The sequence below is a fragment of the Medicago sativa genome, chromosome 4 (genome assembly GCF_051527215.1).
Source record: "Medicago sativa cultivar Bolivia chromosome 4, Bolivia_mono, whole genome shotgun sequence".
Classification (NCBI taxonomy): Eukaryota; Viridiplantae; Streptophyta; class Magnoliopsida; order Fabales; family Fabaceae; genus Medicago; species Medicago sativa.
The window spans coordinates 94,198,698-94,255,566 of NC_140752.1; the positions used below are offsets into that span (position 1 = coordinate 94,198,698).

A 56,869-nucleotide genomic window follows, 5' to 3' on the forward strand; every position below is an offset into this window, starting at 1 on the left:
AAAAAACAGTGAAAACTTAATTTCAGTCTTACACCTTTTCCTATCTTTCATTATTTGGTCGCACCTCTCACTTTCAAGTTGCTAATTTTGTGTCATTTCTCCAACTACCGCACAATGATCCATGTGACCCTCCTTTTTTAATAAAATTATTAGATCATTTATAATGATTTTTCCATTCAACAAAACTCAAGACACACTTTTTCAATTTTCAACACTCCACATTATTTTCTCTCTCTTATTCAACACTCATTCAACTTTTACCCACTCCATAGTTTTTCATTCAACACTCTACCCCACCTTTTTTTTATTTCTTATTCTTATTTAATTTATATTTTTGTTTTTATAATTACATAGAATTACAATTATCGATTATAATTAAATTAAAATAAAAAACACTTAACAATTTATTTTTTAGTTTTTTTTTGTAAAAACAAAATTTATTTAAATAATTTATTTTTATTTCCTTAACTTAAAATGAAATACAATAAACTAAAAAACTTGGTTTTTTTTCTGTGTCCAAATCAAATGAACCAAATCTCTATTTATAGATAAACAAAAATCATGAATTTTGGTAAAAAAAAATTAAAAAAAATTTAATTTACAATGAAATAATTGAGTTCAAATTATTAAAATGGGAAAAATCCAGACAGCCAATCAGAATCAGCCACGTGTCACCCACTTATCCACAAAACACTTTTTCTCTCCACTCCCTGCAACTTCACTCGCTGCTGTCTGCGCGTGTCCCACACGCGCCAGTTTTGGCCAACAGATTTGCGACGCGTGGCACTGTGTGGCAGGCTTCAAGAATGTTTATTTGTTTCATCTTCTCTCACCTCCACATCATTTTTCTATTATTTTCAACACACCCTTGCAATGGTTCAACATGTTGAGAGTGCCTTTCAATAGATCCGTTGCACTTGGTCTTAATACTTGTACACTTTTATTATATATTTCTATTTTAGAGGAAATTACATATTTGCATATATATATTGTTCATGAAAACTTGGTTACTAGAGCAATAATGCAATATTACCTATTTAATGCTAATACACTTTTAATCTAAATCGACGTCCAATAAAAAATTACTATATTGCATTATTGCTACATAAGTTCATTTTGTAACCTCCTTTTAAAACTAATCACCACTCACTTGATTTTTATTAGATCCAAGTGTAAAACATGTTCGCAAAGAAGATGCATGCCTCTTTTCTCTTGAAAAATTCCTAACTTCAAGTCTTTTTTAAACTTATTTAATAGTGAAACAAAGTATCGTGACATGTGTATTTAGGGAAAGCTTACTTTGAAATGACTAATCCCTTTCCCCTCTTTTTAAGTTTAAAATAACGGGGTCAATAGAAATACCAAAGTACTATCTATTAATAGTAATGTTGTATACATATTTTGCGACTCAATTAATACACTAAATCCTACTTGCTTACAAATTTTTTTTTACTAAATCCTACTTACAAAATTGATCCATACTTCAATAGTGTTCAAACTTTATCTTTAATATTAAGTCCAATACATAATTAATAATGTCTGTTTCAATTTCTTGTTTATCTATATTTGATTTGTGCATAGGGGAAGAAAGCAGAAGAATGATCCATAACATAAAGGTAAAAGTAATTTTATTGTAAACCACAATATTTTGGGTGAAATAGTTCTTATGATGCAACAAAAGCGACACATATGCGGTTAATGTGTCACCTCATGTACTCTAACGACACTTCATACACTCTCATGTTATAAGTCAGCAGATGAATGAAAATGACTAATGTCTTTTAATTAAATTTCAAGAATGTTTTTACTTATTTAGATGCTAAAATTACTGATCTTTACAATTCCAATGATCAATTCCGTGATTTTTTTTCTTTTGCAAAAAGTTGTACAAAAGATTGATTGATTGAGTGTATGCAAGTGAAAATCGGCCAACTATAGATCACCTTTATAAATGATGTCGTTGTAACTTAAACTAAGACACTTAATTTTGTACACCTTCAATTTTTCTACACTCATTCAACACCTTATTTTGTCTCTATCTCTATCTTTTACTCATATCACTAGCTTATCACATCTATGGTTTCACTCTCTAACTATTTAAATGCACCTTTTACTTTAAAATGATTAAGACTACTATTTATCTATATATGAAAATTGCAAAGTGTAATTTTACTTTAAAAATGCTGAAGTCTGCGAATTAAATATATTTTTCTGACAATTAAATATCTAAACAGTAAAGATGCATTCATTCTTCCGTTTTTTAATATTTAAATACTAAAATGCAACATACGTATATTTGTATGCGTATGGGGGGAGCCAGTAAAAAAGGATGTGTGTATATATATAGGGTTATGATAGAAGACACCTTTTATGAAGGTGTCTTTTATCAAGTTACTCTACGAGCATTTGCGAAAAGACACCAACTTACTTTTAGGAAGGTGTCTTTTATCAAAGTTATAACTAAAAAGTGAAAATCACACCTTAAGGTGTGACTTGATAAAAGACACCACCAAAGGGTGGCTTGTAACATAACCCATATATATATATATATATATATATATATATATATATATATATATATATATATATATATATATATATATATATATATATATATATATATATATATATATATATATAGGGGGAGCAAAGACAGTAAGTAACTACTACAGAAAGGAGCAAATGAGTGTGACAAAAGAGATAAGAAAGTGTTGAATCAGTGCATCTGACAATCAAAACAGCAACATGGGAGGATCTTCTGCAGATCTTCATCATCATGAATCAAATATAGAACTCATTGCCCCTGAGAACAGCACAAAGTTAAGCACTGCTGAGTCCAAAGCTGTCACAGATGTTGACCATAACAAAGAAGAAGATGCAGACTATGTTGAGGTGACCATGGACATTCAAGGTGACTCTGTTGCCTTACACAGTGTGAAAACTGTAACAGAAAGTGACATGGGAGAAGGGGAACATGAGAAACAGTCTTTGACTGGGAACAAGTTGGAGAAGAAGAAATCATTTGGTGCTTCAGTGGTTCAAAATGCTACTATTCGTATAAAGCAGCTGAAGCGTTTGGCATCGTTTTCGAAACCAGAACCAGCAAAACGATTGGAGAGGACCAAGTCTGCAGTGGCTCATGCTCTCACTGGACTCAAGTTTATCAGCAAGACTGATGTTGGTGCAGGATGGTCTGAAGTTGAGAAAGTGTTTGATAAGCTTACCGTGACAACTGACGGTTATCTTCCTCGCACTCTCTTTGCTAAATGCATAGGTATGCCTGTTTTACCATATTGTTTCAAATGATAAATGATAAGTTAAGAACTTGGTTAGTATAACCAATGTTTTTTATGTCTCTACCATCACAACTATTAAAGTTGCATCAGTCGTATTTGACAGTAATTTTCTGCAATATCAAAGATTGCAGCACGATCAAGTGATTTGAAACTTTGATTATAATTATAGAGTAATTTCTAAGTGTTTCTTTGGATTCAATTGTAGGATTGAATGAAGAGTCAAAGGCCTATGCTGAGATGCTTTTTGATACTCTTGCTCGGCAGAGAGGGATTCAAGGAGGTTCGATCAACAAGATCCAGTTTAGGGAGTTCTGGGACTGTATTTCTGACCAAAGCTTTGATACTAGGCTCAAAATATTCTTTGACATGTAATTCTTTGTTTTGGTTAATGTAAGCATCGTGTGTTTGTTGAATGCTCCGTAACCATATCACCAACATTTATTTTGATTGCAGGGTTGACAAAGATGCAGATGGAAGAATCACGGAGGAAGAGATAAAAGATGTATGATATTTTTAATTAAACACTAAAAAATATAAATATGAGTTGCACAATATGCATTGAACTTTACATTCTTTAACAGTAAAAAATTAGTAAAGTAGTTTTTTATCATCCAACTTTTGCTTGAATGATTGTATGTGTTATTTGATCATGTTTTATGTGATTCTGCTTTCAGATTATATGCCTGAGCGCCACTGCCAACAAACTGTCAAACATCCAGAAACAAGCAGAGGAATATGCGGCTTTGATCATGGAAGAACTAGACCCGGATGACACAGGATATATCTTGGTAATTAAATGACAAAATCTAAACTGTAGTCTCCAGATTAAAATAACTATTTCAATATTATAGAATTGTGACCTTACTCATTTGACCATATTTTAACAGATAGGCAATCTCGAGACTCTCTTATTACATGGACCAGAAGAAACTACAAGGGGAGAAAGTAAGTACCTGAGCCAAATGCTAAGCCAAAAGCTTAGGCCTACATTTGAGGGAAATCCTATTAAGAGGTGGTATAGAGATACCAAGTACTTCTTCCAGGATAACTGGCGAAGATCCTGGGTATTTGCTCTGTGGATTGGTGCCATGTTAGGCCTATTTGCCTTTAAATTTGTGCAATATAGGAGAAGATCTGCATATGAAGTGATGGGGCACTGTGTGTGCATGGCAAAAGGGGCTGCTGAAACACTTAAATTGAACATGGCCATTATCTTATTGCCTGTTTGCCGAAACACCATCACTTGGCTCAGGAATAGGACCAAGCTAGGTGCTTTTGTTCCTTTTGATGATGGCCTCAATTTTCACAAGGTAACTTTTGCTTCTGATTTTTCCATCAAGAGTGACAAGATACTTTTTTTTTTTTTTTGAAAGAAAGAGTGTCAAGATAATTAAATACTAGTACACACTAATACGCATATGCATTAGTCATGTTTGTACGATTATAGCAGCTTTCACAAGGTATAAAATTATGAGTATTTTTGCAGATGATAGCTCTGGCAATATCAATTGGTGTTGGTATACATGCTATTTATCATCTTGTTTGTGATTTTCCTCGCATTCTTCATGCAAGCAATGAAAAGTACAAGCTGATTGAGCCTTTTTTCGGAGAGAAACCATCAAACTACTGGCATTTTGTCAAATCATGGGAAGGGGTAACAGGAATTCTAATGGTTGTGCTAATGGCAATAGCCTTTACACTGGCCAATACTAGGTTCAGGAGGAATCGCACCAAACTACCTAAACCCTTCAACAAACTCACAGGTTTCAATGCCTTTTGGTATTCTCATCACCTCTTCATCATTGTGTATGCCCTGTTGATTATCCATGGAACCAAACTTTACTTGACTAAGGAATGGAACCATAAAACAGTTAGGACCTTCAGTTAACCCTTACTTTGGAATACTTTTATAACTATTTTGAACTGAAAAATAAGCTATTCTAATCTTATTATGTGCTTTGTAGACTTGGATGTATCTGGCTATTCCCATCACCATTTATGCATTGGAGAGACTTATTAGAGCACTTAGATCAAGCATCAAGTCTGTGCGAATATTGAAGGTATGTGTCAAATAATTATAAACAAATTATTTACTATATGATATGAAAACACACATGGTTCTATCGAAATTACTTCCGTTATGGTTAGTAAGTTATGTATACGTCTGATATCATTTTCATTTCATTGTCAAATTTAAAGGTGGCTGTTTATCCTGGAAATGTGTTGGCAATTAATATGTCAAAGCCTCAAGGATTTAGCTATAAGAGTGGACAGTACATGCTTGTCAATTGTGCTGCTGTTTCTCCACTTGAATGGTATGGATTTGTTTTTGAAGAAACATTCTATATTAAATGTGGCATCTAATTAGCATCATATAAGCTTGAGTTACATCCGTTTTTCTATTTTTATTTCCCATTTATCTGATTTCTATACCTTAATTCATTGTTTATGCATTCACAGGCATCCATTTTCCATAACTTCTGCCCCTAATGATGATTACCTTAGTGTTCATATTAAAATACTTGGTGATTGGACTAGAAGTCTGAAAACCAAATTCTCACAGGTGAATATTATTATTATTATTATTATTATTATTATTATTATTATTATTATTATTATTATTATTATTATTATTATTATTATTATTATTTATTTTTATTATCATTGACCTGAATTTATTATGTGTTTTCTCATAATTAACAAGTTTATTGCTTTTGTTTCTATCAGGCTTGCCAGCCAGCCATCAATGGACAGAGTGGACTTCTAAGAGCTGAATGCTTGAAAGGAGATAACAGCCCAAGGTATGCCTTAATGTTTTTGCTTTTGGCAAATATTATTTGATTATTTTTCTACAAATATCTGATAGTAGGTAGGTAACATGCAAAAACTGTAGTTGGCTACGGCACTTAACAAAATATGTTTAGATTTAATTATTCAGATAACCCACAACTAGTGAGTTCCATGTTGGTTAACTTCACCTGTAAGATAAGGATTTAAATATCAGGAAAAGCCTATAACTAAGGTTAGGACACTATTCTATTAAATAGTACGTTAGTGAAACTTAATTTCACACCAAACGAATGTAAAGACCTTACAATAGAAGTTATACGTACTTTTGGTTAATTAAAAGTATGAGATTATAAGATAGCACAGAGCGTATGCTAAAGAACCAACTTAATTACTGGATATCATTGATCCAATAATTGAAGAACGTGTTTAAAGTGAATTAAGAACATGTTTTTTGTTTTGTCCAATTTGGATGTCAATTTATATTCCCATGGCAACTTGACACATGCCCTGCTTATAATCAAATGATTATGTTAAGCGGGGCCAAAAAGACTGACTGTTGTCTTGTTTTTTCTGGACGAAAGTCATCTGAACTTTGAGTGAAAAAAAAAATTAGGGTGATAAGGACGCTTTTTGAAAATGGGTCATGTTAACTTGTGCCCTTAGGGCACAAGTTAAGGAGCTTAAAATGGAAATTAAAAATAAATTTTATATTGAAAATATAAATTTTGTAACTTTTAAGACATTGAATGTACAAGTTCCAAGAAAAACCTTCTACATTTGATTTCTTAACTTATGCCTCAAGGGCACAAGTTAACATTCTCCTTTGAAAATATATGTATTCAATGCAAACCAAAGCCAATCCAGATTTTCTACAGCCAATATTTTATGCAGTTTTCTCCAGCCAAACTCTTTGTTGGCGTAGGGCTTTTGTTTGTAAGTGTACCTTAGAAGGGCTTCTTACCAGGTATCTAATGCAAGTCTCTTTGTTTTCTCCAGCCAATATTAATTTTTTTATGAATGAGTATTTAGGATACATATTAAATGTGTACCTTAGAAGGGCCTTCTTACCAGGTATCTAATGCAAGTCTCTATATTTTTTATTTGCCAACTTTTTTTAAATGATAAATGTTAATCGATTGTTGTTAAGTAGAGAGATAACCTACTACTACATTTAAATCTCTAATCCCTCCTCCAAAATACTAACTCGCGCTATGACTCTATTCTGAGCCAACTTGAATTGTGGATTATGTTGCTTTTGACATGATGAGTTTATTATTGTTAAAAGAAAAGAAGCTTAAAATGATTGTAAGCTGTAACCCAAAAAAAAAAGAGATAAAAAGAAATACGTTGCCTGACAGATATTTCACAGGTGGTGATGATTGAAACCAATAATCATGCAAACGCTGATGAATTTCCTCTACCATGCATATTTGTAATTAACAATGCTTTTTCAAGAAATTATATGTATATCCGAAAATGATTGTATGTTATGATTATGATATTATGCAGTACTTTCCCTAAAGTTTTGATCGATGGTCCATATGGAGCGCCAGCACAAGACTACAGGGAGTATGAGGTGGTTTTACTTGTGGGGCTGGGAATAGGGGCTACCCCAATGATAAGTATACTAAAGGACATGGTCAATAATTTCAAGGCCATGGAAAAGGAAGATGGGTTTGCAATGGAAGAAGGGTCACCAATGACAACCAACCAGAAAGACTCTAGGTTCAGTGACTTCAAGACCAGGAGGGCATACTTCTATTGGGTGACAAGAGAGCAGGGTTCCTTTGATTGGTTTAAAGGGGTGATGAATGATGTAGCTGAGGAGGATAGAAGGGGATTGATTGAGCTACACAGCTACTGCACCAGCGTTTACGAACAGGGTGATGCTCGCTCTGCTCTTATCGCTATGGTGCAGTCTATAAACCATGCAAAGCACGGTGTGGATGTTGTGTCCGGCACTCGTGTCATGTCTCATTTTGCTAAACCCAATTGGCGAACTGTCTACAAACGCATTGCACTTAATCATCCGGAAGCACAAGTTGGTGAGTTCCCACTTATGGAATGTGACAATTGCTTTTGTTTCTTTCTAGAAAATCAAAAGTTAAAAAAAGTACTTGTTGATCAATGATCAATAATATGCTTTGGAGTGTTAATTTCAACATAAAAAGAAAATGGTGCTTGCTTTTTTTTTTTTATCAAAATCAATCATGCATTTACCTTTTTATTTGACGTGTTTCGTTAAACTTAATCATATCATCATATTGGAAAAAATAGACATCATTTTTTTTTGTAATGCAGGGGTATTTTACTGCGGGCCATCCACCCTGACCCACGAGCTTCGTCAGCTATCGTTGGATTTCTCTCACAACACATCAACCAAATTCGACTTTCATAAAGAAAATTTCTGATAAGATGAAAATAATTGAGGATAACAGTGGAAGGTGTGGAACGAGCCAGTCCTCCACCAAGATGACTCAGCTATAATCGTGTATTGTCTCCACCCTTTCGTTGATAACCTATAGTGTGCTTATATACCAATGGTTGTTTTATAGCTTTGTAAAAGGACTAAGGTAAACGTGGGGTAAATGGTTAGGTGGTGAGTTGGCTACCAAATACTAAAGGTGAGGTAGGATGGCCCCCTTGCATAAGTGTGTCGTCATGTCTGCATAAATTTAATTAATTATTAAAGGGAAATAGATAACCATGAGAAGGCTTTTTTGTTTTTTGTTTTGTTTTTCATTCATTATAGTCATCCCAGGAGAAGGGACCTGGAAGGAAGTAAATCAGGAGGGAAATAATTTGTCCAGATGCAGTACAATTAATAATTTATATTTAAATTTTGTTCAAAAGTCTATTTTATTTGTTTTTGCAAAGTTAATGATAAGTAAGTTTGAAGTAAAATTTTAAATTTTTTCACTTAAATGTAAGTTTGTATTCAAATTTAGTGCAAATTATCAATCAAGATTAAAAAGCTATGTTTCATCACTTCAATTTAAATCAATATTCCAACAGAAAATTTTGAATTAAAATGAAAATAAAAAATCAATGTTTCGCTATCAACTATCCTAGTAAAGTTTTAACCAAACTAGTAACACACCCAACCCAAGAGTTGAGCAATGTTATTAATGTGAAGTATTTATGATCGACCAATATAATTTAATATAAACAAAAAGACACCTAAGTATTCAAAGGATCAACCAATTATAGATGACATTATGATTGTTAAAAAGAATATTTCCAAAATTGATAAGCAGTTCAGCCCTTTGCCAAAAATAATTTGATTGGTGGAAAGCAAATCTTGGGCTTCTTAGTTACTCAAGATAAAGTTGGAACAAAACTTTCTTTTGTGGAAAGGTTGATAGAAGTTTAAAATAGTAGCGTTCTTGCACCACCCTTCAAGTTGAGTGAGAAACAAATTCCCAGAACAGATGAAGAGAATACATTATTGTAGAAACTTTTTATGCCTCATTTGTAGGAAGCTTGATGCATGTCATGATATGTGGAATAGGTCACGTAGTGAGTGTGATAAGTCATTTTATCTGAAATTAATGTGAAGTATATAATAATGCGGTAAAATGAATGACAAAATAATTATGAGAAAAGTGTCACTTGAAACTTAGCTCTGATGATAGTGTGTTAGTTGGGTATACAGATTGAGATATTGCCTGAGAAATCGACTCTCGCATATACATTTATGAAGAGGGAGCTAAGGTGTGGTAGTCAGAATTGCAATAGTGTTTTGCTCTACCACAAAACCAAAGTTTATTGTTGCAATTAAAACTTGCAAGGAGTTGTTATAGTTGAATTGAAGAGTTTTCTTCATGAGCTTGTTTTCATCCAATGTATTATGACAACCAACATACTATGCACCTTACTAAGACTTCTACCTATCATGCAAGATCAAAGCATGTTGATATTAGAGGTCACTAGGTGTTGATGTGTTGAATTTCAACTTATTAGAGATTTTTAAGATTCATACAGATAACAATGTTAATATGTTAACAAAACTGCTACACATTTTCACACTTCTGATCCCTTGGAAAACATGTTTCGTAATTAATTGTGGACAGTACTGTGGAGAGAAGTAGACATAAAATTTTAACAGAATTTATAAGTGAAATTTCAAATCCGCCAAAAAGAATGTATGCATTTTAACGCTTCTGATCCATTAGAAAACAAGTTTCATGTTTAGTTGGCTCTTTAGCAGAAAAATAACTAACGACGTAATAAAAACGGGAAAAGAAATACGGTGAACTTACAGGCCTTTGAACAATTGTTTTCATGAAACGTTGAGTTGCATTCTTTTCATCTTTGTTTTCTTTTCTGCCTCTGGAAATTTGGTTTCAATAACTGGCTGCCAACTATGACTTGTTCAGTATTTTGGTTTGGCTGGAATGGTATTAGAGGCTTCTTTGTGGGCACAGCTATATTTTTCATACAACTTTCATTTGAAACAGGAGAGGCCTTCTTTCCTTTCAATGGCCTTGGAACCTCCAATCTCTCCAAAATCCTTGAAGTTTCCTTGTCTAGCTGTCTAATGCCATTTCGTGGTGATATACTTGATTGATCCAACTTGGCTTTGGGCATACAAGATGGAGAGTACAACTTGGGCTCTTCGCTCACAACCAATTGCTTCCACTCTTCTGTAATATAGGCCATGGTTCTGTCATCTTGGTCCGTAATATCCATGGACAAAGTTCCCTCATCCACACCAATAACATTAGTTGCTGATTCTGCTCTCCCGATCACCTCTGATGAAGGTTGTCGAGTAGAGCTTAGTTCAGAAAATGCACCGTCCATTTTGGGAAATACTGACCTACAACATCATTAATAAATATGTAAATCTTTGAATGTTCGAATAATAGACTAAATTTACAACAATGTTTCATTTAGACTAAGAACCAAAAAAAGGCAGTCTTGAATCAAAATATCAAGTCATCTTTTATCTTCAAGAAAATTATATGCAAGAATTCTCAGATCTTGTAGTAAAATGTTCATTCTAAACAAAAAGAGTCGGTTGCTATTTCTGGCAGCATCTGCTCAAAAGCACTAGCTGTTGATTCTTATTTTTACTTCTTTTGAAAAAAAAATGGTTTTGTTTTGAGAAGATATTCATTGTCCAATGTCAAGCTGCATGTAGAAAGTAGAAACTCACCCCAATTGTAGGCTTTCTTTGACAAGCACATTTAGTTTTTGATGAAAGCCTCTTTCATGTAACAGTGGATCATAGTCTGTTAGATCAATCTGCAAGCAAATTTTGGTTTCAATACTCAAAAAAATAAGGAACTTATTCAAGTTTTTGAATTAAGTGATTCAATTTGAATTCAAAATCTACAGTTTAGTCTGCAGATGTCTGTGAATTAATTCTTCCAGTAATTGAGATGTTTGGACAGTCCATAATTCCATGGTCCACTTATCCGCACATATAATAAAATAATTCTACAACTCATCGACTACAACGCCTGCCAAGCTGAAGTTAACCAAACGACCCTTAATGATACCCATGATTGTTACTTCACTCGGGAGCAGACACACAAATGTTAGTAGTAAGATGGTTGGAAAGGATAAAATACCTATGTATTAAAAGGCTAGGAGAGAAAGCCATAAGATAGCTCACAGATTCTCAAGGAGAGTATAAGGTTCACAAAGAATATGGCAAAGGAGAGTATAAGGATCATAGTCTTTAAGACAAGGATGGCATAGAAAACTGTGCAGCCTTTGGGAGACTGATTGAGAAGAGATTAGGAGGAGAAAATTGCATCACAAAAAACCAATTTGATATTATGTTGGGGACATTGATCATGATATCCATATACTGGATTTTATGCCGATAGTAAAAGGTACAAGGAACCTTGGACTTCAGATTCACCAGTACTCCGGCTTCAATTTCTATGCTTTCACTGATGCAAATTGGGCAGATTGTTCTCAAACGAGACATTCCGTAACTGGTTACTGCACTTCTCTTGTAGCAACCTCTTGTTCGCTCTAGTACCAGGGATGTGTATTTTGCTAAATTCCCACAACCAAATTCACCTGGATTTCCTTTTTTGCCCGACATTGGTTTCCCTCCGCTAGATTAACCTACACTCTTCTGTGACAACTGAGTGTCTCACATCTCACAATCAATCCAATGCTTAACTCTCGCACTAAACAATCAAATTAACTTAATCTTTGTTGGAAAAAAGTGGCACAAGATTGTTAGTCACCAAGTTTGTTCCACCTGCATTGCAACTAGCCAATATTTTTAAAACCCCTTGTCTGATTCAAACTTCCATTAACTGCAAACCAAAGTCTAACTAATCACCAGTATGTCTAGTTTAAAGGATGTGCAAATGAAGGAGATCATGCTTATCACATAATATCTTAATATTCTTTTTTCGGGAAAAAGGAGAGCCTAAGCCCAATAATATCTTAATATTCTGTTTGTTAATTTTCATGTTCTGTTATATTTTGTTCTATTGATATTTTAGTGCATCTAACTTATCTATTTAATAAACATTTTGACCATCCTTGGAGTTGAGCCAAGTCAAACTTTCTTCAATCCTCTACAGCAAACAGCCAATATTTTCTCAGATAAATTCAGATATCCAGAGCTCCCAGAAACCTAAACTTAAAATCTATGCATGCGGGGTTTTCTTATTTTCCATAAATCATGTCGACATCAATGCCAATCAAAGGAAAGAAGAAACAAAAAAGTGTAGATAAATCTTCAGTGTAAATGTTTAAATCAAACCTTTAGCAAACAGGCTTGAACAGAGTTCTCTACATCCTTATTGACCGATGGATCAAGTAATGGATAGTCAGGACTTTGTTTGACTTCTTCTGCCCCAGCAATGCGCTGCGTGTTTTATGGATGATGAAAAGTGATGAATCATCATCAAGGTATACAATTGTTGTTATTCTGCTATTAAGCAAATGTGCAGAGAATAAGAGGGATAAAGAGCAAAAACTAGTTCTCACCCTCATAAGCATTGGTCCATTATCTGATGGCTGAAGAATGTAGTAACAATGATAAGGAGCCTCTGTCATTGTTTCTAAATCACAATTTGAAGAACATATCAAACCCTGGTCCATTGAATGTAGAACGCTAGAAAGGCCTTGAAAAACTGTCAAATAGTAGTCATGTTAGGAAAAAAGATAAACTTTGTGAAGAATTTGACCAATATACATTGAACAGCAACAATTAAGGACTAATGACAATGACACAGATAATAGAACTTCAAAGTGGAAGGATCCTCTACACACGTTGAGCATTCATGTCTGACTGATCAGTATCATCGAAATTGGTTTCAGTCACATGATAAGGGGATGGAGTCACAACAAATGAAGCCCCCGTTATTAGACCTGCATTAAAACTCAAAAAAGAAATCAAATTTCTTTGTAGCGAAACCACAAAGAGGGGTTAAGAACAAGACACTGGGTGCACCGATATTGCTTAATCCGTCTCAATGCTCCACCATAAAGAGGAAACAAATTGGTATGAAATAGACTTTAAAAAAGTGAAGTGTAAACGAAAGGAGGAAACAAAAGAATGGAATTTTCTTTCTCTCCCATAGGCTATTGATATAAATGCTCGACAAATCAATTCGACTGTACAAACACTCAATCAAGCAGCAATTTGTACAGGTTGAATTTTTAATGAAATTAAAATAACAAACAAATTCTTGTTGCATACTACTATTAACAAAAGCTAGAAATGAAAGGCCTTAAGAAAATGCACACCTTCATCAAGAGATGCCAAGTTTATCCTCTCAGTAACAGTTACGTTGATTGGTGAATAAATTGGCAGGAGCTTCAGGGAATTATGGAATGAGGGAAGAAACAGAATAGTTTTCCCCCCAACACAAACAGAATTTTCATTAACATCACATGTTTCCAGATTGGAGCCAGTGACTGGACAGGAAAATGTGTTGAGTTTTTTTCCAGCATCATCTAAAGGAATGCCATGGCATCTACATGTCTGTAAAATTCCAATAATCAATTATTCTTGCTTTTTCCTTTAAAGGAGTTGAACTGATATTAAGATGAAAGAAAAAGAGGATTCTGGTAGATATGATATTGCTCAAGATTTTACAATAAATGATGTAGAGGACATTCAAAAGATACAATTATTTTGGAATTAGACCAATAATGAAAATAATCAATTGAAGGTGGAAATTAATAAATGAAACTATTTTGTGAGTTATGTTGTCTTCATGTTTCTTATATATTCCAGCTAAGGTTTACCTAGTGTCCGGATGATATTGAAGGTTTTACATTTTTTGTCTGATTAAAACTTCCTATTGTAAAACCAATTATATTAATTTAAAAACATGGTCAGTGTCTCCAGTTTGCTTCAGGATTGGCATGGCCAAAATTGAGCAGTTGATTGCTCCAACAATAAGTAACACAATAACTTTAGCGTAGTATATTCATTAGAATATCGTCTATACAGTTGTGGTTATAACTCTTTTTAATCTAAACAACCAGCACAAACATTCTATTTCTCAACAAAAAAGAATATCCAAAATTTGGGATGGTTAGTAAATATAGATTGGATGTACTATCACCTGACATTGACTGAAGCTGTTGGTTATTGGATTGACGGGTGGAAGCAGGTTGCAGAATATATGGTTCACAGAATCTAAAAGGTCGTCCTTGAAAATGAGACGCGCTAGCAGGGGCTTGTCCATGTCATCTTTCAAAACCTGCAGCCATCTTTTAACCAGGCCGTTGAACGATCTGAAATCTGCAATGTTTTAGACAATATTCATAAATTTCTTGTGATTTAGGAAAATAGTCAATTTATTTCATGATATTTTTTGTTTTTTTTCTATGATGTGTTTTTTGCACATGATCTAGTTCCATCTAGAGAATTGAGAAAAGTAAGAAGTTAGAGATGTTAAGAAAAGCTTTAGAAGCACCAAACATTCATTTAAGTTGAAGTAAAGTGGAGCGTATAGAATGTCAGTTTAGTAAGGGCATACTAATTCTTCCTTACAGACAAAATTGGAGATACTGCAAATCACCTAGTCAAAGTATCCTGGGTTCATTGTACAAAATTAGGGGGGGAAAGAGAGAGGTGTAAATTATAGTAATAAAACATGCTGAAACAGAAGACTGTTTTGCGTGATATTGTGATATAAAAGTACCATTAAGCTTAAGGAAAATGTTTATCTCACAGTTGTGAGACTTGTGATGTTTTATGGAATTGATTGTGAACAATAAAGAACGAAAAACAAAATAAGCTCATTGTTCTAGAGATGATAATGATATGATAGATATGTGGAAACACAAGATGAGATAGGATTAGTAATGAATGTATTAGAGAGAATGTTAATTAGCTCCTATTTTGGAAAGGATTATAGAATCTAACCTTAAGTGTTTGGCTTGGACACGTGCGAAGAAGACTTATAAAATCTTTGCAAAGAAGGGTAAATCAGACGAAGGGTAGTTAAATAGTTAAAGATAGAAGGAAACTAAGAGAAACTATAGGCCAATAGTTTGTCATTAGACATAATCTACAATGAGGCATTATGGCCTCATTTATTATGTGTAGCCAACTCTATATCGTAGATAATTTATGTTGCTGTTGCTGCTGTGTTTCTCAAAGCTAAAGCTCAATTCCATATTCAAAAGCATTTGAGAAGAAATTAATTTTGGTCACTACACATTGTGAGAGCTCTTGACCTGTGATGTAGGTCTGAACTGAGCAATTATCGAGATGAGAAATGGAACGACGAAAATTGTTAATGTTTTCACGTGAATCAATCAGATGGCTTGACTTCGGCTGAAATACAGCAAAATCAACCGAAACACATTTATCTGCAGCATCCTTTTAAACAAGAAAATAAACAACAATTTAATACAGTTCAGACAAAATTGAATTACACAAGTCAAAAGTACAAAATCCATGTCATGAATATACACACTCACCGTGAGGCTCTTTTGCATTACAGAATTCACATCTTCAGGCAAGATCGTAGTTATGACTATCACTTTTCTCTCAATATCTTTACCTTGCCAAGAGTACAATACTCGTTCGCTTAAAACATCTGAAATCATTACATCTGCAAATCAACAATCAAATAATTGTCAATGCATGTTTTCAACAAGAAAAGGAAAAATGTCTTGCATGAAATATATATATATATATATAGTTTAATTTTGATATACTGTAGTGTAAAAAGTTCTACACTATCAGCAAACCACAGCCAATCTTACATGTTATTTTAGAAATAGCTATGATTAAAGTCAAACGTTTTCAATAATCTAACTATAATTGATTGACAGTGTAAAAGTTTTTTACACTAACAATGTTTATGATTTTATTTTAATAAAACAATGTCTATGAAGTAAATTCACAGATAAAACACACACGCAAACAAACACATAGAGAGAGTGATAGAACGAGCACCGGATACGGCATCTATATCAGGCAGAAAGGCATCAGACGGCAGGTTGTTAACAGCGTGATGGAAATCGCGTAGGTTGAAATTTCCCACGGGACGGTACGCAATCATCAACTACATAACAAGCATAATCACTCACTCTTACGGATCAAAATACAAACACGTCTCGTGCATTTCGAATTTATCAATCTAATCACGAATTGTAAAAAAATTCTCAGAACTGAAACATTACCTCATCGGAAGAAGATAAACGATTCTTTACAACGTAACACAAACCGATCTTATCACTGAGAGTATCAGATTTGCACGAAGACGGAGACGAACTCGAAATGGCGTAGAAATTAGCGAGTTGAAGTAGCGACTGAAAATGAAAACACGAACGAAGAACGAGAAATCGAAGTTCGATTAGGAATGATGAAATTGCACGGTGCTTGGATGAATAGAGATTGAGATTTAGGGATGAAGCTGTGTGTACCTGCTTTAGGTCTCGTAGCAATGGCGGTGCCAAGGTTCGTAGATCGATAACGAAACACAGTTGAACCATTTTCGTCTCCAACGATCTCTCTCTCTCTGGTTTGGCGCGAAATGAAACTTTAAGCATCGGCGAGATGTTTAAACCTCAGGAGTGCTAACAAAAAGTTTGAATAAAAAATCGAAGTGCAACAATATACAATTGTAACTTTTGTTAAAAAAAAAAACAATATACAATTGTAACTAAAAATAATGATGATAATATAAATAAATTGACACTAATAAAACAATAGGGCTATGTGATGTCTAACAAGGGTGCTATTAATAAAAAGAAATGGAACAAGGGAGTTATTATAATTATAATATAAAATATATATTAATTAAAAATTATGCATATCATCATCATTGTGATGTGTTAAGCGTGAGTTAAAGTCTCGCATCAGATTCAAAAGTTGATGTTGAGTAATATATTAGTGAGCGTTGTAACACCCCGTTTTCCCAACTTGAAAATTTCATTTAAAATCAGAGTATTTAATTCATAAACGGAATGTCACATACTACTTTTAAGTCATAAAATAGATATTAATAAATATCCTTCCAGGTTCAACATCATAAAAGTATGGAAATACGCAGCGGAAATAGTTCAACATGAACAAAGTCTTGGCACGCAGGCCTTATCAGAAAATCTCATAATTTGATTCAATACTTATTCGTAAAAAGTTCATAAAGACACGTAAGGAATAGATAGGAAAGCAAGCCCCATCCCGTTACGTATCAGAGCACCTAGACACAAGTGAGGAGTCCTCTCACGAACACTTCTAATCTTTAATACCTGCACATTACCCACGGTCGAGGCAACATATACGCATAAGGGGTGAGATTTCACAGTCAACAAATTAAGCATATAATTCATCAAAATGCATTTAACAACATAAAACATCTCTAACATATTAAACATTTATCACTTAGCATCATATCAATTCATAATTAATTATTATCATCAGATATCATCCTTAGTTCGTAAACAAATATCATTCTTAATTCATAAGCAAAATCATCTCTAAATCATAACCAAGTATCATCATATATTTAACAACTTAAGGCATCATAACATCAGCATTAATATTCATTTAGTATCATATTATTATCTTCATCAATCATAAAAAACATCATCATCAAACATCATCATCAAAACATTAACAACCATCATCATCAAATCATTAGATCATCATTAAATATAAATTACGACGACTCTACAATGCAACAACAACTTCAACAACAACTTAGACAACTTCGACAACAACTTAGACAACTTCAACAACAACTTAGACAACTTCGACAACAACTTAGACAACTTCTACAACAACTTAGACAACTTCAACAACAACTTAGACAACTTCAACATGCATGTGGTACCACCAGAGCATTAAGCCCCCTTCGCTAAGGTCACATTTGGACCTGTCGGGCATTAAGCCCCCATCGCTAAGGTCATATAGGACATGTCGGGCATTAAGCCCCCATCGCTAAGGTCATAAAGGACCTGTCAGGCATTAAGCCCCCATCGCTAACTATGCAACAACACAACTCTAAATGCAACAACTTGGACAACAACGTGAACATCTTATGCAATTTCATTAAAATGGACAACTTCTTAAATCATGACAACTTAGACCGACTTATACATCTTCGCTAAAACTCAACAGCAACATGATAACTCAGGAATATCATAATAATGAACATCAATCAATAGGCAACAACATCATAAACATCGCACATAAGTCACATAATAGTCATATAGCATTAACACACTAATCGTCTCATTAATCATCATAATTCAATAGTAATAGTAACATAGCAGCACATAATCAGCATCATAAAATAGCAATATCATTCAATGAGAAACAGCATTATAAACATCTTTATAAATCACATATTAATCATATATTATTATCATTCATCATCTTCTATTAACATAAAATCATCTTAACTTAAGCTCTCTGGATACTTTATAATCTCATGAACAACTTTCATCCCTACCCCAAGGTCATTTCAAGACTACATGTGCGAAAGGATCGCAAGGAAGCTAATCAAGGCAACTAAACATCACTTACTCGCAAGGTGGGTTACATTATGGCAAGGAACTACTCCTATAACCCTTAATTAAATCCCTCTCATTAAGCTTATTGATTTGGGGTCTTACTGTACATCTTAGGAACCCTTTAGAGGCATAAAAATGGGTCAAATATAGTTTAAGTCAACACTGCATCGTGGCACGTTGAGGTACCATCGTGGCACGTTTGGACAGCTTAAAAATGGTTTCGGTTCTGGAAAAATCGTGGCACGCTGGGCTTCCATCGTGGCACGTTCATAGTTCGACAGACAACATCAGATTTTCTACCTTTCACGTTTTCGTGCGTAAAACCTAAACCGTTAATCCGTTTTCGATGCCGTTTTCGCCTACGCGCTCCTGACACTAAGCTCTATCATATTCTACAGAAAAATTCAAGTTTAAACCACTCAAAAAAAATCGTTTTCCAAAACCTCACAACCCTAATTCTTAACTCACCGATATCTCATCTAATCACATAGTTTTAGCTTCAAAATTACTTCTGATAATCATTATGGGGATTATCTAAGGTCTAATTACAGTCTCTTCATCAATCTAACAACTTTTCATCAATTAATCCTCAAACGCCCTCAAACCCTAATTCATCAATTCTCACAAAACTCAACCTAATCATGCTAAATCCATCTTTCAGAATCATACTCTTAATAATATTGAAAGTTAGTCTCACCCTTACCTGGTTATAGATGAAAATCGATGGCCTCCCTCTTGTTCTCCTCTTTTCTGACTTTTCTCCCTTTTTCTCCAAAAACGTACGTTCTGCCTAAAAACTTTTCTCAACCTAACTCCTTCTATTTATAACCTCACTCTAATTTCTCTTTACACCTCTAAAAATACTCTTTTCACACCACAACCCAAATTCTAATATTTTTATTTTATTTTTCATATCTTATTTTATTTATTAAATAAAATAAGTCACCCAACGTAACAACTTCACAAAATCATATACTCCTCATAATCTTATTTATTTCTAAATTAAATATATCTCTCACAAATAACAAATATATTCATATAAATACATTACATAAATATCACGGCACATAAACCATATAAAATCACATAAATGTTCTCACCACATAAAATCATACGAAATCATATAATATTCACATCTCATCACATAATTCATATAAATATATATAAATATATTTCTAGGCTCAATAAATAAACCAATAAATCAAGTAACAAGGAATAAATCAAGTAATTAAAAAGTAGGCGTTACAACTCTCCCCCACTTAAAGAATTTTCGTCCTCGAAAATTAAACCTCCTGCAAACAACTCTGGATTAGTCTATACAACAAACAACAATTCAAAACAACATACAACAAACAACGAGTTAGAACAACAAAAGACAATGTAAAATTATTACACAACACTACGTGGCTTGACACGACTCTACTACTTGGCCGGACGGACCGACCTGCTCTGATACCAATTGTAACACCCCGTTTTCCCAACTTGAAAATTTCATTTAAAATCAGAGTATTTAATTCATAAACGGAATGTCACATACTACTTTTAAGTCATAAAATAGATATTAATAAATATCCTTCCAGGTTCAACATCATAAAAGTATGGAAATACGCAGCGGAAATAGTTCAACATGAACAAAGTCTTGGCACGCAGGCCTTATCAGAAAATCTCATAATTTGATTCAATACTTATTCGTAAAAAGTTCATAAAGACACGTAAGGAATAGATAAGAAAGCAAGCTCCATCCCGTTACGTATCAGAGCACCTAGACACAAGTGAGGAGTCCTCTCACGAACACTTCTAATCTTTAATACCTGCACATTACCCACGGTCGAGACAACATATACGCATAAGGGGTGAGATTTCACAGTCAACAAATTAAGCATATAATTCATCAAAATGCATTTAACAACATAAAACATCTCTAACATATTAAACATTTATCACTTAGCATCATATCAATTCATAATTAATTATTATCATCAGATATCATCCTTAGTTCGTAAACAAATATCATTCTTAATTCATAAGCAAAATCATCTCTAAATCATAACCAAGTATCATCATATATTTAACAACTTAAGGCATCATAACATCAGCATTAATATTCATTTAGTATCATATTATTATCTTCATCAATCATAAACAACATCATCATCAAACATCATCATCAAAACATTAACAACCATCATCATCAAATCATTAGATCATCATTAAATATAAATTACGACGACTCTACAATGCAACAACAACTTCAACAACAACTTCGACAACAACTTAGACAACTTCGACAACAACTTAGACAACTTCAACAACAACTTAGACAACTTCAACATGCATGTGGTACCACCAGGGCATTAAGCCCCCTTCGCTAAGGTCACATTTGGACCTGTCGGGCATTAAGCCCCCATCGCTAAGGTCATATAGGACCTGTCGGGCATTAAGCCCCCATCGCTAAGGTCATAAAGGACCTGTCAGGCATTAAACCCCCATCGCTAACTATGCAACAACACAACTCTAAATGCAACAACTTGGACAACAACGTGAACATCTTATGCAATTCCATTAAAATGGACAACTTCTTAAATCATGACAACTTAGACCGACTTATACATCTTCGCTAAAACTCAACAGCAACATGATAACTCAGGAATATCATAATAATGAACATCAATCAATAGGCAACAACATCATAAACATCGCACATAAGTCACATAATAGTCATATAGCATTAACACACTAATCGTCTCATTAATCATCATAATTCAATAGTAATAGTAACATAGCAGCACATAATCAGCATCATAAAATAGCAATATCATTCAATGAGAAACAGCTTTATAAACATCTTTATAAATCACATATTAATCATATATTATTATCATTCATCATCTTCTATTAACATAAAATCATCTTAACTTAAGCTCTCTGGATACTTTATAATCTCATGAACAACTTTCATCCCTACCCCAAGGTCATTTCAAGACTACGTGTGCGAAAGGATCGCAAGGAAGCTAATCAAGGCAACTAAATATCACTTACTCGCAAGGTGGGTTACATTATGGCAAGGAACTACTCCTATAACCCTTAATTAAATCCCTCTCATTAAGCTTATTGATTTGGGGTCTTACTGTACATCTTAGGAACCCTTTAGAGGCATAAAAATGGGTCAAATATAGTTTAAGTCAACACTGCATCGTGGCACGTTGAGGTACCATCGTGGCACGTTTGGACAGCCTAAAAATGGTTTCGGTTCTGGAAAAATCGTGGCACGTTGGGCTTCCATCGTGGCACGTTCATAGTTCGACAGACAACATCAGATTTTCTACCTTTCACGTTTTCGTGCGTAAAACCTAAACCGTTAATCCGTTTTCGATGCCGTTTTCGCCTACGCGCTCCTGACACTAAGCTCTATCATATTCTACAGAAAAATTCAAGTTTAAACCACTCAAAAAAAATCGTTTTCCAAAACCTCACAACCCTAATTCTTAACTCACCGATATCTCATCTAATCACATAGTTTTAGCTTCAAAATTACTTCTGATAATCATTATGGGGATTATCTAAGGTCTAATTACAGTCTCTTCATCAATCTAACAACTTTTCATCAATTAATCCTCAAACTCCCTCAAACCCTAATTCATCAATTCTCACAAAACTCAACCTAATCATGCTAAATCCATCTTTCAGAATCATACTCTTAATAATATTGAAAGTTAGTCTCACCCTTACCTGGTTATAGATGAAAATCGATGGCCTCCCTCTTGTTCTCCTCTTTTCTGACTTTTCTCCCTTTTTCTCCAAAAACGTACGTTCTGCCTAAAAACTTTTCTCAACCTAACTCCTTCTATTTATAACCTCACTCTAATTTCTCTTTACACCTCTAAAAATACTCTTTTCACACCATAGCCCAAATTCTAATATTTTTATTTTATTTTTCATATCTTATTTTATTTATTAAATAAAATAAGTCACCCAACGTAACAACTTCACAAAATCATATACTCCTCATAATCTTATTTATTTCTAAATTAAATATATCTCTCACAAATAACAAATATATTCACATAAATACATTACATAAATATCACGACACATAAACCATATAAAATCACATAAATGTTCTCACCACATAAAATCATACGAAATCATATAATATTCACATCTCATCACATAATTCATATAAATATATATATAAATATATTTCTAGGCTCAATAAATAAACCAATAAATCAAGTAACAAGGAATAAATCAAGTAATTAAAAAGTGGGCGTTACAAGCGTGCCTATAAAACTCAATGTCTTGAGGTTTTTTGTGAAGATGTGATATTCAATTTCATTTGTATGGTTGCTCTTAGTTCAATATGATGATCCAACTTAGTGAAACTTACTTTCATGGTTCATCAATTGTATAGTCCGATTCGATTTGATGGGAGAGCGAAAAAGATTCTTGGAGTTAGATCTAAGACATGGAGAGTCTCACACTTGAGATGATAAATGTAATGATATGTCAATTGCGATTTAAAGTCTCACTTTTGACTTGTAAAACCTATAACTCCTAAAACCTTAGAGTGTGTATGGATGAGGAAATGTAATGTTGTGAGAAAATTCAAATACGAGGTGTTTTTTTTTAAAGAAAATATGAGGTTAATTCTATTTTTTGGATAATAATTTGAAGAATTTTCAAAATGATAGAAATTTATGAAGTATTTTGTTCAAATTAAATTCAGAGAATTTCAAATGATAGAATCTTCATTGTTATAATTTTTCAATTTTTGCATTTTGGTCCTCGTAATTACCAAAATTTTCAATTTGACCCTAATAAAATTCCATAAATTGTAAATTGACCCCTCAAATTTTTCAAAAATTATAATTTGACCCTTAATTTGTTTTTTAAATTTACAAATTGACCCATAATTTCAATTTTCAAATTTGGCTCAAATTTTTTTAAATTTACATAAGTTGCCCATAATGATGACAATGAAATTTTTTATTACTCCATCCAAACAAAAGTATTGAGAAATGAAAGTAATTTAATTGAATCATTTAAATTGCCTAGATTTTTTTTAATTTTTTTTTCTCAATTGTCTCATCCAAACACACTCTTAAGGTTTTTGGTGAAGATGTGATATTCAATCTCAATTCTATAGTCGGTCTTAGTCCAATGTGATGATTCAATTCATTAAGTTCCTGTCATAGCCTAACAATCATTTCAGGCGATTCTTTAAAAAAAAAATCATTTCAAGTGATAAATTGTTGGTTTCATTAATCAACATGAACAATATCAATCAACTAGAATAAGATATTGAGTTAGATTCTAAACTGGCGTTGATTGATATAAGTTTATCTTAAAAGTACTTATACATAGACACACTTAGGTGACATACTCCCCTTAAACCCCAACACATATATGCAACATGTGGCAATGTGGGTCCAAAATAACATCATATCATTTGTTGCACATTACCAAAATACCATCCCACATAGGGTGTGTACAAAAGTGGTATGGAAAAAGGGTGTCTATCTATATTTTCCCTTATCTTAAAAACTTTATTACTCCGTCCGTTTCAAAATGAGTGTCACTTTAGCCAATTGCACACATATTAAGGAATGGAATAAAGTAGTCAAATGTCATAGCAATTTTATCAAATCATCCTAATCAACTATTGGTTTGTTTTTCATTAAAGAAAAAAATAATACTTTGGAAGTAGTGTAAGATAGTATTAATTGAAGGGTACAATTAAAAAGAAAAAATTATTATTGCATTGAAAACTGAAAGTGACATTCATTTTAAAACAATTTTTTTGGCTAAAACGACACTCATTTTGAAACGGAGGAGTATATCTTTGAACGTGTTGTTGACCTTTTCTAAGCCGTGACTTGTATATTAAGTAATTATTATTTTTTGGATAACAAGTAGTGTAACTGTGTGAGATGGATAATTTATTAAGAATAAAACTAGTTTAAGATAATGAGCAACGGATGAAAACAAAGATATGGGCGGCTCCCATGATTAAAGAACACTAAAACCATTAATCAAGTTCTTCTCCACATGACATTTTTCTTACAGTAAAGTTATCCACATGACATAATCACCAATAAATTACTTATTTTTCTTAGTTTATACACATAATACTAATTCAATGTACCACGAAAATGACACCATCACAAACAAATTATCAATTTGGTTACTAATTATCTTGTGTAAGTAGCTCTGAGATAGGAGTTGTTAATTATAGTTTAGGGATTCATTCCTCCCTAACCTTTAATAATATAAGCCTTTTATTTAATAAAAAAAAATATAAGCCTCTTGTTTTTTGTCTCAATTTTTTTAATGACAAGTATTAATATATATTAATTATTATGTTAATTTCTCCTCATCCAAAATTTGAACCCTAAATCTTTAAATCTCTTAACTCAACCAATTGAACTATACATCTATTATTTGCCCCAAAATTTTAGTTGCATTAAAAAAATTAAGATACAATTGATGATATCTTTTGGTCTCTATCCTAACAAGTTAAAAAAAAAATGCTAACTTGTGCACTTAGAGCACATGTTAAGATACCTAAATTAAAATAGAATTATGCATTGATTATTTCTTAAGAAGTTATAAATTAATGGGTCTTGCTAACAAGTGCCCTAAGGGCATTGTTTAAGGAACCCAAAAAAAGAAATTATGTCTTGAAAATACAAGTCAAACACTTTTTAAAGTTATAACCGTACGATTTCCAATGCAAAAATTGCTACTTTTAGATGCTTAAACAATGCCCTTAGGGCACTTGTTAGCATTTTCCTAAATTAATTTGTCATATAAATATTTACTATTAATGGAATTCTTAACATGTGCTTTAAGGACATAAGTTAACATGATCCTAAAAAAAACATTGATTATATTTATTTTTTCTAAATAAATTAAGGGTAAACGAGCCAAATGTCATTTTTCTAGATAAGCGAGTCCAAATGTCTTAATTTATTTATTTATCATATTTTTATTTGCCAAAAGAAAAAAAATTATCATCTTCTTATGTGTGTCTAACATGGACAGATGCACAAAGCTATTAAACGAGGGACTCAAGAAAGAAATTAATTTTTAAGCACTAACGACGTTAAACTTTTGTACATATACATCTAATTAAATTATACCATAATGCCACTTTTATTATGCACAAATTAAATCCTTATTAAAACATACATATACATTGCATATGATTTAGAGAAAATTATCAAATTATTTATATGATAATATAATTTATATATATAATCAGTATGTATACAATATATCAATTAGAAGAAGACGTAGGTGGATGGGGTTGGGGTTGGGGCCATGCTCCTCCCTTGAATCCGTTTTTGTTGTCTAAATCTAAAAAAAAAAAATTAGATTGATGACATACCTTAACCAAAATATTAGGTTCAAACTCATATTTGGACTTGAAGCAGTATTAAAATTCTCAGAGATAGTTTGCCATTCATTTGAATCTAGGGTTTGAAGGATTAGTCTTTGCATTTTCTCGTGAAAATACTCAATTCACAATAAAAAAAAAAAGCTTAAAAGAATAAAGAAGAATATTTCATACTAATGTATATGACTCAAGACATTGAAAGAGTATTTAGCAAAATGTTCAGAGTTCGATCATCATTGCTACTAACAAATTTCTCATCCTCCAACAAGCTAACCACTAACTAATTTTAACATTTGTATATAAAAAAATTAGACAAAATTGCATATTCGGTCTTGTAAGTTTGACATTTTAACTATGTTGGTTTTTTAAGCATTTATTTCCCTTCCATATTGGCTCAACTTGCAAGTCTCAAAATGTGTGCTTTTTCTGAATTCTTTAACCCCTGTTAAAAAAAAGGCCTATGTGGTTGTTAGATGATGGCGTACAGAAGACTGAAGTGATAAGTCCCAATCAACACAATATATTTTTCAATTAATTATTTTTTATTAAAATTTAAAATCTCAAATAAATTTTTGTGTTCTTCAATTCAAACTAAAAATACCTAGCAACTACGTCTTCAAAATACTGATGCAGTAGTATGATTACGAGGATTTGATTTTTTGCAAGTAAGTAGTATCATTGTTCTTGCCCCTCTCCAAGAGTGTTCTTTGCGAAAATCTAAATGCAACCATCTTGTACAAGCTCAACATTGTTTAATCAAACGACTCTCCAATATCGATTCTTCTTCGGCAAGAATAAATCAAACTCAACATTGTTTTACCATGAAATAGTTAAAATAAGAATGTGGAAACCAAATGTGGTGCAATGCTTTAAGAATCATCACAGCCATATGCAAACAAACAGTACGTGCTTTTTAGATGTGTCTTTTTGTTCAGACTTGTTAGTATGAGAATGGTTTCTAATATTAAAAATTGCCTACTCATATTTCTGGGAACCAATTTGGAGATTTGGAGTAGTTTGTCTTCCTTGTTGAAAAATCAATCAATAATGTAATTTCCTATCAGAGATACATATTCAAATCAACATATTCTCTTCTAATATCTGAATTAAAAGAGAAAAATGGAAAATCGTAGCTAATTTAGTTTGCACATACTTGTTAAAAAAATAGTTTGCACATAATACAATATCCCATCATTCATAAAAAATCACTAATGATACAAAGCTATAGATTTAGAAACAACGTCAAAAACTCATGATTAAATCATTATTCAAACGAGCTTTTATTGAAAATCCATCTAATAAACACATGGAGTATAATTGAACCTAATTTTGACAACATCATTTAGATTAAGGCCACATGTATAAATTGTGTTTACAATTTATACAATTGGACATGATCAATATACAGAGGATACTTTATAACTCACGAGTTCCTTTGAGGTTGAGCCAACAATAGAATGCGATTTTTTCTTAGGCGAAGAAGAGAATCCATTAGAGAATTCTGTAACAGAATTATATCTTCGATAATCAATTTTCTCTCCATAATCATCAACTCTTGAATGAGAAGCTGGTTCTCCATGGTAGCTGTATTGCCCTTGATTAGATTCATGGTAAAAATCGTTGTTACGTAGAGCACCTCCTGATGAAAGACATCTATATTTTCTGCGACTTTTTGTTTTCCTTATTACTCTGAAAATCATAGGCAGAAGACCCTCCATAATATGTATCACAATTCACAACCTTAATTCCTTCCTTCCTGAAGAATAATAAGTACAGAGAGAGAGAGAGAGGGAGAGAGATAGAATGTTGGGTTAGGTGAGTTTCGATTTTATTATTTTTATACAAGTATAAATTTATATATGAATGTGTTATATATGGTGACATGTTTTGTGTGCCAAAAGGACAATGTAGCATAGTATTAATTTAGTTAATATGAGTTTTGACTGGGCTAGCAGGGCAAGGCGCATGCCAATGAAACCAATCCGAATGTTGTTCTAAGGAAGAAGTTGCCTAAGTTAGTTATTTTTAGGATAATTTGACTTTTTATTTGGTCCATCTGTAAATGACATATTTGTGATGTCTACATGTAAACAACTATGCTTTTATTTTATTCCAAACCTCGTCATTCCACAAAAAGCCTTTTCCCCTAAAGGTTAATGGTTATGATCTGGATTCTAGAAGGTCTTTACATGAACTAATTACCGGATGCGCAAAGCTGCATTTGAAATGTAATTGACATGAATGGATAAGTAAAGTTTTTCTCACTCGATGATGAAGTGGTAAAAACACAACTAATAATATCAAGTGAAGATGTCAACGTAACAATATCAATATTACTCGATAAGCCTAAGTTTTACTCACAATAAAGTTTAGAGATGTCACTTTCTGGTTCAGTGGTAAAACAACAATCCTTGGACTCGAAAGTAAGTTCGAACCTTGTCCGCTATTGCCGCCTTCCTTAGCCACGCTTCTGGAGCCTTGCATATCACGTTAAATATGAACTAGTTGAGATACTTCTAATAAATTAAAGTTCATGTTAACTAATGTCGACATTAATTAAGGAAACAAAAATGATAAGTTTTACATTGAAAACATTATTTTCTATACTTTTAGGTTTTTAATTACACAAATTCATTTTTTTTTACTATACTTGTTTCCATAAATTAATTAACTTCTCTAATTGATAACAATTGAAAATAATCAAATCATCGACATAAGATATTAAAAAAAAAACAGAGAATATATTATAAGCAATATAAAATAATAAAACAAATTGTAAAAATGAATAAATTAGACGAACAGATTGTAGTATTATACATCTACCTCCCAAATACATTTGGCAACGCTGTCGCTGTTGATAAATTTGATTTATTGAATTGACGTATTTTCTATAATTAAGGACATTTGAATTGATTTTAATAGTTTATGATTAAATTATTGATATTGAGAAAGAGTAAAAAGGAGAATTGATTCATTAGATTGAAATGGTGTTACATCATAGTCATAGTATATATACATTTGAGAATTGTACTATCTAATGTGAAATGATCAAATTGTACTACACTAACTCAATTACTTGTACTGCAAGTTACTGTATGTTCTTGCTTCTCTTGAGCTGAATCTTCATTGTGTAATATAAATTGGTAATCTAGTGGTAGTTTAGAGAACAAATGAAGTGTTTATTTATTCTAAAAAAAGTGAGTACTAGGTATACTTAAGGCGAACGGACCAGCAGCATCTGCCGGACATGTGTACTGCAAATACAACAGGATTCAATGCATTTAAGTCAATTATTCTTATGTTTTCATCTCGCATCATCACTATTTGTAATTGAAAAAAACAAAGAAACAAGCAAACACCTACTGTATGATCTTATCATCAATGAATCAATAACATTTTTTTTTAAGGAATAATACTTAATTAATAATTTAAATATATTATAATATAGTAATAATAGTATATTGTCGTTGACTGAATCAGAAAAGAAAGAACTCCCAGACGCAGGTTCAATTCTGAACTCTGAACTTAACGAGAGCGGTCCGAAGAAAGCATGTTGAAGAACAACAAGTGTCCTGTAAATGCAGTTTCTGAACCGACACGTGGCAGAGGTGGTGGCACTTACAAATTTCACTTTTCTGTGATTTGTTGCTATCTTCTCTTCTCCGTTGTTCCCCTTCTCGCATATCCTTCCTCACCACTTTGTTCTTCCAACAAAAACCAACCGATCATGGTAATTCTACTTGTCTGCTTTCTCACTCTTTGTAACCAACTCTGTTTCTTACTGTCCATAAATTAATGAATTAATTGTAAGATAAGAAAAACTAGCACAATTTTTTTTTTTTTTTACCACACCCCTGACAAATGTACAACAGGTTAGAATCGTAAAAAGAATATGGAAAATATTCTGCCGCAAATTGCAGGTTAGTTAGTTAGTTAGTGGATTTTATTACTCAAGAATACTCCACTTGTTTGAGTGAATTACCAAAGGCTATTGTCCTTTCCTCTATTAAAAAAAATATCAGCAGTTAGTACTCCACTTGTTTAATGTGATGTGATGAACTGTAATGTTGGTTTGGTGCCCCAAGTTCAAGAGTAACAGTCAGTTTAAATTGACTTATTTGAGTTTATTCAGTGTGTTAAAAATTCCACATCCGATAAAAGATGACATAAACATGTGTTTATAAGTATTTTTGTAAGCTCTCCAAGATAGCTAATGAAAACAACTTATAGCTATACAAAATGAATTTAACTTTATTTATCTTTTCTTATACACAAGCGATGATGATGTTAGCTGCAATTGCAAATCAAGTTCTTTAGCCAAACATGGCTCAAATTTTGCAAGCATGCCTATATAGCTCGTTATTTTCATAATGTACTTTTTTCCTATTTGTTATCAATCAGGGAAGTATGAAGCAAAATCAATTTTCAGATAAGGAATGTAGTGTTCCCTGCCTAAGATGTTCCTTAGGTTTACTTGATGCCAACTTCTTCAAGGATGATCAGGTAATTTCGATTTTGATGACTTGGAGTTGTTACAGTTGATGCTTGGTGGTGACTAATTATGTTCCTCTTAGATTGACGAGATTGCTAAGGGTGTAAATGAGTTAAATGTTCCAATTATAAAAGCCAATAGAGAACTTGTAGCTTCTAAGAATGGAGGGCTGCAATATCCATCACCTTTAGTTTTCAGTGCGGATTGGGACTATAAACCAGTTCACTGCGCAACCAAAAGGTTCATATATCCTTCTATTTCGGAGATACGGAGACCAGAATCTGAAGAAGATATTGCTTTTTTGACTGTAAGTGATCTATATTGCTGAAAGACCGAAAAATTGATTTTAATTGTATCTGATGTAATTATTTTATCATGAGGTACTATTTCATGATTGGTTTATTTTTCCCTATTTGTTTTTAACCAGGTTCTTGAGTTAGGTGAACTCATCAAAACTAAACAAATTACTTCGCAGGAGCTTACACAAATATTCTTGCGGAGAATGAAAAAGTAGTATCGGAATGTTAATGTGCTACCAATTTTTGAAATATTTACTCTGTGTGTGTGCGTGTTGAAACTTATATCTTCTTAATTAACTTTATCTCCTGGAGTGAACGCCAGGTACAATCCTATTCTTGAAGCTGTAGTAACTTATACAGAAGAACTGGCAAGCAAGCAAGCAAAAGAAGCTGATGAATTGCTTAGCCAAGGAGTCTATCTAGGTTGTTATTCTTTCCTAGAGTGTAAAGTTATGAACAATTATGCCTGCTATACAAGATGAATAGAAATTAGGTCTGTCTATCTGTCTGATATCTTATGACAGATATCAGTCTTTTAAATAGTACTTTTGCGGAATATTATATTTTTATGATTAGAAAGCTGCCGCAACCTTCTGCATCCTTTTGGGATGTACTGTATATGCTATGAAGTATTGAATAGTTTAGTTTTAAAATAAATTTTGGTTTTCATTGAAGGGCCTCTTCATGGGATTCCTTATGGATTGAAGGACATAATATCAGTGCCAGAATACAAAACAACATGGGGATCAAAGTCATTTAAAAATCAAGTTATTGACATGGAAGCTTGGATCTATAAAAGGCGAGATACATGACAAAAAAATCTACAATCAGAAATTATGTTTTTGACTAATTTTTTTATATATATTGATGATGTTGTTCAACAGGTTGAAATCTGCAGGGGCTGTTCTTATTGCAAAGCTTGTTTCTGGATCATTGGCTTATGATGATGTCTGGTTTGGAGGCAGAACCAGGAACCCATGGAATATTGAGGAATTTTCTACGGGTTCCTCTGCTGGCCCTGCAGCAAGTACCTCAGCAGGTACTCTTCAATTACCCTTCCTAAACGCTTGCACTTTTGTTTCTGTCTTTTAGAGGTCCTTTCTGTTATATGGTTTATTTTACGATTTACTGGTCAAATGTGCCTAAAATTTTGTTTGTTTCCTTTATATGTGAGGCGTGCGTGTATTCGATTGTTTGATTTTGTTTATTGTGATAGGAATGGTTCCATTTGCGATAGGTTCAGAAACAGCTGGATCCATAACTTACCCTGCAGCTCGATGCGGTGTTACTGCATTGCGTCCAACTTTTGGTACTGTTGGTCGAACTGGTGTAATGAGCATATCAGAAAGCTTGGTAAAACTTAAAATTACCATGTTCTACCTTTGGAAAAACTTCAAATTGTATGTTGAATGTTAAACTGACATGTAAGTTGTGTAACCTTTATAGGATAAGCTTGGCCCTTTCTGTAGATCCGCAACTGATTGTGCTGTTGTTCTGGATATTGTTCGGGGAAGAGATCCTGAAGATCCCTCATCAAAAGATATCCTCATTGATGACCCGTTCCTGGTTGACATTACTAAGTTGACTGTTGGATATCTTGATGATGCCGAGATGGAGGTTTGTCGGCTGACCAATTTTTATTGTAAAGACATGTTCAAGTTTTGACATCAAATATTGCCAAATTCCATATAGTCATTTCCATTTTTTGAATGTTGTTAGGATAATACATGAAAAAGTCTTTATTTGCCATGACAACCCAGGTTGTTGATGTTCTTGCGTCAATGGGTGTCAAGATGGTTCCTTTCAAACTGAATTACACAGTTGATTCTGTTCAAGGTATATTAAATTTCACAATGGATGTTGATATGCTGGCTCACTTTGATCAGTGGCAGCGATCAGGGGAGGATAATTTGTATGAAGCCCAAGATCAGTGGCCCACTGAACTACACCGTGCCCGCTTAGTTCCAGCAGTGGACTATATACAGGTCTTTTATTTTGTTCCATTAAATAGTTAAATTAAACCATCTCATCTTTTTTATAGTAAGACAATTTGCGGCATTGTAGTGATAGAACTAGATGAGATTTTAGGAGAAAAATGATCTCTGACTTTGAACCCAAAGTAGTTTATGTAGCAGTGACTCCTCAGATTAATGTGTCCTGTGTCGGACATTTACACGTATGATTACATTCAATCACTTTTATTTTATCAATTATTGCCAGTCTCGATGTTAGTGTCATGTCTAGTGTCTTTTTTTCTATCTGTGCTTCATAGGAAGAAACGTTCTCCCAGATAGCAGCCTATCTGTTCGTATGCGAGGTAATGGTTGGGAACATACATGCGGAGAAATCAGTTTTTCTTTCCGCAAAAAGAATAAAACACATGTTGATTTAGGCTCCCCTCTGGTACTTTTGGTACAAGGCCATAGAACCTCAGAGTTTTCAGGTTTCTGAAGCGTCAAGTGCTTTTCAAACTTGAGAAACTGAATCTCATGACAATTGTATATTAATTTTGATGGCTTGCAGTTCTGTGTTTTTTATGTTGCTAAGTTTGACACTTGCAGAAAGATCAGGTTTTGTTTGAACTGCGTAAATCAATAGTTGAACGCCATTAGTTTATTTTATCTTTAGCTTCAATGATTAGCATTCAGATTTGAATTATTGCATACAGGCACAACGAGCACGGGGAAGGCTAATCAAAGAAATAAGAGAGTCTTTTACCGTGGATGCATTCATTGGAAATGCAACTGACTGGGAGAAAGTATGCATAGGCAACCTTGTTGGTTTACCAGTCATAGTAGTGCCAACAGGATTTACTAATATCTCTGATCTACCATCTGGTGGCAGCAGAAGAAGAACCACCATCACCACCGGCATTTATGCTCCCCCTAACCATGATCACATTGTAAGTTTGTGTGCAATCTGTGTTTAATATGCTTCTAAATTTTTACTAGGATAATCATGAATCAATGACTTGATTCTCTTCTTATCATTTGATATCAAAGCTTATTTCCCCTGTTTATCTGCAGGCTCTGGCGTTGGCAATGGCATATCAAGCAGTTACTAATCACCACATACAGCGGCCGCCTATTAATGATTTTGGTCCGAATGATAAGATACCGGATGATGCATCTATAGATGCTTACCACCCAGGGTTTTTGGTCCTTGAGCAACTGGGTGAAACGGCTTCAGCATCAGCGCACTGAGTTTTACTCGTAAAAAAGTTGTGTACCTCTACTTACAATTACAGTTAGGAGCATTAGTAATTTGGTGTGTATGCTCATTTTAGAGCTAAAAAGGGTAGATCAACCACGGACCGCCATGATAGGTGGACCGTGATGAACCACAACTTATAGCCATTAGATTGATATGTACATATCTTTTATTTTTATAACACCTTTTTCTTTATTATGTTATAAGTATAATTTTAAGATAATGTGTTTAAATTAATCAATGAAAGTAGCATTTATAAGTTTTGTAATGCACGAGGTACATCTACTGAAGCTCAGTGGCGATTTCTCACCCAGACAAGTAAGGATTCGAGAGTCATGTTGCAACACTAGGTACAACTCTCCAAGTTTGCATGCTGAGTTTTGTAACATTTTGACAACTGCTTTGATAGTGGTTCAGTAGTTTAACGGATAGAACTTCTTAAATATGATGATATTGTAATGAGTTATTATTTTGACACAAAATGAAATAACTAAAACTAGACAACAATTCAGATGATTAATCCGGTTTAAATACATGATTAATCATGTTTAGTACATGATAAATGAATATAGGTGTAGCAACTCAACCGTCCACATAAATTATAACCCAACCCAACTAAAATTTTGAACATCATTAATAACAAATTTCAAGTTTAAAATTTTGAATATAGGTGTAGCAACTCAACCATGCATATTTGAAAATAATGTAAATTTGAACACAATTTGGATGATTGTAATAGTTAACATGTACATTTAAACTTCTAATAATCATAAACTATAACAGCTTGTCGTATTTAACTATCATATCCACTATGTATATAAAGTTGGGTAAAGTTTTGTCGTATTTAAAGTTTATTAAAAACGCATGTTTAAACGATGATAACTATATACTCCCTCCGGTCTCAAATGTAAGAAACAAAAAAATAAAATTGGTGGTCTCAAATATAAGAAAAAGTATAGTAAAATGAACCTATTAAATGCTACAATTCCAAGTTTACCCTCATTAATGTCTTTACTACTCCAAGACAAGGGTAAAACTAGAAAAATATCACTTTTTATAATGACTTAAATGTGGTCAATCCACTTTCTTAATATGTGTGCATTTTTTTTTTTTGTTTCTTATATTTGAGACCGGAGGGAGTAAATTATTGTCTACTTTTATCAAGTTTAACCCCTCCAACTAACCCCAACCCTAATTTTACCCTAATTTTGTCTCTTTGCCACGCAATAAATGCTCACATTTGACCTTCTCATTCCCTTTGTCACGCATTAAATGCTCCTAAACCTCTATCATCATCCATAATCACGTTTGAACTTCTCATTTAAAAGCAAATGTGCCTCTTAAACGCATTAAATACTCACATTTGACATTCTTATTCCCTTTGCCACGCATTAAATGCTCACATTTGACCTTCTCATTCCCTTTTTAATATTTTTTATAATGCTTTGTAAAGTTTTTTTTTTTTTTTTGTCAAACGAACTTATAAACTATCTGCTATAAGGTATAAGAAAACTTCTTGACCTTGCTAAATTAAGCATTCACGTTTCTATCTCTCAATTTAAAAATAAGTGTTTATTAAATATGAAAATATTCTGATTCTTTCAAATGTCAATAGATTCGTAATGCACTGCTTGTTACAGATCTTATCTGAAGATAAAAACAAAACAACTTTCAATATAATCATAGAATAATAAGAAAATTTACAAAGAAGTACAGGCAAAATCAAACAAATTGGCAGAGAAACAAAGACCGACATAGAATAATTCTGTGTTGTGATGTTTTGTTTTGCTTAATTTCCTTGATTGGGGATGGAACTGTAGCTTGCATATGTGACACAAGTCTCACATAAGAATTTGATGAATACTAACTCTCGGAGTTGGCTTGGTGATATAGGCTTGAGACCTTAGAGTGTGTCAAGATCTTAAGTTCGAATCCTCTCAATGCCAACTTTTGTGAGCTAGTCTATATTTGCCCCGACTTTGTATTAGCACCGGGATGATTCAAACCTTAAATCTTGATAAGTGCACACTCTAAGATCTCAAACTTACACCACCAAATCAACTTCCGAGCATTAGTATCCATAAGTTTTTATGTTAGGTTCTTACGTGAGGATTGTGTCACATACACAAACTATAGTTTCAGTCCAAATTAATAAGTAAATTAATCAAAACAAAACATCACAACACAAACACACCTTAAAGGTTTCTATTGCTATTGTTAAATCCGGTGGGTTACCAATATTGATCATACCCATGGAATTCTTCATGGCATTTCGGTCGGACGCGCTCAATGACGTTCAAATGATTCTTAGTGGAACTCTAGATGCGTCCTAACCATCTCCTTGCAATTTTAGTCCAATTTTCAACTAAATTTTAATTTTGTGAACTTCAATTAGTATATTTTCATCCTCTTTGTTCAATGGCTTATCCTGCACTCGTACAAATAAATGTGTGTGGGTTAAATATATAATTATGAATAAATTGAGTAAGATCCCCATTTCACCAATTTGCATTGATCCATATCTGATAGTTCCCGCATGATGTGAAGATCAACTTGTATGAATAACTCTTGTCAAAGAAAATTTCCTTCATTCGAATATACCTAAAACATATGATTTTTTTTTAGGGACTAAAATATTTGGGTGTGGGCTAATTTAGTTTCGATTCTCCCATGTGTCAATTTGGGTTGGTTTTTAAAAAAATATACTAACACATTTCTTCAAAAAAAAAAAAATACTAACACATAGTAAGTTTTATTCAAATGATCACTATTATTTTGAACAACTCAACATGCATAGAAATAAAAGAAAAAGAGAAACAATTGATCAATTCACAAGGAATCTAAAAACTATGACGGATTTTTTGGTCACTTTGAATAATGTATTCCGATATAATTGTTCGAACTATTTAATTTCAATTCATCGAAATAATTGTTTGAAATAATATATAAGAACCAAAAATTATGTGTGTATGTGAAGGGAGAGAAAATAACAATTTATGGGAAGTGGAAAACGTTGGATAAAAAGTGGTAAACGGTTTTAGAGGTTTGAAAGATAAATTAAATCAACAAAAACTTTTGTGGATTAAAGGCAAAAACTACGGAGGCTGACGATCTGCTGCACCTGGATTCAATTCCTTGCAAGTACTTTTTTCATAAAGATTTTTTAAACTAATCAAAAAGGATTAGATTAGAGTTAATTAGGGTTACTTGCAACACTACCTAACATTTAATATAATAAAGATAAAGATAGTTGAATTGACAAAATATAAAATCTACATAGATTTATAATAAAAGGATGCAGCTTAAACAAGAGTTAGCTAGTTGCCGGTGTGGGAACTAACAAATATGATGTCTTGTTAGATCAATAAATAACATAAATAACATATTTACATGAACGGATGCAAATTGGAAAAATGAGAATCTTCCTCAATTTAATCATAATAACTATTTAATCCACACACATTTTTTGTACGATTGCAGAATGAGCCATGGGGCAAGGAGGATGAAAATATACTGATTAAAGCTCCCCAAGAATATAGTTGGGAACAATTGGAATGAAATTGCAAGGAGATTGTCAGGACGTACCGAGAATTTCATTAAGAACCATTGAAAACGCGTGTTTCGTACGCTAAGAACAAATCCATGAGCATGATCAATTATTGAGACCCAACCAAATTTCAACAATAGAAATGAAAGTTCAAAGAATGATTGTGAGTTTGGATCATACGCAAACTCAAAATCAATCTTACTCAAAATCAATTTTTAACTTTCTTTGCTATTTCTGAAATTTGGTTGGTTCCCAATATTGATCATGTTCATGGAATTCTTCTTGGCACTCTGGATACACTCAATGGCGTTCCATTGGTTCTTAATGGAACTCCTGGTACACCCTCGCAATCTCCTTGCAATTAGTCCAATTGTTCCCAGTTATATTTTTATGAGCTTTTATTAGTATATTTACCTCATCTTCGCTCAATGGCCCATGCTACAATCATACAAAACATTATGTGTGGACTACATATATAATTATGATTAAATTGAGAAAGATTCTCAATTCACCAATTTGCATCGATCTATTAGTTCGTCGGTGCCACCGTGGGAATTAACAAATGTAATATCTTGTTAGATCGATAATTATATTGTGCATGAACGGATGCAAATTGAAAAAATGAGAATCTTCCTCAATTTTATCATAATTAATTATTTAATCCACAACATTTTTGCTACAACTACAAAATTAGCCATGGAGCAAAGAGGAAGAAAATATACTAATTAAAGCTCCAAAAAAATATAGTTTGGAACAATTGGAGTGAAATTGCAAGGAGATTGTTAGGGTGTACCGAGAATTTCTTTAAGAACTACTGAAACACCATTAGCGTGCTTCGAAAGTTAAGAACAAATCCATGAGCATGATCAAAATTGAGAACCAACCAAATTTCATCAATAAAAATGAAAGTTGAGAGAGTGACTGTGAGTTTGGATCATACACAAACTCAAAATCAATCTTTAACTTCCATTGCTATTTCTGACATTTGGTTGGTTTCCAATAATGATATGTTCATGGAATTCCTCTTGGCACTCTGGATACACTAAATGACGTTCAATTGGCTCTTAATGGAACTCCCGGTACACCCTCGCAGTCTCCTTGCAATTAGTCCAATTGTTTCTAATTATATTTTTGGCTCATCCTACAATCATACAAAACATTGTGTATGGACTAGATATATATTTATGAGAAAATATAGGAAGATTCCCATTTCACCAATTTGCATCGATCTATTACTACATAAAATTTTAATTATCTATAACATATCATATTTTTTAGTTCCCGCAAAAGCACCGACGAACTAAAGTGTCAATCTCGAACAACAAAAATAGCGGTTGTATTCAAATTCTTCTACACAACACTAATATAATAATTGTACCGATTCACTATCCAACCCAAGTACAGTTAGTCCTGTCCACATCTAACAAAGTATTTTACCTTTCTTGAAGAACTTAACCCACTAAATGAGTATTTTTTGTTTTGCCCCTCCAGAGCACTGAGCATTCGTGCTACCACAAATTAAACTGAATATTATGAATATGTTTTTCATATCATATATGTCGAAGCTAGTGAGTGTATTGATTTGGTATAGCTTTCCATCGCAACAATGTAGTATACTAATTGTACTAAATTGCCCAAATTTACTTGCAGTTTTTATACTTCAAAAGGTCCCTAAATTATCTCCTCATTCTTTAACTAGACCGTTTCGATGTCCCGTTAATGTTCCTTAAACCGTAAAAATAAATACATATATATATAGGGGGCTTCTAATATACACACACTTAAAATATAGTTGGTGTTTGTTAGCATCATGCACATTTTCACATGGACCAAAAAACCATTTCTCTTTCTTCAAAAACAACTAAATGTGGTGTCTTTTAATGTAATTTTACACAGTTTTTCTCTCTCCTTGTCATAAGTAATGATTATTATGAAGAAAGAGAAAGATGTTCTCTCTCATGATGTGTCTAGCCATTATTAAAATATATTTAAGCTACCATAGAAGAAAAAAAACTGTCTCATTTGCAAATAAAAAAAAATGCTACGGTGAATTTAAAGGTGTGTCTCTACCTTTATTTTTCCCTTATTTTTTTCTTAAATTCAACTTGACAACCTAAATACTACTATTACGACATTTTGTAAGCACTTGTGGCTGTGATTACTACCATAGTACTATTGGTAATGGACATGTGCATTTACCATGTTACATGGACTGTTTTGTCTATAGTATATTTCTTCAATGTTTTAGCAAGAAGTTATGTACTAAGAGTCATTTACCATGTTGCCTCTATTTTCTAGAAATACATTTCTTAGGTTCACACATATGTCCAGAAAATAATATAATGCTTAGGTGACGCATATGTCCAGAAAATATCAGCAAATGGTGAATTGGTGAGGTGAAAATATAATGCTTTCGTAAAATAATGCTTATGTACACAACTGAAATAGAAATAGTGCTTCCAAAGTTAAGTAACAAAAAAATTAGTGATTCAAAAGTTAAGGTCCAGACAATGAGATTCAAATTATGCTTAAATAAAATTGACAAAAATTGAATCGTAGCATTTCTTTTATTTAGAAATGAGACAGTTTTTTTTCTTCTATTTTTTCTGAATAAATTTCATAGTTTTTTTTCTTTTATGGTAGCTTAATATATTTTAATAATGGCTAGACATCTTTCTCTTTCTTCATAATAATCATTACTTATGATAAGGAGAGAGAAAAACTGTGTAAAATTACATTAAGAGACACACATTTAGTTGTTTTTGAAGAAAGAGAAATGGTTTTTTGGTCCATGTGAAAATGTGCATGATGCTAACAAACATCAACTATATTTTAAGTGTGTGTATATTAGAAGCCCCCATATATATATATATATATATATATATATATATATATATATATGACATATCAGGTGAGAGGAGTAACTTAAATGAGAGATGAGAGGATATACTATCATCCGTTGGATCAAAATGTACGGTCAAGATCAATTTCAGTAAAAAAAGGATTGGCACATGTGATCTCTACTGATTATCTTCTACTTTTGTTCTGTCTCTCTTCTCTTCCAAATCCAATTACAAAGTTTAATTCTGTAATCCACCTCAAATCTAATTCATAATTTTAACAGACACAAATTGAATTATTCAGATCTTCATTTTAAGGGATTGTTCAATTATTAATGAATTATTCAGATTTATTTCCTTCCTTATGTTCAGGTGTGCATCTATGAGTATGATCATCTAATTTAATTTAATTAATTAATTTCAAGAAAAACACAGTCAGGAGGAACAAAGATAAAAAAGAAAGAATAAAAAAAGCTCAGATTCAAAAAAGTGAATTTTGGACGGTTTGCAGGATAAGAAGAAGCAGAAATTGATGAGCCGTGTGAGAGAGAGATCGATAGCCTTGCCTAGAAAATCAAGTGATGATAGACAAAATAATATGTATTTGTATTTCTTGTAATGATCTGTACAGACCACAACATACACATATATACAACATTGTTTTGCAAGACATAATCCTAGAATCATGCTAGTCATGATGACTATTTGTTATACATTAATAACAATTATGCTAGGCTACAATTGACAGATAAATGATATTAATGTATATGATATGCTATAATGAATTGACCCTGCTATCAGGGAATCATGTTTCTAACTCCCTCCCTCAAACTGGTGGTGAGTGGATCACACCAAGTTTGTCTCTGATTTGGCTGAAACGAGTATGGCTTAATGGCTTGGTGAGACAATCTGCAATTTGATCAGTTGTGGGAACATAAGCCACAACAACTTCATTTTGTAGTACTTGGTCTCTGATATAATGAACATCAATTTCAATATGCTTAGAACGAGCATGCAGAACTGGATTAGAAGCCAGTGCCTTGGCACTTAAGTTATCACACCATAGTACGGGTTTCCTTAGCAATGGGAGTTTAAGCTCAGTAAGTAGTGAACGAATCCATGTTATCTCAGCAGCTAGGTCAGCTAGAGCTCTGTACTCTGACTCTGTACTTGATCTTGATACTACCTTTTGTTTTCTTGAGGACCAAGAGACAAGTGTTTCACCGAGGAACACACACTGACCAGCCATAGATTTTCTATCATCAACACTAGTGGCCCAATCTGCATCAGAGAAGCCTGTTATATCCAAGTCAGTGGATGGTTTGATGTGCAAGCAATGATTGATGGTGCCTTGGAGATATCGCAAGATTCTTTTTATGCCTTGCCAATGGTCAATGGTGGGTGAACTCATGTATTGACTGAGTTTATTTACTGAAAAAGCTATGTCAGGTCTTGTGTGAGTCAGGTATTGTAGTCCTCCAATGGCTTGTCTGAACACAGTTGGATCTTTCAATTTCTCCCCCTCAACTGTGAATTGCCTACCTGTTATCATAGGTGTTGGACATGGTGAGGAATTATCCATCTTGAATTTCTTCAGCAGGTCACCTATATATTTGGATTGTTTGAGGTACATTCCACTTGAATCTCTTTGCACTTCTATGCCTAGAAAATAGTGTAATTGACCCAAATCCTTCAGAGAGAAGACATCATTGAGTTGTTTGATGAAAGCTTGAAGGAACCTATTATTGTTTCCTGTGACGATTATGTCATCCACATATATAAGGAGAAAGGTGATATGATCTTTACCTTTTAGAAGAAAGAGAGAAGAGTCACTCTTTGTGTTTTGAAAGCCCCAGTTTAGCAATGCAGTTTTCAGACTATCAAACCAAGCTCTTGGTGCCTGCTTCAATCCATAAATTGCTTTAGATAGTTTGCATATGTGATTAGGCATGGTTGGATCAACAAATCCTTCTGGTTGATGCATGTATACTGTTTCTCGGAGATATCCATTTAGGAATGCATTGTTGATGTCTAGTTGTCTGACTTCCCAATTGAGGTGCACTGCAATTGAAAGGATAATTCTAACTGTGCTAGCTTTGACTACGGGACTAAATGTTTCTTCATAGTCAATTCCAGCTGTTTGTTGAAACCCTTTTGCAACTAGTCTAGCTTTCCTCCTTTCTATGGAGCCATCTGACTTGTATTTGGTTTTGAAAACCCATTTTGAGTCAACTATGTTTTCTTGATCTTGGTAGGGAACTAGTATCCATGTTTTGTTGGACATGAGGGCTTGGAATTCCTTTTGCATTGCTTCTTTCCATAAAGGTCTTGTGAGAGCTTCCTTGACATTTGCAGGTTCCATTGTGTCTTTGTGGGTCTCAATTAATCCAACATAAGGTATCTTTGGTTTGTGAATGCCTGACTTACTCCTGGTATGAATTGTGTTTCCTGTATTTGTGTTCAGACTTGATTCACTTACATTGTGTTGAGCTATGTCTGGTGACTCTTCATGAGTTGTGTCAGCTTTTGATGAACTATTATTAGTCTGTTCAGTGTCGCTGTTCACATCTTGAAAATGCTCAGTTTGAAGTGGTTCATTTTGTGCTTCTTCTGAATTCATCTCAACTGGAATTTCTTCTTCATTCATTGGTGTGCTTTCATCATTGTTGGAATTACCTGCACTACACAAAGGAAAAGAAGTAGATGGATTGTTAATTGTTGTTTTTAAAGGACATCTTGTATTGAGAAACCCATCTTGGAATGGAAAGTGATCTTCGTTGAAGATGACATGTCTTGATATGAAAATCCTTCCATGAGAGTTGAGACATTTGTACCCTTTGTGAGAGTTGCTATAGCCTAAGAACACACACCTGGTTGTGTGGAATTGTAGCTTGTGTTGGTTATAAGGTTTGAGGCAAGGGTAACAAGCACAACCAAAAGGTTTTAGAAGCTTATAGTCAGGTTCTTTATGAAGCATGAGTGAATAGGGACTCTCATTTTGAGTAACTTGTGATGGCAACCTGTTTATGAGATATACTGCAGTAGAGAAGGCTTCCCACCAATAATGTAAGGGCATTTTCGCTTGTGCAAGCAAGGTTAACCCAAACTCAGCTATGTGTCTGTGTTTCCTCTCAGCTCTTCCATTTTGTTGAGAGGTATATGGACATGACATTCTAAACTGTATACCAGCTTCTATTGCAAGTTTTTGCACAGGTTTGTATTCACCACCACCATCATACTGAATTACTTTGATTTTTTTATTAAATTGATTTTCGGTCAAGTTTTTAAACTGAGTGAAAGCTTGCACAGTCTCAGATTTTTGTTTCAAGGGATAAATCCAAGTGAACCTACTAAAATCATCAACAAAGTGCACATAATATTTAAAACCAGAGGATGACATTATTGGTGCAGGACCCCATACATCAGTGTGAATTAACTCAAGTGGTTCCTGAGCATGAGAAGAAGACGATTTAAAAGGTAAAAGATGCATTTTACCATATTGGCATGCCTCACAAAAACTGAAATGATCACTAGGTGGTACTTTGACATTACAATTTCTCAAGACTTTGTGTAATATTTTATTGTTTGGGTGACCAAGTCGCCTATGCCAGCTCTCCTTGACAGATACATATGCACTTGGGTTCCTTTTGATTCCTGAGAGCTGGTACAATCCATCTTTAAGTGCCCCTTTTAGTATTGCCTTCCCTGTTAACTTGTCCTTCACAAAGCAACAATTTTTATCAAACTCAACAAGTATATTGTTGTCAGCAGCTAGTTTAGAAACACTTAGCAGGTTTTTGGTGATATTAGGCACATATAAGATATCATGCAGGTTAAGGGATTTAAGTTTAGATGAGCCTGTGGCTACAATTTCCAACTTCTCACCATTTCCAACAATTAGAGAATTCTTACCATAATGTTCTGATAGATCTTGAAATTTGTCAGTTTGGTGTGTCACATGGTTGCTTGCACCGCTATCAAAGTACCAATCATAATCTTGATCAGCTCCCTGTGATGCTAGAAAGGCATTGTGTGCTGCTAGTTTGTCATCATCTGCTGAGTGGTTTGGCCCTGAGTAGGTTTTGTCAAACCTATAGAAACACTGCACTGCTGTATGACCAGTCTTTGAACATACCTGGCAAGTTACTTTAGAGGACCTGCCTCTACCTCTGCCTCCTCTCCAACCCCTTGAGTTGGAGCCTCTCCAATTTCCATTTGAGCCAAACTTGTTGCTTCTCCAATTTCCTTTGTAGTCAGTTTTGTTGGCTATATTTGCTGAGGCGTTAAGGTTTAGATTATTGAAGCTATTGAGTTGTTCAATTCTACTCTCAAAACTCAGCAATTGAGATTGTAAATCAATCCAACTGACATTGATTTGATCAGAGAATTTAACAACCATAGGGTTGTATTCAGAATCCAATCCATTCAGAGTTTGAATGATTAGATCTGAGTTGGGGATAGGATTCCCTGCTAGTTTGAGTTTATCAGCAAGATTCTTCATTTTGGTCAAATAATCTAGCATTTTCATTTCACCTTTCCTGGTGCTATGAAATTCTGACTTCAGGTAGGTGATTCTGGACCTTGTATGTGCTCCAGCTAGACTTTGGGCCTCCTCCCAGAGTTGCTTTGAGTTCTCACAATGCAAGAATTGTGTTGCAATGTCTGCAGTCATGGAGTTCTTTAACCAACCAAGGAGTTGTTGGTCATAAGTTTGCCAATCTTCAAATGCAGGATTCAGCTTTTTGCTTGAATCGGTATTAGTGATGAATTGCTCAGGACACTCCTTTGTCCCTAGCATGTATCCATCAAGCCTGCAGCCTCTAACGATAGGCAAGACTAAAGATTGCCATAAGAGATAATTATCTCTGTCCAGCTTGACAGAAATAGTTGATGGAAGATCGTTTTTGTTATTTGCACTTGCAGCGGATGCCATGATTTTATTTGGATCAAGAGCCTTTTGGCAATAGAGCTCTGATACCAAGACAAAATAATATGTATTTGTATTTCTTGTAATGATCTGTACAGACCACAACATACACATATATACAACATTGTTTTGCAAGACATAATCCTAGAATCATGCTAGTCATGATGACTATTTGTTATACATTAATAACAATTATGCTAGGCTACAATTGACAGATAAATGATATTAATGTATATGATATGCTATAATGAATTGACCCTGCTATCAGGGAATCATGTTTCTAACTATGATGGAGAAGCTTTTTGTTTGTTTTTTAACGAAGAAGAGGAAAAGTCAGAGAAGTGGAGGGGATGAATGTTAGGCTGTGGTCATCAAAACCTAATTATCACATTAAAGATTAATCTAAAGGTCCTAATTTAACCCTCTCATCTCTCACAATAAAACTCCTCTCACTTGATACACCCTCTATATATATATATATATATATATATATATATATATATATATATATATATAGGGAGCATATCCGGTGAGAACCAATATCTTATATGAGAAACGAGAATTATCTATATCGGCCATCAGATTTAATTAACGCGTAATATTTAATTATTTCCTTAAAACATACCGTATAATTGATATACAAAATCACATGTTAACAAATTGTGCTACAATCTTGGCACAATTAGCGCTCCAAATAATTAGGTTTTACGCTACTAGGTTTCTTGTTTCTTTCTTTGTTTTTTTTTTTTGACAAAAGGTTTCTTGTTTCTTGTTTCTTGTTTCTCTTTATATTATTATCCCCCGTTGTTTTTTTTTTTGTTCTTAATATGATATGATTTTGCCATTTGCTCTCTTTCAAGAAAGCTAGTATACGGCTAGAAATTTCCCAATCTTGTTTATCCTCACCACATTGATAATCGTTCCAATTATCATGTATAAGATTATGTCTATTACCTTTTATCGATTAATTAAATCTAGTGTTACTTGCTGATTTGAGGGAAAGGTTTGAGATTTGGAAATGGCTGCAACAAACAAGAAATCAAAGAAATCGTAAAACCTTTGGAGAAGAGAAACTGAATGCTAATTGTGCCAAGATTGTAGCTCAATTTGTTAACTTGTGATTTTGTATATCAATTACACGGTATGTTTTAAGGAAATAATTAAATCTTACGCGTTAATTAAATCTGATGGCTGATATAGATAGTTATCGTTTCTCATATAAGATATTGGTTCTCACCGGATATGCTCCCTATATATATATATATATATATATATATATATATATATATATATATATGGGTTATGATAGAAGACACCTTTTATGAAGGTGTCTTTTATCAAGTTACTCTATGAGCATTTGCGAAAAGACACCAACTTACTTTTAGGAAGGTGTCTTTTATCAAAGTTATAACTAAAAAGTGAAAATCACACTTTAAGGTGTGACTTGATAAAAGATATATATATATATATATATATATATATATATATATATATATATATACAAAAAGATTTGTCGCAAAGTTTATGTATTAAGGAACAAGATATCACAAAGTTTAAAAAGATTTGTCGCAAAGTTTATGTATTAAGGAACAAGATATCACAAAGTTTATGTATTAAACTAGAAAATGTTACAAGAGGCGGAAGCAAAGCGTGCCTCAACCAAACAACAAGAGTTCCTTATAAAGGAAAAAAGGTTCACTATTTGAACCGGTAAAAGGCGACCAAAACAATCGGTGGCCGGTTACAAACGACAAAACAACATTATTGCAGAAGTCGGGTGCTCATTGGGCCCCATCGACACTTTTACAATAAACACAAAAATACAAACAACTTTAACAAAGTTGTCAAAAGAAAAAGAAAAAGCAAAAGCTAAAGCTGATTTCGACTAAAGCAAAAGCTGAAGAGGACCATTTGTCCGACAAAAGATTCTTTGAGATAATTGCTGAGGGAAATTATTTGGCTTTGCTGGCGACAATTTCAATCATAGAGTCCCAAATATCTTCCATCGTTGGATCTGGTTGAGATTCACCAGGTAGAACATCTTCGTCTTCATCAATTTCTTTAGATCCTTTTGATGAGACTGACATATTGTCTTCTGGGAAAGAGCAGAAAAACTGATCTTTCATGAAGTCAAGAACTCTGACCTTAATTTGATCATTAGTCTCTTGAGGATATTTCCTCTGGAAATAAGTTTTCACTTCGTTCATGGAGAAGTTTTGAGTGTTGGGATTTTTAACACTCTTGACTTTATCTGATGAGATAGAAGCATTTATTTTATCGACCAAAATTTTAAGGTCGTCTGAACTCATATTAGTCCAAAATTTATAAAAGAAGTTTCTTTGGAGAATAGGAACATTAAACCTGTCTTTAGAGATAGTGATATTCCATCTCCAAATCCAAGGAATTTGAAATTTACAGAAAAACAGACAAGGACATTGTCCTGTAATAAGTTTACTTGATGCAACCTTTTCAATTAAAGGGCTAGAATTACACCAGGCAGTATACAAATTTTGTATATCTTCAGGTAAGATTTCTAAAGATGGACCAAATTTTTGCCACCAAGAGAAAAACCAATTGGGGATAGATTTTTCCACAACTTCGGGATTAATAGAGAAAAACCAAGAATGCTTGTTCTTGGGATTCTGGTAATAAAACATTTGGGTAAAAGCATTAACATAGTCCCAATAGTTGAAATTAATAGAATTGTTTTGACTATCTATAATAGCCTTTTCATTATTGGGGTTTATTCCCCAGTCTTTAGGAAGTAAAATCTTGTTAATGTGACATTTAGAAAAACTTATAAAGTCTTTAGTATTACCATTATGGTGATTATGAGTAATGGTAACTGATCCTGATCCGATCAAAAGCATCTCAAGATGAGGTCTAGATTTACCAGCCATACCTGGATAACATCTAGTATCTAAATATCTATCTTTAATAGTCCAACCATCACTATTATTTAGTGAAAGATCTTCATCATCAATATACATGATGGTTTCATTAATAGGGTTTTCTAAATACTCTTGGGAAGATTCTTCCAGAGTTATTTGCTTGTAAGAAATATTCTTACTTTTGGCTGAGGTCGAAGAAGATGCTTCTTCTTTTTCCTTCTTTATGTTGGAAGTATTAGGTCTTCCTCTGTTGTACTGCACCATAGACCAGTTACCAATGACTGGAATATTAGGGTCAGTTTGGGCTTGGGGCAACATATTATTGCTCCCTTGATAGCCACGACCATGTTGGCCACGACCTCCTCTTCCCCTATAAGGGGTTGTCATATCCCTGCAAAAATTCACGAGTTAAGAAGTCAGCAAGAGAGTTATTTTCTCCTTTAATATATTGAATATCAAATTCAAAGGCAGATAATTGAGCTTGCCAATTAGCAAAGATTTGCTTTGCTACAAGATTTTTAACATCTTTCTCAATAATAGGTTTTGCCGAACTACAATCAATTCTAAGCAAAAACTTTTGATTAAGTAAATCACTCTGAAATTTAGAGATACATTTTATGATGGAAAGCATTTCTTTCTTAACCGTAGAATACTTAGATTGGGTAGGATTCCATTTTCCTGAAGTAAATCTAACTAATACTTCTTTATTAGAAGTAGGGTTAACTTGCTTAAGGATTCCCCCATAACCCAAATTGGAAGCATCAGTTTCAACAATTTTGAAATAATTAGGATTGGCTAGAGAAAGGCAAGGCAAATTTTTGACTTTACTCTTAATCCTACGAATAGCATGAGTATGTTCATCCGTCCAGGGCTTAGGTTTGGATTTTAACCTATTGTACAAAATAGCTGTATCTTTAGATAAATACTCATAGTAGTCAGACACATAGTTAAGACTACCTAAAAATCTTTGTAATTGAGTTTTATCCAGAATAATATCTGGAAATTTAGAAGCAAATTCAATACTTCTATCAATAGGAATAATAGTTCCCTTATCAATGGTATGACCCAGAAATCTAATTTTAGTCTGGAATAATTTCATTTTGGGCGCAGAGACAACAAGCCCACTATGCTTAACAACTTCTTTGAAAATTTTCAAATGTTTAACATGTTGATCTATAGTTTTAGAGAAGACTAAAACATCATCAATGTAGACAATAACAAACTCTGAGTATGACTCGAAGATATCATTCATAATTTTTTGAAATTCTGATGGCGCGTTTTTTAAACCAAAAGCCATCACCAGCCATTCAAATTGGCCAAAAGGAACTGTGAAGGCAGTTTTATATCTGTCAGATTCTTTAACTTGAATTTGCCAATAACCAGATTTCATATCAAATTTTGAAAATATAGTAGCAGTTGCTAATCTATCAAGCAAATCTTTTTTGTTAGGAATAGGATACCTAATCCATTTTAAAACCTTATTAAGAGGTTTATAATTAATAACAAGTCTAGGAACACCACGTTCCTTTTCAGCTGCGTTATCAACATAAAATGCAGTACAACTCCAAGGAGATTTAGATTTTCTAATTAATCCTTTGTCAAGAAGAGATTGAATCTCTTTTTTACATAAATTATGATACGCTTCATTCATTTGAGCAGGTCTAGCCTTAGTAGGAATTTGACTTTCATTAAAGTCATCAATATAGGGTAGAGAAACAATATGTTTCTTTCTATCCCAAAAAGCATTAGGAAAATCGTTACAGACTTCATTATTGAATTGAAGCTCTAAAGACTTAATCTGTCTTTGTATCTCAACTTTCTTAAGTTGACTATCAATATTACGAAGACTAATTTCTTCTTTAAGAAAACATATTTGTTTTTCTTTTTTGTTAAGAATATCCTTAACTTCATTAAGCATCCTAGTATGAGGATTAGTGATAAATTCAAAAGTAATTTCTTGATTATCAATCAAAGTAGTAATTCCCTTTTGATCAATATTTTTTATGGGCATAATATTATGCAAAAAAGGAGTTCCTAAAATAACTCTATGAGTTAGATTTTTTACCAAAATAAAATTAGTTGGTAGACAAATATTTTGGTTGCAAATATAGGTATTAGAAAGTTTGTAATTAACTTGAAGTTTATCTCCTCCGGCTTGGGTTAGAGATTGAGTAGTTTTAGAAAAATATTTTGTAGGAATAATTCCTTCCTGAATGCAGTTTAAGTCTGCACCACTATCAACCAAGGCTATTTCATTTTTAAGAATATATTCTTTATTAATAACTAAAGTAATTTTCACAAACCATTTTTGTGAGGTAACTCTTTGAAGAGTAGTTAAGAAAGTATTTTCAGATTTTTCTTCGGAAGTAGAGGGTTTAGAACTTTCAATTTTGGGAATGTCCTGAATAATTTCCTCAATCTTTAAAGTCTCTAATTTAGAAACTCGCTGAGATAATATATTATTATCTCTTTTTATTTGAGATATTTCACCTTTTAAGAGATTAATTTCTCTTCTTAAATCATCAGTAGAAACAGGTGTTTCCTTAATATTGGTTTCGCGAAATCTAGATAAGACTTCACTAATTCTATAGGGTGTCTCAATAATTTGAGGGCCCTTTTCCTTATTAGAACCATCTTTAATAAGAAATTCTAACATTTTTCTTTTCAGATTATTGTCTGAAATACTATCAATAGCTTTTAAAGCTTCATCATGTTCTGCCGTTAGAACATTTAAACCATTCATTTCGACTATTTGTTTCCAATAGTCTATTTCTTCATTACAAAGACAATCAGAGTCATAACTTTTATTAGACTCGTTATCACTTGAAGAATCATCAATTTGATCTATAACATCATTATTATCTTCTGATTCATTATCAGAATATTTAAATAAAACTTTCTCAAGTTGAAATCGAAGATTATCATCTTCTATGTCATTAAGCTGTTTTTTTGTCCAGCATTGAGTGGCATAATGACCAGTTTTGCCACACTTATGGCAAGTAATATTTTTAGAAAACTTATCAGCTTTCCTTTTGTTTTTAGCACTAGGGAAATTTTCCCTATTCTTGCTTTTAAAGAAATTTTCTCTATGTTTCTTCCTATTAGAAGACTTATGATGTTTCTTTCTCTTAGTTTGAGAAGTATCATTAGAAGAACTATTTTTCTTCTTATTCTTTCTTTCAACTGCCAGTTTTCCTAAGTCGAAGGCAAACTGTTCACAGAATTCGCCAAGCTGATGTTTCTCAGTTAATTTCTGCTTTTTAAGCTGATTCTTTAACTTTATGTCATTGCATAAAGAAAGGCCTTCTTGAATACAAGTATTCGTAATTTGACCATAAGTTAATTCTGGGTAATTAATATTTATCCCATCATTTCTATTTCTTAAAGATTGCCTAATTTTCTCGGCAAAAAGATGAGGTAAGCCATCAACAAATTTAGCTTTCCAGTGACTGTCATTAGGATTTTCAATCATAAAAAGTCTTGATAGAAAGGTATCTTTGTACCATCTAAAATGTGTCAAAGAAGGACATCGTAAATTTTGTAAAAGAGTGCAAATACGCTCTCCAACAGGTATTCTAGTACCAACAAAATTGTTTATTATGGAAAGACTTAAAGTATAAACGGCGTCTTCTTCATTAGTATTAGTCACAGATCCTGTGGCTTCATTTTTAATAGTCTTTTTATGAGAAAGAATTTCTTCTCTTTGAGCCGCAGTGAGATACCAATCCCACCAACCTCTAAGTTGGCCAACAAATCCAACGGTAATAAAACTAGCAATGTTTCTATCAGAATTACCTTGCTGTTTACAAATAGTGGAATACATAAGCATTTTCTGAATAACCGTGACAATTTGTCTATCATTTAGACCGTCAATGTTCCATTCATAAATGGACCTACCCGAGTACGAGTTTTGAACAATATCCTCATTTTCTTCAAAAAGCAAATCTTGAGGAGAAGGTCTATCGTAGTAAATTTTATCAACACCACGTTTAGTATAAACGGTATTAATGTCAGCCTTATCATTAAGACTAAAATCATCGAACATGGTAGCCAGTTCATCAACATTTTCAAAATCCTTATTAGAATTTTTAGATTCATTATCTGAATCTTCATCTTTAGAAATAACATTAAGATTTAATTTCTTAAGTTTTTCTTGCAAAGTATTCATAAATTCATTCGAATTATCATCAATTTTGAAATTCTCAATTTTAGTGGGAGGCTGAATTATAGGAGTCTCACTAATTTGATCATAAAATCCTTTAGAAGTTGAAGGAATATCCTTTTTCTCAAAATGGTCAATAATAATCTTTTGATTATCAAGGTTCTTTTCAACCAAAAATTTTAAAAACGCGATATCTTTATCTAAAGACAAAAGTTGATCTCCTATTCGAGTCAAATAAGCATTAGAAAAATTTTGCGCTTTGATTATAGAGTTTAACTCATTAAGACTATTTAAGGTATTACCTACTTTAGGTCCTATGTTAGTGTGCGAATACGCAACAGCTTCAACGTCAGTTCCCAAATTTAAACTTCTTTCAGGAGGAAAAGGAGATTGAATAGGCTCATTTTGCCCAATAATATACCAAGACCTAGATTTTAGAGTCAAAATTTCTTTTTCATTTTGATCAAGAAAGTAGGTTATAAACCATTCAACAAATCTAATGAACTCTTGAGTTATCCTAAGATGTTCATAATAATCATCCTTGATTTTTTTACGTTCCCAATCAGGAAATTTTTTAAAAAACCAATTTCTAAAATCGAAATATTTTTCCATCATGAATTCATCATTTATGAATTTTCTCCACAAACTATTAGGCGTAAGATCCATTAAAAATCTGATGCAGTAGGGGAAGTTTTACGTTCCTTTTGACTATCATTAGTCTCATAAATTCCATAAGGAATTTTGTTATCACTCATAATTATGTGATCAACAGTTTCAGAATCATCTTTCATTTTAGATGATGAAGCTTCGGAAAAAGATTTCCTAGAAATATTACTAGGAGCGGAATAAAAATTGTTAGACGAATATCTAGAAGATATACTTCTAGGTATTTTACAAATTCTCTGAGGAGTGAATCTAATTTCTACATCTCCATCAGTAGTTTGAACAATTTGTTCAACATCTCTGACGATAGGTTCAGGATTAACTAAACGAGGAAGATTCCAGTTTTCAGGGAACTCTAATTCGTCCCACCTAATTAGTCTGTTGGTAGCAACCTTAGAAGTCAACAAATTAGTATTAACCAACGTAGTAGTTCCAGGATGACTTATTTGTCTAGCCTTAGGATTAAGGGTATTTAACACCTTAAAATATATCCTATAACAAACAGCCATGATTTGACTTCCAGCTTTAAAATTATAACCATTAGTATGAATATTCATTTGTAAAGCTTCAAAAAGATGTTTATCAGACAAAGATAAACTTAAATTGGGTGCTATATCAAAATAGACTGGACCATGACATAAACTGGTCTCAATAACAGCAGCTAAAGATTCTTTAAAATCATTACATCTGCCATCTCTAACATAGGCCATAATGCTGGTATTTAGGCCAAGCAGAGTTAAAGGTCTAATAGCAATTTGTATTAGCCCAACATGTATATATTTATACTCTTTAAAGGATTCTAAATCCTTTTTACATAACATAAATATATCTTGAGAATCTTTTGAGATTCTAACATTTTGTTCAATGGTCTTAACAGCCATTCTAGACTTAAAGTCAAATATCCCAAAATTATAAATTTCTTTTTTAGGGACAGATGGTATTACCCATTTGTTTAATTGTTCCAAATTATTTGGGAATTCGACCAATTCTTGATTGGTGGTAAGATCATTCTGATCGGGTTCTTCCATGAAGAAAAGAAGGGCGAACAGTGTTATGACATAGCCAAATAACAAAGTAAAACAAAGTATAAACTATTTTCTCATGATCATATTATCAAGTAGTTTAAAAATTAAAAACTTTATAAAAGTCTCTAAACCTATCAACCCGCAGGGATAGAAGAGCAAAGCTCTCAGCGAGACATCGAACGTAGTAATCTGACAAAAAATTCAAGCAACGACAGACAAATCAAGGATCTCTAAAAACTCCCTCCCCGGGAAAACGAGATTTTTTGTCTGAAGCAAGAATCACCAGATCCGTCCCAAAATTCTTTTATTTTTGAAATAAAAGTTAATATGATCATGACAATATTTGTTATACTTAATATTACTAAGTAACTAGCTAAGTCATAACAAAAGTTTAGCCTCTAATTGTCATATAATTAGAGTGGTGGAAGAGTGTTACCTGGATGTCTCAAAACGGGAAAGGCGATGATACCAAAAAGATTTGCTTGATAGATTAGCAACTGCTACTATATTTTCAAAATTTGATATGAAAATTAGAGGAACAAGATATTTACCAAAATTTCAAAATTTTCAAAATTAGAGTCATAACAAAAAGATTTGTCGCAAAGTTTATGTATTAAGGAACAAGATATCACAAAGTTTAAAAAGATTTGTCGCAAAGTTTATGTATTAAGGAACAAGATATCACAAAGTTTATGTATTAAACTAGAAAATGTTACAAGAGGCGGAAGCAAAGCGTGCCTCAACCAAACAACAAGAGTTCCTTATAAAGGAAAAAAGGTTCACTATTTGAACCGGTAAAAGGCGACCAAAACAATCGGTGGCCGGTTACAAACGACAAAACAACATTATTGCAGAAGTCGGGTGCTCATTGGGCCCCATCGACACTTTTACAATAAACACAAAAATACAAACAACTTTAACAAAGTTGTCAAAAGAAAAAGAAAAAGCAAAAGCTAAAGCTAAAGCTGATTTCGACTAAAGCAAAAGCTGAAGAGGACCATTTGTCCGACAAAAGATTCTTTGAGATAATTGCTGAGGGAAATTATTTGGCTTTGCTGGCGACAATTTCAATCATAGAGTCCCAAATATCTTCCATCGTTGGATCTGGTTGAGATTCACCAGGTAGAACATCTTCGTCTTCATCAATTTCTTTAGATCCTTTTGATGAGACTGACATATTGTCTTCTGGGAAAGAGCAGAAAAACTGATCTTTCATGAAGTCAAGAACTCTGACCTTAATTTGATCATTAGTCTCTTGAGGATATTTCCTCTGGAAATAAGTTTTCACTTCGTTCATGGAGAAGTTTTGAGTGTTGGGATTTTTAACACTCTTGACTTTATCTGATGAGATAGAAGCATTTATTTTATCGACCAAAATTTTAAGGTCGTCTGAACTCATATTAGTCCAAAATTTATAAAAGAAGTTTCTTTGGAGAATAGGAACATTAAACCTGTCTTTAGAGATAGTGATATTCCATCTCCAAATCCAAGGAATTTGAAATTTACAGAAAAACAGACAAGGACATTGTCCTGTAATAAGTTTACATGATGCAACCTTTTCAATTAAAGGGCTAGAATTACACCAGGCAGTATACAAATTTTGTATATCTTCAGGTAAGATTTCTAAAGATGGACCAAATTTTTGCCACCAAGAGAAAAACCAATTGGGGATAGATTTTTCCACAACTTCGGGATTAATAGAGAAAAACCAAGAATGCTTGTTCTTGGGATTCTGGTAATAAAACATTTGGGTAAAAGCATTAACATAGTCCCAATAGTTGAAATTAATATAATTGTTTTGACTATCTATAATAGCCTTTTCATTATTGGGGTTTATTCCCCAGTCTTTAGGAAGTAAAATCTTGTTAATGTGACATTTAGAAAAACTTATAAAGTCTTTAGTATTACCATTATGGTGATTATGAGTAATGGTAACTGATCCTGATCCGATCAAAAGCATCTCAAGATGAGGTCTAGATTTACCAGCCATACCTGGATAACATCTAGTATCTAAATATCTATCTTTAATAGTCCAACCATCACTATTATTTAGTGAAAGATCTTCATCATCAATATACATGATGGTTTCATTAATAGGGTTTTCTAAATACTCTTGGGAAGATTCTTCCAGAGTTATTTGCTTGTAAGAAATATTCTTACTTTTGGCTGAGGTCGAAGAAGATGCTTCTTCTTTTTCCTTCTTTATTTTGGAAGTATTAGGTCTTCCTCTGTTGTACTGCACCATAGACCAGTTACCAATGACTGGAATATTAGGGTCAGTTTGGGCTTGGGGCAACATATTATTGCTCCCTTGATAGCCACGACCATGTTGGCCACGACCTCCTCTTCCCCTATAAGGGGTTGT

At 33.1% G+C, this 56,869-nt stretch overlaps 4 protein-coding genes across 6 annotated transcripts; 2 read left to right on the forward strand and 2 right to left on the reverse strand.

Moving 5' to 3' along the window:
- Window positions 1–2,657: 2,657 nt before the first annotated feature.
- RBOHA (respiratory burst oxidase homolog A) lies at window positions 2,658–8,938 on the forward strand. The gene is made up of 12 exons (XM_085705842.1): window positions 2,658–3,274; window positions 3,502–3,664; window positions 3,750–3,798; window positions 3,971–4,084; window positions 4,184–4,606; window positions 4,783–5,166; window positions 5,261–5,356; window positions 5,496–5,611; window positions 5,757–5,859; window positions 6,024–6,097; window positions 7,596–8,131; window positions 8,388–8,938. Exons 1-12 carry the CDS (start codon window positions 2,746–2,748, stop codon window positions 8,495–8,497), a joined length of 2,697 nt encoding a protein of 898 aa, XP_085561968.1. The 5' UTR covers window positions 2,658–2,745; the 3' UTR covers window positions 8,498–8,938.
- Window positions 8,939–10,174: 1,236 nt separating this feature from the next.
- Window positions 10,175–17,147, reverse strand: LOC146934013 (uncharacterized). Of its 2 annotated transcripts, XM_085705843.1 has the most exons (12): window positions 16,956–17,126; window positions 16,713–16,841; window positions 16,486–16,594; window positions 16,005–16,138; window positions 15,759–15,903; window positions 14,639–14,817; window positions 13,812–14,049; window positions 13,335–13,433; window positions 13,050–13,195; window positions 12,823–12,927; window positions 11,245–11,333; window positions 10,175–10,905 (listed from the first exon to the last, which is right to left on the reverse strand). In XM_085705843.1, the coding sequence occupies exons 1-12, from the start codon at window positions 17,079–17,081 to the stop codon at window positions 10,395–10,397; spliced, it is 2,010 nt and encodes a 669-aa protein (XP_085561969.1). In that variant the 5' UTR covers window positions 17,082–17,126; the 3' UTR covers window positions 10,175–10,394. The 2 variants fall into 2 exon arrangements, with proteins under 2 accessions (XP_085561969.1, XP_085561970.1); XM_085705844.1 differs by lacking the exon at window positions 13,335–13,433 and having other exon boundaries at window positions 16,956–17,147.
- Window positions 17,148–27,698: 10,551 nt separating this feature from the next.
- On the reverse strand, window positions 27,699–29,404 carry LOC146934014 (uncharacterized). 2 transcript variants are annotated; one of them, XM_085705845.1, is made up of 3 exons: window positions 29,272–29,404; window positions 28,810–28,925; window positions 27,699–28,204 (listed from the first exon to the last, which is right to left on the reverse strand). In XM_085705845.1, the coding sequence occupies exon 3, from the start codon at window positions 28,164–28,166 to the stop codon at window positions 27,846–27,848; it is 321 nt and encodes a 106-aa protein (XP_085561971.1). In that variant the 5' UTR covers window positions 28,167–28,204; window positions 28,810–28,925; window positions 29,272–29,404; the 3' UTR covers window positions 27,699–27,845. The 2 variants fall into 2 exon arrangements, with proteins under 2 accessions (XP_085561971.1, XP_085561972.1); XM_085705846.1 differs by lacking the exon at window positions 29,272–29,404 and having other exon boundaries at window positions 28,810–28,985.
- Window positions 29,405–29,616: 212 nt separating this feature from the next.
- Window positions 29,617–34,566, forward strand: LOC146934015 (Amidase family protein). Its single transcript, XM_085705847.1, is given in 15 exon segments — window positions 29,617–29,812; window positions 29,929–30,178; window positions 30,321–30,368; window positions 30,850–30,951; window positions 31,023–31,247; window positions 31,368–31,450; window positions 31,562–31,662; window positions 31,915–32,038; window positions 32,124–32,278; window positions 32,456–32,592; window positions 32,686–32,856; window positions 33,000–33,224; window positions 33,908–34,141; window positions 34,266–34,377; window positions 34,380–34,566. Coding segments are annotated over 14 exon segments (1,923 nt in total). The 5' UTR covers window positions 29,617–29,812; window positions 29,929–29,998; the 3' UTR covers window positions 34,406–34,566.
- Window positions 34,567–56,869: the final 22,303 nt, after the last annotated feature.

Excerpts from the sequence above, each read along its gene's own strand:
- RBOHA (XM_085705842.1), top strand. The coding sequence starts at position 2,746 with ATGGGAGGATCTTCTGCAGATCTTCATCATCATGAATCAAATATAGAA. Across the intron at positions 3,665-3,749 it reads CTCAAAATATTCTTTGACAT|GGTTGACAAAGATGCAGATG; the intron begins GTAATTCTTTGT and ends TTTTGATTGCAG. Across the intron at positions 5,612-5,756 it reads GCTGTTTCTCCACTTGAATG|GCATCCATTTTCCATAACTT; the intron begins GTATGGATTTGT and ends ATGCATTCACAG.
- LOC146934014 (XM_085705845.1), bottom strand. The coding sequence starts at position 28,166 with ATGGAGGGTCTTCTGCCTATGATTTTCAGAGTAATAAGGAAAACAAAA.
- LOC146934013 (XM_085705843.1), bottom strand. The coding sequence starts at position 17,081 with ATGCTTAAAGTTTCATTTCGCGCCAAACCAGAGAGAGAGAGATCGTTG. Across the intron at positions 16,139-16,485 it reads TGATATAGATGCCGTATCCG|ATGTAATGATTTCAGATGTT; the intron begins GTGCTCGTTCTA and ends GTTGATTTGCAG. Across the intron at positions 10,906-11,244 it reads AAAGAAAGCCTACAATTGGG|GTCAGTATTTCCCAAAATGG; the intron begins GTGAGTTTCTAC and ends ATGATGTTGTAG.